A 72,089-nucleotide genomic window follows, 5' to 3' on the forward strand; every position below is an offset into this window, starting at 1 on the left:
AGTTGTTTTATAATTAGATTATTATCCAAAAAAAGGAACCAAAGAACTATAATTGCTAGAACAAATGATACAAACTTTAAAAAATGTTTTACACATGTATTCTTATTGTTTTCCAGTTTGATTTACCTGTTTAAACTTTTATGACTGAAGTATGAAGGCCCTCATTTCTTACAGCAACATACATGTCATCATTTTGAAAGTCTTTTCTAGTCTTATAGATGGAATAGCATGTATTATGTTGTCCTACGTGCTGCAAAGGGATGATTTGAATTAGATGCAGTCCCTGGACCCTAGGAGAGTTTCATTTCTTTATCACATTGATTTTGCATTTTATTTATTTTTTATTTTTTATTATGTTCAGTTAGCCACTGTATAGTACATAATTAGTCCTTGATGCAGTGTTCAGTGATTCGTTAGTTAAGTATAACACCAGTACTCATCACAGCACATGCCTTCCTCAATATCCATCAGCCTGTTACCCCCTCTCTCCACCCTCCTTCCTTCCCAGATTGTTTCTTGGGGTCCATAGTTCCTTATGGTTAAAAATAGAGCTATTCTATGACCCAGCAATTGTGCTACTGAGTTTTACCTCTAAGATACAGACATAGTGAAAAGAAGGGGCACATGCACCCTGATGTTCATAGCAGCAATGTCCACAACAGCCAAATTGTGGAAGGAATGAGATGCCCTTTAACAGATGAATGGATAAAGAAAATGTGGTTCATATATACAATGGAATATTATTCAGCCATCAGAAAGGATGAATCTCTACCATTTCATCAACATGGATGGAATTGAAGGGGGTTATGCTAAGTGAAGTAAGTCAAACAGAGAAAGACAATTATATGATTTCACTCATATGTGGAACATAAGTAATAGCATGCAGGATCATAAGGGAAGGGAGAGAAATACAAAAAGGGAGAAATCAGAGAGGGAGAGTTTCATTTAAAAAAAATAAGTAAGATGTTTTCTATATAGTTATTAACCAGCTGTGTTTTCTGTATTCTGAAATAATCACTAGCATTTTTGGTCTCTTCATGTACTGTACTCATATCATTTGAATGCTCCTATTCTAGCTTTTTATTTTTTCTACCTTGGTGTCTATATTTTACATAGTCCTGTCCTGGGCTTTGACACTACATCTGTTCTCCACAACACATGTACTCACACCATTAAGCCTCTCTGTGTCTGGAATTGTCCTTTTAGAAACCTTGCTCACTATATCAGTACCATACTGCTATATAAAAACCAGTGACAGTCTGTTGTTTTATTTATTGAATTGTGCTGACACTGTTGTTTTCTTTCTGGGACATTGTGTTTGTAGTTCATGACAAGAGAAGACATGTTTCCTTTTTTACCCTCTCATTTCAAATGTAGCCTTTTGTTATTTGAAGTGCAGAACTGTATTTACAACTTCTCTACTCAGAGGAAGGACTGATGTATAACTAACAAGAAGTTTGGCTTCTTTGATTCCTATTTTAAATATAGGTTCCCACAAACCAACGTGTATCAGAGTGACTTAATGTTTTTTTAAAAAAGAAATTTTAGGGACTGCAATGGATACAAAACTAAAAGTTGACTATTTTCCACTATAGAAGCATTTATAAAACCAAGGAAGGTTTTACAAAAAGTCTACAGATTACTACACGAGAATGCAAAGTCAGGTACATCCATAAATGCTTAAGAAAGAAAGGAAGTTAAGATTATTGAGGTCAGTTTTTCATAGAGACAGGTGTGGGCTTGAGCATGGGTTCAGATATGTAATATTTCATGTAAGTTATTTTTACACAATAATAGAAGGCAAAGCTTTGTATTCGGACTCAGGAATCTGGTTGGCTTTAGTATTAGCTCACACATTGTTTGTTCATATAGTGTCATTGTTTCCTTTTGTAAAATGGAAAATACTTGAAATGTGTAGGGTGTAATTAAATATAATACTTATTATGTGCTCACTAGGTTCTAACATGAGGCATAGACTTTCACTTAGTATAATTCATTTACAGTAACCTCATGAATTACACATATGTTTAACAGATACAGTGAATGAAGATGTAGGGGATTGAATATCAGTCTAAAAACAATGAATATGAAAAACAATGTGTCCAATTCCAAAATTATTTTTTTCTCACTGTGGTACATTTCCTAGAAAGTTAGATACTTTTCATAAATTTAGAGAATTTTGTAATAACTATTCCAAAATATTGTATTCTTGAGGGCAAGTCTGGTATAGAATAATAGACGTAATGGTGATAAGGATAATGATGATGAAGAGCTACAACATTGAATACCTTGTGTCATACATGCCTTAATATATGCTTTGTATACCTTGCCCTCATTAATTTTTAAAACAACCATATCACAATAGCATCATTATGCCCATTTTATAAGATGAAAAGTTAAGAGCTTATGTATCTTATCCAAAGTCATCCGAGCTTGTAAATATCTGAGCCAAAGTTAAGAAGTATGACTATTCACTTATGACCATTAATTAATACAATTCCACATAGTAATCTATCTTAACTATATATTACTCAAATGTACCTTGAAGACATACCACATGCCCAAAAGCATGTCGCATGTGTCACTTTCGCTAATTTCACCATATTCTTGGTGTTAATGAGTTCCTGTTAAAATAATAAACAGCTTCTTTATAACTTGGATTCCAGCCCAATCTTTTCTCAGCTCTTTCAAAGAAAGAACAGGGCTTTAGTTACAATGGCAAGTGACAATATCAATATATTCTAGTGAAGAATCCAGGAGATTAAATATTATTCTACAAACACTCACCTCCCCAAATACTGTATTCTTGTCACACTAACATTCAGCAATTTAATACTTTGTTACCTCAGTGTTTCCTCTTATTCTTTTCTTAGTTGTGTTTATCTTTTTTATTGAACTTATTGCACTAACTGCTTTCTTCTATGCATTTTTTTTTCAAAAAATTATTTTTATTACTGCTAAAATCAGGAATGGAAGCCACACCAGAATACATATGTGTCTCAGCTAGTGAACTTCAGTCTGTTGATTGACTGAGACACATTCTGGTTCTCATTAGAAACCTAGATTGCTGGAAATGTTTCACTCTTATCCACCAGAGGAAAAACAGTGGGAGTTTGGTATGCTGCAATGAATTCTAAGGCAGACTAATCAATCTAATTCCATCCAAACCTATTTACCCTGTCCAGGAGATCTGCTAATGAGGAATGCCAGTAACTCCTAGTTCTTGACACTGCTCTCCAAAAGTGAGTTAATGAACCAATTTAAAGGGACATGCTTGACATTTGCAAATTAGTTTAACTTGCTTGTTGGGGCAGCTTTGTACTGCATCGAATTGATATGGTTGTCATTAAACTATTCCTTCCTGTGAGATTTTTATACCTCAGTAAACTTCAAAAGAATCTTAATATTAAATAGATTTATGTTATCATCTAGCATTTTTTTTTAAATTTATTTATTTGTTAGAGAGAGAGAGAGCAAGCACAGGCAGACAGAGTGGTAGGCAGAGGCAGAGGGAGAAGCAGGCTCCCTGCTGAGCAAGGAGCCCGATGTGGGACTCGATCCCAGGACGCTGGGATCATGACCTGAGCCGAAGGCAGCCGCTTAACCAACTGAGCCATCCAGGCCTCCCATCATCTAGTATTTTTAAAGCTTATTGATTATTTATAGTACTGGTTTAAACTTTTTCAAATGTTATTCCTTCAATCTCCATGATAATGTGTAATTTTTTTGTGATGCCTATGCCCAATTCAAAGCACATGTTTTCCACAAAAGTGTGTTTTGTCAGTAGTTATACATAGCTCAATGTTTTCATAAGATACAGAGGGTGGATTTTATAGTTTAGCTATCTGGCTCATGGGAATAAAAAGGGAAGATACCTCTTTGTTTCTAGGCAACAATGTATAATATGTCTGTTCCTTAAAATCTGTTCCAAAAGGGGGGAAAAAAAGAAATCAACAAACACCAAATTGGTTATCTTTTCAAGTTTGTATTTAAATTCCAGTTAGCATGCAGTGTAATATTAGTTTAAGGTGTACAATATAGTAATTCAACGCTTCCATGCAACACCTGGTGCTCATCACAAGTACACTACTTTATATAAATCACCCCTAATGAACCTCCCCTTTGGGTCCTCTGTAGTTAAGAATCTGTTTCTTGGTTTTCCTCTCTCTCTCTTTATTTCCTTTTTGCTTGTTTTGTTTCTTAAATTCCACATATGAGTGACATCATGGTATTTATCTTTCTCTAATTTTGCTTAGTATAATACCCTTTACCAAATCAGATATTTTTAAAAAGTTATAATTTTCTTTAATAATTGTATATAAGTTAATTTAAAAAAATAGAGAACATCTACAAAATTTTTAATCTATTTATAAAATATATTTGTTGTGCTAACTTGACTTTAGGCTTAGAGCTAAGCATTGGGAATATAAATATGGAAGATAAAAAGATATATTTTCTCTTGGGGTTTAAATTAGGATAGAGGGGCGCCTGGGTGGCTCTGGAGCACCTGGGTGGCTTAGTGGGTTAAAGCCTCTGTCTTTGGCTCAGGTCATGATCCCAGGGTCCTGGGATTGAGCCCCGCATCAGGCTCTCTGCTCAGCAGGGAGCCTGCTTCCACCTCTCTCTCTATCTGCCCGCTTCTCTGCCTACTTGTGATCTCTGTCTGTCAAATAAATAAATAAAATCTTAAAATAAATAAATAAATAAGGATAGAGAAGGTAGACCCTGCAAAAAAGTAACTAACTTCCTTCCTTCCTTCCTTCCTTCTTTCCTTCTTTTTTTGTGTGGGTGAGTACACCAAGTGTTGGTGGTGTCTTTGGCCCTATTGATGGGGTGCACAGGTTAGGTATGCCTATGGACATCATGGACAGACTTCCTGATGGAGTTTGCCTAGTGGCTAGTAGGATTCCTTTCCCTCAGATGCCCTGTGAGAGCCCTGGCTGCCGTTCCCCCACCCCTCCCTGTTCTAGTTGTGTGGCACACCTGAATATTGTGGATGGGGCAAGAGAAAAGTGGGTCTCATAGCTGGAGAAACTATGTTCACTCTCATGCTGTCACTTTTCCCCATGATAGAGATCATGGGCCAAGAAGGTCTTTCTTGGCACTGAGGTGTGTTGTCTTGAGGGTGGGGTAATACAAATATGTATTACCTGTGTTACAGGGAAACTGTCCTTTCTTTCCTTTTTCAATGCAATAATCCCAGCATTTGTTTTTGTTTTTCATTTGTTTGAGTTTTTGTGATGTTGTTGTTTTCCTCCCAAAAGTGTGTTGCAACATTTTTGCTGGACTAGTAGACTTTCACAAAGGCACTCTTACCTGTGGTTGATTGTTAAAATTGCTGTTCTTTGGGGATAAGATGTTAGAAAACTCCTGCTCTACCGATTTGCTGATATAACTCTCATAAAGATTGAATTCAATCTCTCAGGAATATGTAAATAGAGTCATATTCAACGAATGAAATTAGATTTAATCCATACCATTGTACTACATGGTAAAGCCCCAACATCATTTTTTTTTCTAGTTTGTGACTAACATGCTAAGCAGTGCAAGTATCACACTCATAGTATTTCTATAGGAAACAAAATACTATAGTATAGAAAATTGTAGTCTTTCTTTTTTAGGTTTAACTGTTCTAAGAAGGGAAACAAGTGATTTAGTTTCAACTATGTGTATATATGTGTGTGTGTGGTTGAGGAAAAGAATGTTAAATTTTGGAATTAATTATTAGAAAATATTTAAAAAGGGTAACTGACATTCTCATCTAGAATGATTTAAGAGAAACATACCTCATGAGAATACAGGGGAGTAGACTAACTTTTCCAGGCTGCTTTAAACATATATATCATATTTGTGCATGCATGCAATACAATTCTTTCTTTGCACATATGCATCTGATCTTCAAAATAAACTTCAGCATAATAGTAATATTACTGAGATGATATAACTGATATAAATAAGTGTGTCTGCATACTAGCAATTAACTCTATGTATATTCCAAGATTTAAAGAGCATTATAATCTTTTTAAAAGACTTCCTAGTCTTGGGGCGCCTGAGTGGCTCAGTGGGCTAAAGCCTCTGCCTTCAGCTCAGGTCATGATCCCAGGGTCCTGGGATCGAGCCCCGCATCGGGCTCTCTGCTTGGCGGGGAGCCTGCTTCCCCCTCTCTCTGTCTCTGCCTGCCTCTCTGCCTGCTTGTGATCTCTCTCTCTCTCTCTGTCAAGTAAGTAGATAAAATCTCAAAAAAAAAATTAAAAAAAAAAAAAAAAAAAGACTTCCTAGTCTTTTCCAGTCTAGCACTTATTACCAGATTGATCACTTACTAGAGGCACAACAGTTTATTGAACTTATTAGAATTTGAGTTCTGTCCAAATTCTAGAGCAATTTTGTCAACAGGTGACAACATAAACCATACACACACGCACACACACACACACACACACACACAGAAGCAGGTTGTATTTGAGCAATTTTAGAGTTCTGTCTTAACAAGTTTATTTTTAATTATTTATAAGTAAAATGTTAAACATTTTTATCCTGCCCAAGTAATTATATCTGTAGTACCAGGTTTATGGCCCTAATTTTGAAATGTTTCCTTATTTACTTTGTATTCCAGTAGTCTGGTTAAGACCTTGGTTTCAGTTTCTTTTCCATAAATATTTTTAGATCATTTGTTTTCATACTAAAGATTATTAGTGAACATATATATGCACACACACATAATCTTATATATATATACACATACACACCCACACACACATATATATGTATATACACATATATATACGTGTATATACATATATATGTGTATATATGTATATATATACACATATATATACACGTATATATCTATACGTGTATATGTGTGTGTGTGTGTGTGTGTATATATACACACCCTTATATTTTATATGATGCCATAACTACTATAGGATAATTCATTAATAAGTTCTGGTTAGTTAATTATGTACCTATTTTCCACATAAGACTCAGCTGATTGAGAAAGGGGCTGCAGTGTATTAATCTTAGCATCACCAAGTTTGGTACAGTGTTATGTTCATAATATGCCCCTAATACATGGTTGTTGTCACTCTCTAAAAGGCATTATTAATGGTTCAACTTGAAAATATGTATTGCCTGTAGTTAATCCACAGTAAGGTGCAATTACTAAATAAAGTGTCACTTTTTCATAAATATATGGTAATGAACTCATTTTCAGCTATATTTTACTCCTCTTTGAACACATACTGCTGAAGAGTAGAGAGGTATATAGGTAAGCAGATAGATTTAGATATAGATATCAAAAAAGAAAGCATTACCATTTCTTAGATATTAATAAGAACGCTTCTTGTCTTGGTTTTTGGTTCATTTTTCTAGAAATCTAGCAAGTAAGATTGTTATTTCGAATACTTGCTACTTGAATCTCTTTTCATGAATCCCTATTTATTTTATAAACTTTTATAACATATAACATTTTTGCAGTTACTTTAGAAAATCTAGAAAATCATAAGTGATAAAATATAAATATGAGTGTGGAATATAAGTATAAGCTTCTTTTTGCACTTCCTTTTAGTCTTCCAGGTAGGCATATAATAAGTTCTCAAACTTGCATTGTGGAGTCAGATACACCAGATATTTTAAGTACAGTTTATTTTTTATAAATAACATAACCTTGTTCTTGCATTTCTACTCCACTAAGGGGAAAAGTTTAAGGGAATTAAAACTTGCCAATTAAGCTATTTCATTTCCTTCAGGCTTTAAAAAAATCTTTAGTTCAAAACAATGGTTATTGGGTGAATTATGATTCTTGGAGCTTTTCTTCTTCTCATCCCACTCTTCCCATCAGCCAAGAGGTTGCTGAGTGCAACAGAGTGCTTTTGGGATGCCAAGCAAAAAGAAACAGTGCATCGTATTTCCATGTGTGCCCTTGTTTTTATGTCTACCAAGTTAGGGAACCATTAATTTCAAGTGGAAAATTCACTAAAGAAAGGCCCATTTATGAGATCCAGAAGATTTAAATAAGCAGAGAGTAGAGTAGAAATGTATATTGAAAATAAAGGAAAAGAATACAAAGAGTTGAAAATGACTTTGTTTTGTACTATCATAAAGAGATAGAATTTAGGAAATAGCAGTGATTTGCTTGAATCATATACTATAGTAGGACAGAGAGTGGGGGCTTATGGTGATATAAGATACATATGAAAAGCGGAGAAAACAGGGTACTATAATCTTAATATTTTTCCATTTACCTTTAATATGATCACCACTCTTTCACATCTTCTATTTTGTAACTGTCTGAAAGGAGCAGATTTGGAAAAATCTCCTGTTGTTGTAAAATAAAGGAAGGAAATTCTTGCTCTATTTCAGTTCTGCTCTCTTAAATATGTACAGCACATGCAACTTTTTCCAAACCTGCTCTATCTGGCCCTACTACTCAAGATCTTTGTTCTTTCATTTCTAATTTACTATGCTGCATTGCTAAGGGAGTAAACCTACAGAAATAGAAATGCTGGGAGTGAAGTAAGGCCTGCTTCCGCAGTATCTGAATTTCACAATCTATAATTGTACTGTTCACCTGAAAGTTGTCTTATATTTCCAAGATATAGGAAGAGAAGTCAAGTGACATGTTTTTTAGTCTATCTCATGGTTGCTGTAAAAGACTCAACCTTTAAAATGTTATTGAAACTAATCTAGCCCTCTGGAAATACTTTACATTTAAAAGGCTATCAGTGCTTTCAGAATCTTTAAAATTTCAAGTCAATAAATAATATCAAACATAATAACAAAACAAGCCTAATATTTACAAATCTCTGCTATAAGGACCCTATATTCATTCTTGAATATGAATAAAACAATCCATAAAAATAAAAGTTATCTTACAGCATTCTTGATCCATATGTTCAAACAAATGATATGAGAAATTCCTTTAGATAAAATGTAAAAAAAATTCTTACTATCTATGGCATATGAAAAGATTTATACCAATTCTTCCAAAATAAAATGTGGTACTTCTTTTGGACTAGTTAAAAAGAAACCATATTATCAAAATTTGCAAATCTTAAAAAGCTATAAATTTTAATAATTTTCTAGACCTGTATTAAGGTTGGTTTCTGAACTCAGAATATATCAAAGACATCTCTTTAAACAAAATTTTTAAATTTTAAAGGAATTTATGTATTGTCTGGAAAGACAAGCTTTGGGAATATATGATAGCAGCCTTTAAATATTTAAAAGGCTGTCATCTGAGACAAGTAGGTGATCAGTTCTCTTTCATTGGAAACTAAAGCAGAAGCTATGTAAAAAGTATGGATATCCTAAGTAGAATACTTAGGTGACTGAACTTGTTGACATTTGTATTTTGTTCTATTTTATGTACTCAATTAAAACCACATTGAGATACCACCTTACACCAGTTAGAATGGCCAAAATTAGCAAGACAGGAAACAATGTGTGTTGGAGAGGATGTGGAGAAAGGGGAACCCTCAATTAAATATTTTTAAAGATAAAATGTTCCATTTGTATTTCTGAAAACTAAGCAGAAGATATGGAGATAGCTATGAGGTTTTTAAACAGTGTTTAGAAATTACAACAACAACAAAAAAAAGTAGGTTAACTTTATCCAGGAAAATAATGCCTTCTGTGCTAATTTGTACTTACAAGGCTGTTTCCCAATTACTCAAATGTCCTTTCCTCTCATTTTTCACAAAGACTAACATCTTATAGCTAAGTGAAGAAATTCCCATCCTTGGAGATACTGCTTATCCAAATTATATTGTTCAATTAATTTTTCCCACTACAAGGGGATTATATGTGACTATGGAAAACCAACACATTAAAATAGAACTGTGTTTATGAGTCAATGTCCAAGAATTCCTCTGAAAAATTTAAGTTTACTCTGAAAGAATGATGGTGAATAGATTATATCATTATGTGTTTCTCTGTACTTTGACAAGGTATACTCACTTCAAACTAATGAAAATAAAGCTTTACAATACATCAGAAAATCATTTTTCTTTTAACAACTATTTTAATATCACTAACTTACATCTCTGCAACAGCTAAAGGAAAATATAACATTACTATTAATTATAAATGTAAAAAAGAGAAGGGTGAGAATTGGGGAAGGGAAAGAGACAGGAAGGAGGAGAAAGAAAAAAAAGGAAGAGGAAAAAAGAAAGGGAGAAGGAAGAAGAAGAGGAAGAGGAGATGAATTGTTTTGATACTCTCTCCCATTTGATGCTCTCTACTCAGGGCCTTTATTCTCCTCTTCACTTTAGTATATTCAGTGTGTTTTGTCATCATTGTGTTGCACGTGTCTATGCTTACATGGTAAAATGAACAGGAAAAATCTGTTTCCTTCATATATTTTCTTACTGCCATCCAAGCATAAGCAAAAATGTACATAAGCGAATGAGCCGAATGATTATATGTTATTAGTGGGTGGAATATATGAAAGCAAATTGTCTGCTATATATAAGCAGTTTTGTTCTGTTTTTACAGAATTATATTATTCTTAAAATATATCTGGAGCCAACTATTTAGGACACTCAGTGAAATTTAGCCAATTACAAGTCAACTCTGATCATTTCTGCAAGAAGCTTTCTAGAATGTTCAAATGGTTTTGTGTTTTTAAAAATGATGTGATTTCATCATGATGCTAAAAGAATGTAGTAATTTGACCTCTTTTATTTTTTTAATTTTTTTAAAGATTTTATTTATTTATTTGACAGAGATCACAAGTAGGCAGAGAGGCATGCAGAGAGAGGAGGAAGCATGCCCCCTGCTGAGCAGAGAGCCAGATCGAAGGCAGAGGCTTTAACCCACTGAGCCACCTGGGCACCCCTGACCTCTTTTAAATGATAACCTTTGAATTAGGCTTTTATTACAGTATTTGATATCATTCTGAACTCTCTACGATGAGGTAATTGATCTCATTGTTTTTAGGTGCCAATTTGAAGATACATAATTTGCTTGATTGTCATTTATCACACTTCATAATCACCATAGATGATGACTACAGCTTTAATGTAGCTCTGTTTTGATTAGTGTAATGTCATTTCCAAGTTTCATTATCTACAGAGGATAGAAGAACTATGTCTCTATGCCTGTCAAGATTTATACTTTACATGAACAATAAATTCATTTCAAAGGGTCTATTAAAACAAGTTTCATAATCACCCTTGCTTAAGTAAAATGAGCTGTTATTCTGAAAAATTATGCTTACAATAATAAGAATCCTTAACTGGATTGTTTAAAGGGCTAGCAGGTCATAATTTCACTAGTTTGTGAATACAAGACCTGGAAGAACAAACTAAGTGTATATCACTTACCCTTACCTATAACCATAGAAACATCTTTACCAGTATTTGTTGTTCTGTATTTGGTTCCCAGGTCTTCATGAAAGCATCATGCAAAAGTTGAATTTGCATACTCAGATGTAGATTATATTTTTAATTCTTCCACTTCCTAACATTTTTCTTAGAAAACTTATTTTCTGATTCCCAGTTTCTTATGGATATAATGGAGATAATGACATTAAGATCTCAAAGTTACCATGAGGTGATACATGTGGAAACACTTAACACATTATCTGATCTAATAGAGATTCAATATATGTTGTCTTTTCTCTACTCTACAATTATATTAACCTATTTCTTTGGCATTATGACTGATTATTGTTTTACACCTTTATTTTCTATTGAAGCTGTTTAAATTATCACAGCATTTCTATTAATTAGGATGAACTAGCAATAGATTATGTGGTTTGGGAAGAAATAGTCTCCACCTTTCTTTTTACTCTGCTGATATGCATGGAATACATACACATGTTGCATATTGTAACATTCTCAGTTTAGTTCAGAAGGAAGATTATATTATTAGGAGATTAGTTAGTAGACAGTGCTAGTTACCTACTTAGTATCTTTTTCCTCTTACTCACTAACATTCATTCATTTGGATAAGCACCAATATCTCAACTAAAAATATTTTGTTTTCCGACTTTATTTTGAAACTTTTGAAATATTCTTGTCTCATTCTATATATTCGGTCTCCAAATTATGTCAAATTATGGCCATTCTGGTTCATTTATCTGGAAGGTTTTTTTTTTTTTTTTTTTTTTTTAAGCTTCTTGTACCTTTGTACTACCTTTCTTTGACTCACTGAAGAGACTTACTCTGTCCTTTCAATCTGCTAGAACTAACCTCATCTCTCAATTCCCAAATATTCAAAGGCATTTCTCAAAAAGTGTCAATCATTGTAACAGACCTATTTTTTTTAATTTTACATGAATGAATTGATGGAAAAGTACAGCTTCAAATAAATATGTTTTCTTGTAGTTAACTTTCACAAAACTGTGATTCATGGTTATAAATGGTATGGCTTTTTTGCTATAGTCATCTTGGCTTCTTCATGTCTGAAATTTTCTCATATGTATGAGTGCAGCTCCTTTGTGAAGTTACACTACTAAGTACTTTAAAAATATAGGTGGATTTCTAATTACTATTTTGATGATATCACTTCTTTATTTAGAATTATGTAATGGCAATCTGTTATGGGTAATAAAAATAAACCGGATAGCTTCAAATAGTCCGCACTAATTGTCTTTCATATTTAAAGCTGTTTACTGTGGACTTATTAAGTACTTGGCATCTTATTTATTTAATCCTCACAAAATTCCATAAGCAATAACTATTATAATCCTTGTTTTAAAGCCACGGATACAGAGGCTTGCACAACTTAGAAAAATATGCCTTGTAAATAGCTTATATTGAATGTAAGTGCTTATCCTTATAACTATTAACCAGGTACTCATCATTCTTCTACTTTTTCTAAAAGTTATATGCATATATATGACCAGAAATTTGAAGTCCTTGAACATGATTGGGTAAACACTAGAACTCTCCAAAACAGTTCAAAGTTCCCAGAAACATTTCATGCATAGCCTCACCAAAGAGGTCTGGAGGTAATGGAATCTTAATTAATTAATTAATTATATAATATATATATATAATATATTTATGTATTTTATATATGCATTATATAATACATATATACATATGTGTGTATATATGTGCATATATGTATATATATATATATATAATATAATGAAGTTGACATTTCTTTTTTAAATTCTGCTTTCACTACAGAAAGAGGTATTACATTATTCATATGTTGGGGCTGAAAATCAAGCAGGGAATAAATGGATTCCTTTTCTAGCTGTTGGACATCTATTTTATGTAAGAGATAATGAGACTCCATTTCCAAAAATGTCACTAAATATTTCCTTAGTCAACAGAACTAAAAGATACATTTCTAAAAATCTTTCCAGAGACTATTTCTCCTCTACGATATAGATCCTCCTTATATTTAATTCCTGTATTTAACCATGCCTTACAGTAATCACTGATGAAATGCTGGCCTGGTGGAGGTTCTCCAAATTTTGCTAATTTTACTACAGTTCATTATGCACCGAGTAACTTTGATGATTTAATATAATTTTTATGTGATGCCATTATCATAGCACAAATTTTTATTTATTTGAGAAAGAGAGAGAGAGCAAAAAAGAGATTTGGGGGGAGTAAAGGGAGAGGGAGAAGCAGGTTCCCCCCTGAGAAGGGAGCCCAAGGTGGGGCTTGACGCCAGGACCCTGAAATCATGACATGTACTTAAAGTAGACATTAATCCACCCAGATGCCCCTGTATTTGACATTCTATCTAAAATATTCTATGACATTAAGTATGTCTATCAACACATATCTACTGATTTGTATATATAGTTAAATACAGCTCTCTGTCCAGTGTGTTACTAATTCTTAACTAATGAGCATAACAAAAATAATGGGTCTGAAAATGTGTTTCTATAATTAACAAGTGGAGTGAATATATTGTAAAAGTGTGAGAAACACTTTTACTATTTTATTCTATTTTATTACTGGATAATAAAATTTCTTACTAGATGTTTTTGAGTAAAAAAATTGATAAATCCACCATATTTCAGGTTATCATTTTTTCCCTTTTATTTAATGAAGAGTTTAGAATAGAGGTTTTTAAAGGTTACTTTTTGCTTAATATTTATCAGGGATGAGCTTTTTGCAATAATGTGATTTACTCAAGCTATATTTTTAAGACATGAGAATAATGTCATCTGTAAATAAACACACTGTATTAGGCTGCCATAATATCTACTTCTCACAGTCCTGGATAGTGGGAAGTTCAAGATCAAGGTGACTGTTGATTAATTTCCTGGTAAAAGCTCTCTTCCTGGCTTACAGATAGTCACCTTCTTACTAGATTCTCACATGACCTTTCTTTGGTGTGAACATCTCTCTTTCTCTCTTTCTACTTCTCTTGTGATTCCATTGATCCCATCATGAGGGCTCTACCTCTGGACCTAATCTGTTTCTCATTAGCCTCCAAAGGTCCTATCTCATCCCTTTGGAAGTTAGATCTTCAATATAAGAATTTGGACATTCAGTCCATAATGCATACAGTTAAATAGTTAAAAAAAATTTAAAAATTGCATTTAACATGTTATATCTTATAGTAATTGAATCTATTTTAGCTGCCTTTGGCCTACTTTTTGTTATATATTAGTTAGAATTTAATTTCTTATTTTATTTTTCAAAGGTTTACTTTCTAAAAACATGAACTTTCAAACAAACATGAGAAATATAAATAACACAACTCATTAAAATAAAAGCTATTAAATTTAAAGTGTACAGTTATATAACTTAGAGCTACATATTATATAATGTATGGCTACACAGTGTATTATAAAAGAAGCTTCTCAGAAAATTGAATATCTTCTCTTTTCACTAACCCATAAGAAAAAAGAATTCAGCTGTTCTACCAGAAAGTGCCTAAAACAGAAAGGAGTTGTTTTGAATGTGATAAATGAGCAGGTGGCTAAGCAATGCATTTTGACTGAGCATAGTGGATTCACACTGAGGCTAACAACGCCTTTTATTGATAATCTTCCACCATCTGTTCTGAAGATTTATTCATACAAAGAAAAAGGCAGGTGAGAATAAAGAATGCAAATAAGTGGCAATACTTAAATTTTGAATCATGCTGTGATTTTGTAAAGTGGATCAATGCTACTCTTGCTTTTAAAACCATTACAATGTTTGAACCAGAAAAGCTGATGGTGAACTTCCATTTGTGCATTTGCTGATATGGACAGGAAGGTCCTTCCAGAAATGTCAGACTCATAAGATTAAAAATTCGGTGTGAACGATCCTATTATAACCAACTTTTATAGTCCCAATATCTAACTTTTCTATAGGCCTGACCCTTTCAGTCTGGCAAAAACAAAGGAATAATCTACATGGTCATGACTTGAACAGGCAGAGTGGTACTATAAATAGTAAAGAAAAAATATAAAAACTTAAAAGGTTAAAAACAGAATTGCCATATTAACAGGTATTTGTTGGGCAGAAAGTAGTGAAAGGTGAAGAGAAAAATGTAGTAGGTCAAGATAAGACTAAATCTGGAAGGCAAAAGAAGAGAAAGACTTCCCAGTGAAGTCAAAGAAAGAGCACCTATGTGTAAGGAATTAAAGAAAAGGACTAAAGATAGAGGTATGTGGAAATTGAGATGGTTAAAGAATTAAATTACTTATCCGGAACTAAGAGCAGAAATAACAAGGGGTTTTAAGAGTTGTCGAATAGATCTAAGTCCACAAAGGAAAAGAAAATCTATCTAAGATGATTATTACTAGGATAAGAAGTACTGACTTTATAGTGAGAGCCCAAAAGAGAGATACTGACATTGAATTCTAGAATCTTAGACTATGGGCTTCAGTGAATTTGTCATCTCAATAAAGCAGTGAAGATGGGTTGAGGAGGGTGGGGGGTGCAAATTAACCAGGTCAGAATTCTGGTAATTAGGCAAAGCTGCGAAATTAAATAAAAACCTAATCCAAGAGAAACTATGGAACTTCAGTAAGACAGCAGGGTCTGTGATGTTTTGAAATGGGACAATTCCCACCCCCATCCATCTCCAGCTCATTGGCACAGTACCCAAAGGACAGCAGCATTACAGATGAAAGAGAGGTCCAGACATGTTTACAGGTCTGTGAAAAGCCCTATCCACAAAGCACAGCCAATATTTTTTTCCAAAATAACATCTTCCTGGGAGATCTCTAGTCACAAAGAATGGTGGATATTTTATTTGATTTAGTTCAGCTGCAGTCAGAGAAGCCTACTCCAAGGGCATTACTGAAAAATAACAAGGTTCTGGCAACATCTCCAGGGTCTAAGGCTGTGACCTGGTCAAGACCCAGCTCCAACTCTGGCAAGCTTGAAGCAGCCCAGCCTACAGCCACCGGATCCCAGAAGCTTGCTTAAACCAGGAGCAATAGCCAGTGATGGTTCCTCCCCATGAACCCCCAGGGGAGCCATGGCAGTGCTCAGAGGAGCCTTTCTCACAACCCGAGAGACCCTGAAAAGTCCCCACCCCACCAAAGAGGTGGTTTTCAGGTGATAGCCAGCCACCTTGGAAGCCCTGCATGTCATTACTCTCTTGGATTGTGTCAACTATGAGGGTATCCTGGTGTTGCTCTAAATAGTGTTAAGTTTCTCAATGCTTAGTGATAACCATTGGCCAGAGGAGTGCTTTTCTTTATTGCAGGAGGAGCTACCCTTGTCATCATAGCCAATTGCACAATTCGCAGGATTAAGGTCAGCATAAGTCCTGGCCAGCAACCTGTGCACTGACCCCAGTGTATGCAACTTTGCAGTGTAGCAGGCTGCCCTTGAAAGAGTCTCTCAGTACTGCTCCTCTTCAAGGTCCTACAGCTGGACATTGCTTTCTTGTCTACCCTTCTCGTCTTCCATGCCACCTCTGTCATACCTGGATACCTGAACCCAGCTGAGAACATGTCCATGGCCGTAGCTGTCCTTCCTGAAAATCTACCACAACAGGCACAGCAGCCCACAGACATCACCTGGGCCCCAGGTAAATGCTATTCCTGGGAGCTGAGCTCAATGTGTCCTCCAAGAACTCTTTTCTGGCAAGTGGCCTCTCTGAGGCTCTGCTGTCTTCCTTTATCCTGTCTCCAGGGATTGCCCCACCCTTCATCACACCCAGCTCCTTAGCTTACTACTCCCCCCCTTACACACACACACACACACACACACACACACACCACCAGCACCACCACCACCAACAACAACTACCACCAGGGAAATAAATACGTGCTCTTGATGTCAGGGAAACATCCTTTGGTATTGTTGCTTTCCTATCAATAAAAGTCTGATATTTGGCTGGTGTTAAAAAAAAAAAAAGTGATTTCAGTTGGTGCAAATCAAAGCATGTTTAGGAGTTTAAAAGGAATCCCAGAAAAAATAAACTGCCATAGGGGTATTTGAAAAACTCTACTATTTTCCTGCCCTGGGTTTATAAAAGGTTATATGCATGCCTAAAGCTGTATGTATGCCCAAGAAATACCTAGGAAAGAAGAAGAAGACACCAGTCACTAACTTCTGGCTGACATTTGAGGTCCCGAACAAACAAGATATACAAAGACTGTCTTGTAAGCTAGTGTTCCTTTTGAAGAGTGGATGACATACACACAAGGCATTTAGGGAAATCTGACCATTCACTGAGTAACAAATTATATTGACTCAAGTATGGACTCCCTAAAGTCAGTTTTAAAAATAAAAACAAGAACTTTAAAAAAAAAAAAAAGGTAGAATAGGAGAGAATGTGATGGTTATACACTGCAGGGAACAAAACCCACAGAATTATTCCAGGAAAGTACTAAACAAATAAGCAGCACAAATAAAAACTATTCTATGACCAGAAAAACCAACCAGACAAAACCCAAACACAGCAACAAAGGTTGATACCAATGTTGTTACGATATGTCATCTAAACTGTGCAGTTTTCAATAACACAACAAAATATGAGACATTCAAAAGAAAAATAAAAGCTATCACATGCACAGGGAATAAAAGTATAGGCAATAAAAAAAAAAAAAATGAACCTGAGGAGGCACAGACTGTGGATTTTGCGAGCAAAAGACTTTAAATCAGCCTAACCCTTTACCCTTCCTGCTTGTTTCCTCCTAGCAGGCCCTCACTAAAGGGTTGTTGAATTGAACTGAATGATAAAATTTCATTTTATTTTATAGCTTTTTTGAAGTAATATATATATATATATATTATTTTTTAAGGTATATTACATTTTTAAGGTATATAATTTGATGGGTTTGGACATATGCATCTACCCATGATGCTGTAACCACAATCAAGGTAATGAACATACATATTCATGAAACCTCCAGAAGTTTTCTGAGAAACAACATTTTTAAATGAATATGCTCCATCTAAGGAAACCCAAAAAAGGTGGTGGTGGTGGTTTGAATGTAAGGAAAGTTAAAATTACATTACAAATGAATTCTTATTATATGTAGTAAAACATGTCCTTAAACAGAAAGTTTCTTTGTTGAATAAAAAGTAAGACTCAACTTTGGGAAATTCATCTTTGCACCCCTTTTGGGGGACATATTAGTGCATGAACTAAGAAACATAGATACTTCGTTTTTGATTAAAGACATTTTTTAATGTATTTATTTTAGTGAAAGAGAAACAGAAACAGCCTGAGTGGTGGGAGGGGCTGAAGCAGAGGGAGAGAGAGAAACTCCAGGAGCAGATTCCCTGATGAGTGAGGAACCTGACGCGGTCCTCAGTCCCAGGACTCTGAGATCCTGACCTGAGCCAAAACCAAGTCAGCTACTTTACCAACTGATCCACCCAGGTGCCCCTATTAAAGGCCCTTTTTATAAAGGGGGTGTGTGTGTGTGTGTGTGTGTGTGCGTGTAACAGTAGTCAGATTATTTCATAGCTCTTAAAATATAAGACACAAAATTATATAAATAACAATAGTTGTCTTTTTCTTAATTTTTAAAGTTTTATTTTTTTCGCACAACACAGAAAGCTCTATTCATCTACACCATTTCAGAGAAAAGCAGGCTCATTTTAACATGCTGTCCTCTTGGGGTTCTGCCGGCTCTCTTGGAATCCATTTCCATTCATCCAGGTTATTTTTCCCCTCAACTCTATCTCCTGCTTCTCTTCTGTCAGAGGTTTCATGAAGTTGTAGCCCGTGACTTGGTAGGCAACTCCAAGGAACATGCAGAGTAGCAGCAAGCCTGATTTGCAGAGAGACCTGCACTTGTGGCACCTTCTTGTCCATAACCTTCACCAACAATAGTCTTTTTGAATATTTATCAGTTATGGTAATTTTTGCAGTGAGAAGAAGCATTTAATTTTTGCACCCAGTATAATTTACATATTTATTTGTCAGTTCTCGATTGACCTATTACAGTCCATATGTTGTTCAATGATTATGGATGACAGCTAATTTTAAATACTAAATTTTAAAAAGTGTTAGATATATGTTTGTTAAGAGAGTCTAGTATACTCATAAATTTTATAAGCACTTAAGTCTATAAAGTGTTCTGAATAGTGTTAGAATATAAAATACTAAACTTAGAATCAAATGGATCACTGTACAAATATTAATTAGTATTACAAATTTGAAATACATTTATCTTCAAAGCAATTTAATGCAAATTAGGGCAAATGATTAAATAGCAGCATAATTATATCTACCTTGAGCCCTGACAAAGTTAGGAAATGACACATGAGATTAAAACTGGAGAAAAGAAATAGAAAATCTTGACCCAAACTACCATCTCTGTAGTTCAGTTACATGCCACTAAATGCCAAACGTATCCTTCACTTTCTTAAGCTAGAAAACTTCAGTAGTTAATTAATTAATGTACCTAATCTATGTTCAAAGTGCTTATTACTCATCAACACTAATGATTACCACTCTGTGGTTGGAGCACATCTCCTTAGTGATTGTATCAAAACTTCTATAGGTGATACTTTAAGAAAAATAGCAGGGTGACTAAATTTATAATAAGGACATCAACTCATCTCCATCTTAATGAATTCTTCTTTGAAGCTTCCACTCACTCTTTAGTAAGACTGTATTTACTAAAAGCAGTCTATTTGTGCATACCTATAAATGACTTAAAATGTCCCCTTCTCCTAAACAACCTTCATCTATTTTTGTTCCTTAGAAGTTTCTTCCAGGTTAATGCCTATATCAACACAGATAAAGTCCCCTTTCTCCAAGTCCCTTGTACTTTGGGAATCACAACATCTGAAATTACTTAAAGCTAAATCAACATTTTTATCTGGAGAAAAAGATAAAGAGAGTAAACCTGAGCCTAGAAAAATTGTGATATAAATTAAATTTGTCTTGGAAGTGCCTGAACTTCATTTACACGGGATCTCTCTTACTTTCTGTCCTTCCCCCATAATCAAATGCCTCTGTTAAGCTTTGTACATATACTGATTTCACAGAAAAGCCTACCTTGAACAGTACTATATTCCAGAGATACCTGTCATAACCTCTGAACTCTTCCATCAAAAGCCATTCTCTTAATACACTTTGTATAGGGAAAGTAATTTGCTTAATATAATTTATGTACAAATTAATTCACCTACTTCACTAGTTGAAAATACAAAGAAATTCACATTTCTTTGAATAAATAATTTAGCTCTATTTCCAAACTCTCTGCAAAAATGGTGTTCTCAATTCTACAAAGAATTTAAGAACTATTCTATGAGTAATTCATATTTTTGGGGTGCTATCACAATCCTGACTGCAGCTGACTTACAATAAAGTTTTAAACTTAGACTCAACTACCTTGGATTTGGAAAATAGCTCAATGACCATCAGACCAAAGACCATGCTTTGAAGCGGGTTTCCAGATTGTCCTTTTAACCCAGAGATTCCTTGCTGTCCATTCAGAATAGATTAACTGTTGGCCACAGTTTTGCTGTCAAAGAATCAGTAACTCCACTCCTAAAGCAAGGTCCACTTCTTATTGTTCATAGGCCTTTGCTGAGAAAACACTGAGGAATTGATTCTACCTATTGCTGTGGTCATGTCTTTCTTGGTGTGGAAAAGACTGGAGATATAATGCTTAATAGTGGTTGTTAATAGTGTATTAGCTCATGGATGGGTTAATAATATCATAGATATTATTTCACTTTTCCATGCCCATTCAATAATGCTAAAGAATAGGCACTTTAAGGAATAGTGCTGGAATTGGATTCAGTAGATGATTCCGACCATTACCATTTCAGAATGAAAGAAGGGGATGACTCAAGGGACAATCAAACTGTTTTTTGTTAAAAAAGCAAAATAAAGGCCAGAATGCTGCCTTTATCTCTCCAAATACACTATGAGATAAAAATAAATAAATGCATAAATAAATCACACAATAACATTTAAAGTGTTAGAAGAGAACAGGTAGTCTCTATTCCTCTTATGTTTTCCTAACACAGGAGACACTCAATAACATCTGTTAGAGTTTCACAAATAGCAAAAGTTGGCAGTCTGTGAAGTTTTAATTAAATGAAAGAAAAAGACTTTGAGAGTTGGTAAAATATCTGGGTTATTCATGCCTAAAATTTATGGAAATAAGGAAATATATTCTAGGTCAATTTTTCATTGATGGGATATATTAAAAATGTTCTACCTTTAGGCCTATTATATATAGTCTTTTAGATAACTGAGAAAAACATGTTCATTTCTATAAAGTAAAGTGGTGAATTTAAAATCTACAGTAATGTTAGTGGTCAGCATTGCCATTTTAGCTTTCCAAACAGGAAATAGAAAATTGTGTAGTTTGTGTTTTTTGTTTGAAAGTGTTTTATCTTGGTAGAATTCTAGAACTATGACGAAGATTTATTGAAAAACTGAGATTTTGCAGTTTCTTAAATGCTGAAATTTTATCCAAAGCTACCATGTTCTTCTAGGAAACTATGTAACCTAGGTTTATAGGGAAAGCTGTACTTTAGGTCTTTAAGATAGGCAGCATGGTATTAAGCTTTGTTATCACAGTCAACAGATTGTATTTTAGTGTTGGACAAATTATTTAAAACCAAGTTATGGCATTTGTTATTTATGGACTTTGAGGTATTTACTAATCAAATACTCAAATATGAGTATTTATTTTACTTAGGTTTGATGGGTATTCTGCATCCATACAACAAATGCATCCACACAATATAAAAACAAAGTAAATATATGAAGCATATAAATGGAAGAAAAATACTAATCTCTTATGTATGATATAAGAAAAGGAAGTAAAGGAAATATAATAATTACTATAGTGACCAATAAGTTATAGACACTCAATGAGCTATATTGTTGATGTAGTAATTAGTTAGCAATATGAAGATGTTTCCAAGTGTTTTTCTAGAATACAAGTTATTTATATGTACTTCTCTAACATATACATATAAACTAAACAAAAACCTTTAAACTAGTTTTCCATGTTAACAAAAGTTTTAATTGTGATAAAATATGTAGAATTCACCATCTTAACCAGTTTTAAGGATATCGTTCAGGGATAAGCACAGAAATCCATAAACTTTTAAAAATATAAGGGAATCACCAACTCCTGTTTCTGACTTTTTTTTTTAATATATATACATGTGTAGTATGATGGAATATTTTCATGGGTATGGCTTCAATTTCCCATTCTCCTTTGATATAACCTGCATTCAAACCTTCCCTTAACATTCAGTTAAAAGTGAAAATAAAACAACTGCACAGATTTATTTCAATTATTAATAAAGTATAAAAGTAACATTAGACTTTTTTTTTTTTTAGTTTTTTTTTTTTTTTTTTTTAATTTTTTATTTATTTTCAGCGTAACAGTATTCATTGTTTTTTCACCACACCCAGTGCTCCATGCAATCTGTGCCCTCCCTAATACCCACCACCTGGTTCCCCCACCCTCCCACCCCACCCCTTCAAAACCCTCAGGTTGTTTTTCAGAGTCCATAGTCTCTCATGGTTCACCTCCCCTTCCAATTTCCCTCAACTCCCTTCTCCTCTCCATCTACCCTTGTCCTCTATATTATTTGTCATGCTCCACCAATAAGTGAAACCATATGATACTTGACTTTCTCTGCTTGACTTATTTCACTCAACATAATCTCTTCCAGTCCTGTCCATGTTGCTACAAAAGTTGGGTATTCGTCCTTTCTGATGGAGGCATAATACTCCATAGTGTATATGGACCACATCTTCCTTATCCATTCATCCGTTGAAGGGCATCTTGGTTCTTTCCACAGTTTGGCGACCGTGGCCATTGCTGCTATAAACATTGGGGTACAGATGGCCCTTCTTTTCACTACATCTGTATCTTTGGGGTAAATACCCAGCAGTGCAATTGCAGGGTCATAGGGAAGATCTATTTTTAATTTCCTGAGGAATCTCCACACTGTTCTCCAAAGTGGCTGCACCAGTTTGCATTCCCACCAACAGTGTAAGAGGGTTCCCCTTTCTCCACATCCTCTCCAACACACGTTGTTTCCTGTCTTGCTAATTTTGGCCATTCTAACTGGTGTAAGGTGGTATCTCAATGTGGTTTTGATTTGAATCTCCCTGATGGCTAGTGATGATGAACATATTTTCATGTGTCTGGTAGCCATTTGTATGTCTTCATTGGAGAAGTGTCTGTTCATATCTTCTGCCCATTTTTTGATATGATTATCTGTTTTGTGTGTGTTGAGTTTGAGGAGTTCTTTATAGATCCTGGATATCAACCTTTTATCTGTACTGTCATTTGCAAATATCTTCTCCCATTCCGTGGGTTGCCTCTTTGTTTTGATGACTGTTTCTTTTGCTGTGCAGAAGCTTTTTATCTTGATGAAGTCCCAGAAGTTCATCTTTGCCTTTATTTCCTTCGCCTTTGGAGACATATCTTGAAAGAAGTTGCTATGGCTGATATCAAAGAGGTTACTCCCTATGTTCTCCTCGAGGATTCTGATGGATTCCTGTCTCACGTTGAGGTCTTTTATCCATTTCGAGTTTATCTTTGTGTACGGTGTAAGAGAATGGTCAAGTTTCATTCTTCTACATATAGCTGTCCAGTTTTCCCAGCACCATTTATTGAAGAGACTGTCTTTTTTCCACTGGATATTTTTTCCTGTTTTGTCAAAGATTATTTGACCATAGAGTTGAGGGTCCATATCTGGGCTCTCTACTCTGTTCCACTGGTCCATGTGTCTGTTTTTATGCCAGTACCATGCTGTCTTGGTGATCACAGCTTTGTAGTAAAGCTTGAAATCAGGTAACGTGATGCCACCAGTTTTATTTTTGTTTTTCAACATTTCCTTAGCAATTCGGGGTCTCTTCTGATTCCATACAAATTTTAGTATTATTTGCTCCAGCTCTTTGAAAAATACTGGTGGAATTTTGATTGGAATGGCATTAAAAGTATAGATTGCTCTGGGCAGTATAGACATTTTAACGATGTTTATTCTTCCCATCCAAGAGCATGGAATGGTCTTCCATCTTTTTGTGTCTTCTTCAATTTCTTTTAGGAGTGTTCTGTAGTTCCTCGAGTACAGATCTTTAACCTCTTTGGTTAGGTTTATTCCGAGGTATCTTATGGTTTTTGGTGCTATAGTAAATGGAATCGATTCTCTAATTTGCCTTTCTGTATTTTCATTGTTAGTGTATAAGAAAGCCACTGATTTCTGGACATTGACTTTGTATCCTGCTACATTACTGAATTGCTGTATGAGTTCTAGTAGTTTGGAGGTGGAGTCTTTCGGGTTTTCCATATAAAGAATCATGTCATCTGCGAAGAGAGAGAGTTTGACTTCTTCCTTGCCAATTTGGATACCTTTTATTTCTCTTTGTTGTCTGATTGCTGTTGCTAGGACTTCTAATACTATGTTGAACAAGAGTGGTGAGAGTGGGCATCCTTGTCGTGTTCCTGATCTCAATGGGAAGGCTGCAAGCTTTTTCCCATTGAGGATGATATTTGCTGTGGGTTTTTCATAGATAGATTTGATGAAGTTCAGGAATGTTCCCTCTATCCCTATACTTTGAAGCGTTTTAATCAGGAACGGATGCTGGATTTTGTCAAAAGCTTTTTCTGCATCAATGGAGAGGATCATGTGGTTCTTCTCTCTTCTCTTATTGATTTGTTCTATCACATTGATTGATTTGCGAATGTTGAACCATCCTTGTAACCCAGGGATGAATCCTACCTGGTCATGGTGGATAATCTTTTTAATGTGCTGTTGGATCCTGTTTGCTAGGATCTTGTTGAGAATCTTAGCATCCATATTCATCAGTGATATCGGTCTGAAATTCTCCTTTTTGGTAGGGTCTTTGCCTGGTTTGGGGATCAGGGTGATGCTGGCTTCATAAAAAGAGTCTGGAAGTTTTCCTTCTGCTTCAATTTTTTGAAACAGCTTCAGGAGAATAGGTATTATTTCTTCTTTGAAAGTTTGATAGAATTCCCCAGGGAATCCGTCAGGTCCTGGGCACTTGTTTTTTGGGAGGTTTTTGATCACTGCTTCAATCTCGTTACTAGATATCGGTCTATTCAGGTTGTCAATTTCTTCCTGGTTCAATTTTGGGAGTTTATAGTTTTCCAGGAATGCATCCATTTCATCTAGGTTGCTTAGCTTATTGGCATATAACTGTTGATAATAGCTTCTGATGATTGTTTCTACTTCCTTGGTGTTAGTTGTGATCTCTCCCTTTTCATTCATAATTTTATTAATTTGGGCTTTCTCTCTTTTCTTTTGGATTAGTGTGGCCAATGGTTTATCGATCTTATTGATTCTTTCAAAAAACCAGCTTCTAGTTTCGTTGATACGTTCTACTGTATCTCTGGTTTCTACCTCGTTGATCTCTGCTCTAATCTTGATTATTTCCCTTCTTACGTGTGGAGTTGGTTTGATTTGTTGTTGATTCTCCAGTTCTTTAAGGTGTAGAGACAGCTGGTGTATTCTGGATTTTTCAATTTTTTTGAGGGAGGCTTGGATGGCTATGAATTTCCCCCTTAGGACCGCCTTTGCTGTATCCCATAGGTTTTGGAGTGAAGTGTCTTCGTTCTCATTGGTTTCCATAAATTGTTTAAGTTCTTCTTTGATCTCCTGGTTGATCCAAGCATTCTTAAGCAAGGTGGTCTTTAGCTTCCAGGTATTTGAGTTCCTTCTGAACTTTTCCTTGTGATTGAGCTCCAGTTTCAAAGCATTGTGATCTGAGAATATGCAGGGAATCATCTCAGTCTTTTGGTATCGGTTGAGCCCTGATTTGTGACCCAGTATGTGGTCTATTCTGGAGAAGGTTCCATGTGCACTTGAGAAGAATGAGTATTCTGTTGTTTTAGGGTGGAATGTTCTGTATATATCTATGAGGTCCATCTGGTCCAATGTGTCATTCAATGCTCTTATTTCTTTATTGATTTTCTGCTTCGATGATCTGTCTATTTCTGAGAGAGGCGTGTTAAGATCTCCTACTATTAATGTATTCATATCAATATGACTCTTTATCTTGATTAATAGTTTTCTTATGTAATTGGCTGCTCCCATATTGGGGGCATAGATATTTACAATTGTTAGATCATCTTGGTGGATAGTCCCTTTAAGAATGATGTAGTGTCCTTCTGTATCCCTGACTACTGTCTTTAGTTTAAAATCTAATTTATCTGATATGAGAATCGCTACCCCGGCCTTCTTTTGAGGCCCATTGGCGTGAAAGATGTTTCTCCATCCCTTCACTTTCAGTCTGGGTGTATCTTTAGGTTCAAAATGGGTCTCTTGTAGACAACATATGGATGGGTCCTGTCGTTTTATCCAATCTGCAACCCTGTGTCGTTTTATGGGTGCATTTAGGCCATTCACATTGAGGGTGATTATTGAGAGATACGTTTTTATTGACATTGTGTTATCTTTGAAGTCTTTCTTTCTGTCGATTGTCTCTATATTTCTGTTCAATGCTATTCTTAGGATTTTTCCTCTTTTATAGAACCCCCCTTAATATTTCCTGCAGTGTCGGCTTGGTGGTTGCATAGTCTTTCAAGCCTTGCCGGTCTTGGAAACTCTTTATCTCTCCATCCATTTTGAATGTCAGTCTTGCTGGATAAAGTATTCTTGGCTGCATGTTCTTCTCATTTAGTGCCCTGAATATATCTTGCCAGCCCTTTCTGGCTTGCCAGGTCTCTGTGGACAGGTCTGACGTTATTCTGATGGGCTTTCCTCTGTATGTAAGGAGGTTCTTTGTCCTAGCAGCTTTCAAGAGATTGTATCTACAATTATGATTCCTCAATTTTACTATGAGGTGCCTGGATGTTTTTTTTGAATTTATAATCTTGGGGGGGGGACCTTTCTACTTCTAGTACATGAACACTTGTTCCATTCGCAAGATTGGGAAAATTTTCATGAAAAACTTGTTCCACTATATCTTCTAGACTTCTTTCTTTCTCCTCCCCTTCAGGGATTCCAATAATTCTGACGTTGGAACGTTTCATGGCATCATTTATTTCCCTGATTCTGTTTTCGTGGCTTCTAAGCTGTTTGTTCCAGGCTTCCTCCTGATCCTTTCTCTCTATTTGTTTGTCCTCCAGATCACTAATTCTATCTTCTGTCTCAGTTACCCTAGCTTTTAGAGAATTTAGATTAGATTGGAACTCATTGAGAGCGTTGTGAACCTCATCCCTGGTGGCCTTCAGCTCTGCCCTAACATTATGAACCTCCTCTCTGGTCGCTTTCAATTCTGCCCTAATCAATTCTGTTTGGTCATCCATGGCTTTCTCCAACCTAGCTATTGCCTGGATAATTGTTAGCCTGAATTCTGTTTCTGACATATTGTCTATGTTGATAGCCGTTAGCTCTGTTGCAGAAGGCCCATCCTCTGTATTTTTCTTCTGTTGGGGATTCCTCCTCCTAGTCATTTTGGTGAGAGATGACTGGACAGATGTAGCTGGATGTATTGACCGTGGTGCAGTCAAGGTGCACCCTGGAATGCTTCTGAGCACTCAGGATTCCCCACCCAAATGAGAGAAAAAAGAAAAGAAAAAGAAAAAAGAGGGAGAGAGAGAGACAGGAAAAAAAGGGAAGATAAAAGTGAAGGTTCAGCCCAAATGGGCCCCAGGGTAAGGTTTATGACGTATACAAACAAAAACAGACAAACAAAAAGACTGATAAAAGTATATGACGAGAGAAAAAAAATATATATATAAGCAAAAAAAAGGAGGAGCCTCGTCAAGAAGAACCCCAAGTATAAGATTTATATACTATCCAGACAAACATAAATACACAGAGACACTGGCAGAAGAAAAAGATGGGAGCATGGTTATAGATTCTCGGTGTGGGCGAGGAAGGTTATTTTGATTCTTCCTGGATGTATCTTGATATCTTTGTTAAAGGACTCAACTTTCCTAAGAAAAAGGGGGATTAAAAATTGGTTCACCTATAGGGGTAGCATTGCTTGGAGAAAGGGGGTTACCTTGAAGTTTAACTCTATATGAATATTAGAAAATAAAAATAAAAAAGGAATAAACTGGACTAAACTAAATTAAAAATTTTTTTAAAAATTAAGAAAATAGAAAAGCAAAAGAAAAACACATGTGTATGTATCAAAAAATTCAGGTTAGAAGTTTATCATGGAATTTGATGTACTGGACATCTCACTGTGATGGTAAATAGGTTAAAAAATTATCTATATAAAAAAAGAAAAAAAATGAACCAGAATAGTGGGAAAGAATTAAAAATAAAAGTTGTATCTATGAAGTAGTGGTGGTTGTTCTCTTGTAGTCTTTTTTTTTTTTTTTCCTGATTTGTTTTCTGGGGGAGGGGGCTGCCACGTGGGTTTTCAGTCAATGATGTTCCCTGAGTTAAGTCCTCCCGACCCCCTCAAGGGGGTGGGCTCTGAGAAAAACGTTTTTTTTCCGGTTTTTGTTCTCTGGAGGTTTTTATGTTTGTTCACTTCTTTTCTCTCGCCTTGACAGCTTTTGATGGTTTTTGGAGGTTTAGAGGAAAGAAAACTGCGCCCCAACCTCCCTCTCAGAGAGAAGCCTCAGTCTGCTCCCCTGCAGGTGCTGCAGCCGCTGGGCCGCTGGCAGAGCAGGTTCTGAGTCACGGTCCCTGGGGACGCAGGATCTCCTGCTTGTACGCAAAACCAAGGCAGCTGTGGCTGTCTGGGCAGCTCCAGACCGCCAGAGACGTTCCAAGCAGCAATCGCACACTGAGATTTTCCCGCTGGCTGGGGCTGAGAGCTCAGTGCTTGCGCGCACCTCTCCCAGGGGATGGTTTGGGGCGCGGCGCCTCCAGCTCTATCGGCTCTATCGCCGCGTGGGTCTATCACCGCGTGGGTCCCAGAACACCAGGCTGGGCGTTCGTGCACCTCTCTCAGGGGAGGTTGAGGCACGCGCGCATCTCCAGGAAGGTGCGCGTTCTGCCCTCTGGCGTGGCCCCAGCCCCTCACGGGAGCCGGACTCCACCCGTTCTCGGGCGCACTGGCGGCTCCGGGACAAAGACCAGGTTTCTCCGCCGCACTCTCCGGCTCAGCGCCAGGGGATGCTGCCCTGGGTCTGGGGACTTAAGCCCCTATCCCTATCCGCCCCGATTCCCACAATTTCCCCGCTCGAGTCTTTGCTCTTTTGAGTGCTTTCAACAAGACTCCAAGTTAATGCTGGTCCCCAGATGCCGGGCACTCTCGTATTGGGGTATTATTTTCCAGTCGGTCGCCTCTGGTGGCTCCCTCCCCCTTTTGTTTATCTTCCGATATCAGTCCGACGTTCCCACTCCACTTTACCTGCCCACTGGCGTCTTCTGGCCCCCGTAGAGATCCAGACGTGTATAATTCTGATCTCAGGCTGATTTCATGGGTGATCGGAGTTCTTTGGTAGGTAATCAGCTCACTTTAGGGTGCAGGTTGAAAAGGCGCCTCCTCCTACTTCCCCGCCATCTTGTCTCCCCCCTTTTTTTAGTTTTTAAAATAATACTTAGATGGTATCTTCCTAGTTCTTCACATAACAGAAGAGGAAATCAAGGATGACGTAAGTTTAGTGCTTGTGTAATAATATAATTAGCTAGCACTGGAATTACAGAACACTGATTTCCAGTTAAATATTCTTTCTAAAACTTTAACAAGTTTTTATTTACATAAATAAATTATTCAAAAGGAAATAATAACTTATTTTCTTCTCATGGTAATTTTTCTCTTTTACTTTTTGTTATGAGTTCCCTTCCATTCTTTGATAATAAGGTGGCGTTTTCATGTTTTTTTATTTTGTTTTGTTTATTTCTAATAAGACCAAAGTAACACTTTTCTTATTTTGTTCACTTACTGGTAAGTATACTGATAAATATCCTATATAGGATACATTTCTTTATATATAGGATATTCTATATAGGATATATGTCATGTATACACACACACACACACACATACGCACAAACACATACATATATATAAAAATATTCAGCTTTATCTAACTACAGTTCTGGGATAATTACGTTTGCATCATTAATCACAGATTCATCTGCCTATACTGAAATTAATGTAAGAGGCTTCTGTTCGTTGGATCAGAGCTCTAATATCATTATTCAATCTGTGAGCTGCTCCTCATTTGAATCAATAAAAGGCTGAGAGGTCTTGACAAGCTATATTTTTTCTAATATTGATCTTGATGACCTAGCTGGTGCCCTAGAGTCTAACCATTGATTTTAAAGGGGAGGCCTGTCAAGTTGGAGGCCAATTTTGTGCTATTAAACAGATCAGGTCTTGTAATTAAAGAAAATGTCAGGCTGTCATATTTTACAAGAGGGCCATGGGAATATTTTCACGCAGTTTTCAAGCAAATTAGAAAGTATGCAGACCTGCTGGAGCCAAACACATACACCAGACCCAGCATAAGCTTATGCAGAAACTAAATCAATGTTCAAATGGTATGTGATTCATTGGCTTTCTATTTTCCCAAGACTCAGTGATTTAAGGAATAATTTATGATGCCTGGCTTTAATACCATGCACTGCTGCATCAACTTAAAATGCATCAAACTCTTCCGAAAGAAAGTAACATCCAAATGAAAAGCTAATTTACTGTCAGGATAATGGAGAATATCCAAACTGTAGTCTGCAGCCTTGCTTCCCTTCTGTTTCCTTTTAGTGCCAACTGTAAATCATAACTTCTTACTCTATTTTTATTGTGTATTTGCCTTATTCTTCTATCCATCCAAGAAAGATTTACAGAGAACCTTCAAGTAAAGAGCTGTTGAAGAGCTCAGATTAAAGTAGAAGAAAGAAATCAATAAACAAAAAATGCATCACAGTACTTGCAATGTATGTAGAGTACATTACTTTCAAAGGAGTGTGTGAGTGGGGCACCTGGGTGGCTCAGTTGGTTAAGCGTCCAGTTCTTGGCTTTGGCTCAGGTCATGATTGCAGTGTCATGGGATTGAGCCCTGTGTCTAGCTCCATGCTCTCTCTAGAGAGAGAGATTCTCTCTCTAACTCTCTGTTCCTCCCATTCATGTTCTCTTTCTAAAATAAAATAAATATTTTTTTTTTAAGAAGAGTATGTGAGTGACTATGACTAACTTATTTAGGAATATTTAGTTTTCACAAACCATTCTGAGATGAGTTTGAGTTTATAAAAAATTGAGAGTCTTGAAAATTTTATGAAAGGACATGGTAAGTTCTTATTTACAAGTGACAATTCATTTCTGAGGCTAGGAATACTCTTATATTGATAATAAAATATAGAGTTTTTACAGATGGAAGAGGAAGTACTAAAATACTGAGAAAATGAACCAAGGATGCAAATGAACAATTGCTCAAGGAGGAAATACAAACTAATATAAACATTCAGATAAATGTCCTTCCATTATTCCTTCAAATACTGATTTTGTCCCTATGTCTCTCCTTTCCTTCTGGAACTCCTATTATACTTGTTAGGATTTTCACACATGTGTTCTCATTCTTATTATTCCTCCCAGTTTAAGTGTATTTTCTAGTGTGTTAGGTCTTCTGTTAAACCCATTCAATGTGTTACCAACTCTTTATATGTTACTGCTCTAAAATACAGATTTAATTTTTTGTATAATAATTCTTTGTTACTTTTTCTTTTCATCTATTTTCTATATTTCCCTCTTGATTTAATTTTAGCTATAGTTACTTTGAAATTACTTTCTGCTAACTCCAATATCTAGATTATTTAAGGGTATGCATCTATCAACTATTTTATCATTTGTATCAGTCACTTTTTCCAATTTCCTTAAATATCTTTTTGTTGCTGTTTTGTATGTTGAACACTGTAAGTGATGCATATTGAGATTCTGGTTACTGTATTCTTTCCCTAAAAAGTGTTTTATTTTGTTCTGGTAGGCAGTTCGCTACTGAAGAAGCCTAATTTTTGCTTTCTTAAGATGGGCCTGCATTAGGGGCACCCGGGTGGCTCAGTGGTTTAAGCCTCTGCCTTCGGCTCAGGTCATGATCTCAGGGTCCTGCGATCGAGTCCCGCATCGGGCTCTCTGCTCAGCAGAAAGCTTGCTTCCCCCTCTCTCTCTCTGCCTGCCTCTCTGCCTACTTGTGATCTCTCTCTGTCAAATAAATAAATAAAATCTTTAAAAAAAAAAAAAAGATGGGTGTGCATTAGTTTTTTCCTTAATCTTAAAGCATAGCTTTTATTCTTATATCATGTTCTTACTCCAAGTTGCATGGCTTTTGTGGGGTTCCAATGGAAAGGACAGGGTGTCCGCTATAATTTCTGCATTCTTGCTGAGCCAAAAGCTAGTATCTTCCTAAAACACTGGAAGACCACAGATGCTCCATTTGCTTTCAGCCTCCTAGCAGCTGCTGCCTCTAAGAACTTCATAGTTTTTTTCCTGTACTTTTGCAGTGCAGAAACTGGCTGGAATCCAAGAAGTATTCCCATACAAATTTCTGGGATGATCTATACCCAATTCCTCTTTGCTTCGTCAATCACAGGTCCTTCTGTAGCAGACCCAAGGCTGTAAGCTGTGCCTCTTTCACTTATCAAGACCCCTGTTCCTCATCTTGGCTCTACCTCTCTACACTAAAGCTCAGAAATTATGTCATAAAAACATAACAGCATAATTTAAAAACTCAAGAAACTTGATGCAAGATAAATGTGCAACAATCGAACACTCTTAAATAATGGCATAACCACATAAGAAATTATGGTATTAATGATTACATTAGAAAAAGTTTCATAATACATTTTACCCTTTATTGCCCTTATTTTCCCTTCTTTATTCTTTTATTTATATTAAGATATATTACAACAGTTAAATTATTTGCCATAAATGTGCATTTTAATGAATTTTAAAAATATATACCCCGGTATAAATTCAAAGTATGAAATCAAAACATCTCAAAATATGAAATATTTTCATAACCTGAAAAGTACCCTTGTGATATTGTCATTCAATTCATGCTACAAATAGGTAACCATTTCCAGGTTTATATTGCCGTATATAATCCCTGTTCTTGAAATTCATATAAATGAAATCATAAAGGATATAATTTTAGCTTGAAATTTTACTTGAAATATTGTATGAAGTTTGTTCATTCTATTGAATATATCAGAAGTCTTTATTTTTATTTGTGAAAAAAATCACAATTTGTTAATCCCCTATTATCTGAATTTGGCAAATACTTTTCTGCATTTATTAAGATGAGCATATGCATTTTCCCCTTATTTATTTATTTTTAAAGATTTTACTTATTTATTTGAGAGGGAATGTGCACCAGTGGAGGGGGGCAGTGGGTAGAGGGAGAAGCATACTCCCCACTAAGCAGGAAACCTGACAAGGAGCTCAATCCCAGGGCCCTGAGATCATGACAGCCACCCAACTGACTGAGTCACCAAGGTGCCCCTCCTTTATTTTGTTAATATAATTATTTAATTTGGTTAATTTTGAAGTAGAAAACCCATCTAACATTCTTTCCCATTGTGTCATCTTATCTATATGTATCTATATATCTATTTTTACATATTACCAGGTTTGCTTTGCTTTTTTTTTTTTTTTTTTTTTGGTTAGAGAATTTTGTGCCCGTACTTAGGAAGGCCATTAGGCCATTGTTCTATATATTTTCTTTTTATTTTATAATACCATTTAATACCATTGTCAGATTTTTGTTTCAGGGTTGTGCTGGCCTTATCAAGTGAGCTGGGAATGAAGACACATTACCTCATATTAGGGAGTCTGATCTTTTTGGCCAAATCCACAAGAATGGAGCTTTCCATTACAGTGTATGTAGAGTGGAGAATGGAACAAAGGAGGAAGTCATGGCTCAAGTAGCATAGATTTTGACACTTATACCACAGATTCAGTAGATTTTCTTGAATAAATTTTTATCAATTTGTTTTATGCTCTAAAGACAATTTTCAGAACTTAGATATTTAAAAAAAAATAAGTTTCACCAGTTATGGTTGTTTCACTAGGCTGAGGATCCAAAGAGCTCATCACGCTATCATTTTCAAATTTGCTTCTTGGGTGCTCTTTTTATTAAAGACAAAACAATTTTATTTTGATCTCTTCTAAAGATTCTAAATTGACTTAATGTTAAATTGATTTTACATTCTTGAAATATTAAACTTTTCAAAAAGTCTAATTCTTAAAACTAATAACATTATAATTTTAAGGAAATTATATTTTATTCTTCATGCTAGCTTATTGTATTAAAAATGACTATATTCTTAGTTGTGTATATAATACTCCAGTACCTATAGCTCTCCAACCATCCTCAAAACTCCAAAGAAAGATTAAGAAATACCTTTTTAGCTTCTTATCTGAAAATTATATCTTGGTCCTATTTACTATCTAGAGACATAACTTACAAAATTCTCTTTAGACTTTTAGGCCTCCAACTCATTCTTTGAGTGTGATCAGCTCTGCACCATCTGAAATGAAGTATCAGAAATGCAATAGAGAAAATTTATTCCAGTGAAATTTGAATATGTATTTCATATCAATCTAACAAAAACAAAACAAAGCAAAACAAAACAAACAAACAAACAAAAAACAAATTAAATAATGCATAACAGTGGTGTATATATTATTTGCTCCTCAAAAATTGCAATGAACTAGTAATGCTTGAGAACAAAAAAAGATATAATATTATGTGCCTCGATTAAAGACAACATATGTTGTTTTGAAAAATTATCTTGCCACAAACTTGCTTTTTGACCTGCTGGAAATTTTATAGACCTTCTGTGAGTCTTGGATTCCTTGTATGTTAAAGATTATGATGATGATATCTTTATGATATTGCTGTGAACATTAGATATAGTGTTTCACACAATCTGTAAGCTTTGGGAAATACGTTTTTTTCCTCCATATGATACCAATAGTTTCTACTATAATATCCTTCTTCCTCCTTCAGCAGAAAGTAATATATATAGCCAGAAAGTTAAGAAAATGACTCTACCCAGTTTGTTTACATTCAATTGTATGGTGTTGGCAAATATTATATAGCCTTCCTGCATAGGACTGTTATGAAACATAGTTCAAATAGTGTATATGAAATGCTAAGGATACTCTGAAGCATTTAGTAAGTATTCAACAAATATTAGCCACCATTATTGTATTCTCAAAAATCATATATGATAAATAAAAAAGTTCATTCAGAGAAATTAAGGTATTTGTTCTAAATCTTTCAACAATTAAATGAAATAATAGCAATGAAAGAAATGGAGATAAGATTGTAGGTCTTCCATTGAAAGACAAAGAGATTTCATTTTATTTTATTTTATTTATTTTTTTAATCAGCTGTGTGTTGTTTTTTTTTAAGATTTTATTTATTTATTTGACAGACAGAGATCACAAGTAGGCAAAGAGGCAGGCAAAGAGATAGAGGGGGAAGCAGGCTCCCGGCTGAGCAAAGAGCCTGATGCAGGAGGCAGAGGCTTTAACCCACTGAGCCACTCAGAATCCCCAAGAGATGAGATATTAATGAACATACTCATTGTATTCACAGTTTGGAAAAACAAGAGTGGCTTTAGTACAAAGGGAGCAGAAAGAGAAGATAAAAGAAGTGGAGCATCCAGAACTGTTTAGAATTACACTACACCTAATTTTCTTTAGACAGATTAGCTTTTTCTCAGGTATCGTCACATTATTCAAGATTTCAAGATTTTTGTAGTTGTTGTTTTTCTACGATTTTCTCTAGAATTCTAAACTCAATGGATAGAAATCAAATATAAACCAAATAAGGCTTAACAATCAACATATAGGATAACACTAGCAAAATAATATCATAAATGTAGGTCATGATTGAGGAGTAACAGCAAATTAACTTGAAATATGTAAATCATTGTGACCCACTTTTGGCTCAAATTATTTGTGGTTTGACACAGATTTTCACTTGTTTGATTATAAAAGTGGCCTTATTAATCCATTTTTTATTTGACTCTTTAATTTCTAAAATGAACATGTCCCTCCATTAATTTATTCTAGAGTCAAGCCTTCTATAGGCAGACAAAAATGTGGTAAGGTATTAAATTGAAACAGCAGAAAAAATCTCACCTATTGAATGAGAGGACAAAAAGATTTATTTAGGATTTCAGGAGGATCCTTCCTGCTTAAGTAAAATGTAATTTACCACAGAACATGGACACTGTATATGATATAAAGCATCACACTTAATCTCAAAGTGTACATTTTCAAAGAAAAATTCGTCTCTTTTACAAGACAGATTAATTCACATAAAATTAATATTCATTAATTTTGTGTTTATTGATTAAAAAGTTCCTTTGACTTGTTTTTAATAATCAAGACAACTGAAAAGCAAAGTTTTAATCTAATAATTTACATCTGGATTAGTAGATATTTTGTTTGCAAAAATATGTCATTGTTTTATATTACTTTAGCTTTAGTCATGACCCAGATATTATTGACTTAATAAGGAATTTGTCCATAAGAAGATATTGTAGAATAAACATATTCTGGGCTCAAAGTAAAGGTGAATGGTGGACTGTCTTGTTCTTAGTATCTGGGTACATAAGTCAGAATGTGAACCTACTCTAGCCCAAAAGGGGTCAGAAATAGGTAATGTGCTAAAGCCTTTTGACCATGTAAAAGAAAATTACATATCCAGGTAGTGAATAAATATTTAGTTGTTGAATAATGCCAATTTTGAAAGTATGTATAGCTTCTCAGTGACATAACATATATAAAAATTCATGTTACATAATTTTTGAACATTCATTTATTTAGTTAATGAAACTATTTATTCCTAGTCAAAATGGAGTGTGTGCACATATATTTTACAAAATATTTTAAGCAACTGAAATATTTCAATAATCTGGTTCCTCTTTTTTTTTTTAAGATTTTTAAATAATCTCTATACCCTGAGATCAAGAGTCACATGCTCTACCAACTGAGACAGGCAGGTGCCCTATCCCAGCAATCCAGTTGCTCTAAAAAGTTTGATAGCATGAGTATATCTTATTATTTTACCCACATGAAGAATTTTGAATTTTTTTTACTCCTTTCATGAATATGGATATTTCATACTAAGCATGGTGTATTATATACATATATACACATATATATGTATATATATATAATACACATATATATGTGTATATATGTATATATACACGTATATATATGTGTGTATTATATATACATATATACGTATATATACATATATGTGTGTATATACACACATATATGTATATATATATAATGCACATATATACATATGTGTATTGTATTATTGCAAATAACCATGTTCACTGGTTCAGTGGTTGATGATATTGGTGATGATTAGATTTACTTTCTTCATCAAATAAAAATAAAAAAGTATTTGATTTCTGGGCAAAAAGAGAAAACTCAGCCTTCACTGGGGCAAGTTTGGAAGGAAATTCAGGATGAAAGTAAACTGAGTCATGGATTGACACACAACTAATGGAATACCGCTGCTATTAATTAACAGCAGGAGGTAGAGGAGAGAAGGAAAGGGAGAAAAGAGGAAGGAAAATGAAAAACAAGAGAAATGAAAGGAGGATAAGAAGGGGAGAGGTGTCCAAGTTTAATTACAACTGTAATGCTTTACTATGTGCACCATAGTCAGATTGGAAAGATTAAACAAAAAAAAAAAAAGAAAAAAGAAAGAATAGCTTCATGGAAGTGATAATATTGATCATGTGTAATAAAAGGTAAGGCTTTGTAAAACTGGGAATTCTGACTCCATAGCATGGATGGGCCTGAAATTTGCATTTCCAACAGTCTTCCTGGCAATGCTGGTGTTGCTATTCTGCAGACTACACTTTGAGTCGTGAAGTAATAAAAGATGGAGACGATGTTGATGTCTTTTCCAGGCAGAGTGAATAGTACACCTTGTATCATGGAAGAATGAAAGTGTGATCAGGTGAAGTGGGGAATCCCTAAGCCCTGAGGAGTAGCTGAAAGTTCTTGATTTCGTCACAAGAAAGAATTCAAGGTCAGACATGTAGCACAGTGGACGAGTAACACAGGCAGGAAAGTTTCTTAAAGCAAAAAATACAACCTCGAGATATGAAAGCTAGAGAGAGAGAGTGCTGTGTGTCCTGGGAACTGTGTTTCTATCTTTTTATTGACAGTTGTTAACTAGGGATAGAACATTTATTACTTGGGGCTTCTTGCTTTTTCTTCCTGATTTGGTCAGGGGTTTCTTGTCATGGCATCCTCCACATGGGGCTGTCTGGCTTGGTCCATCTTCCTGTGGAGTGCTGCTAGGACAGGCTTCTGACCTTCCTGACAGCTGGCTATAACTTCCTCAATGCTGAACTTCAGGCATCCTGTTAAAACCTAACTACCTATCTACTCTAACATCCTCCGCTCAAGGACTCTGGGCCCTTAAAATCTTTTAAAGGGTAAATGGGTGGTGGCCCAACTACTTCATGCTGGTGCAGGACATTGATCCTACCTGAGGGCTCCAGAAGTCCCTGCTTTCTAGATTTTAGGAAAGCTGGATGGACAGTGGGGAGTAGAAACCAACCATGGCTTGGTCTAGTGGGTGTTGATACTCTTTTGTTTCAGAGTTGTTATGGACCACCATCTGGATATTTATCTGTCTGAAGGGAGAGGAAATTTTTTTTTTTTTTTTTTGTAACTTTAGGATATAAGATCCAGACATCAGAATAAGGAGAATGGTTATTAAGGGTCCAAAAAGAAAGGGGGAAAAAAAAAAAGATATAACTGTGACTGTGAAAGTTCTGGAAACCAGGAGAACAAGGAGTCCCACCAGGAGGAGGAGATAGGGTGGGTTTATGGGGACCTGTGGTCCAGTTGGCTATTGTTCCAATGACCTGGAAGCTTTCTTTAACCTCTCCAGATGAATTAATCCATACCTAGCTTGATGTGTTAGTCACTGTGCAGACTCCTCACCTTTTTTAAGAATGTAGTCAAGGGCCTCTTGTAGCCAAGTGGCTTGCTGTCTGATTTTATCTATATGTATTCTTACTTCCCAGGAGGATTTAAAACAGGTGTGTCAGGTGGTGTTATCTGTCATATAGACTCTGTTTTGTTTAGCAACCAATCAGGTAATTAATGAAAGGAACTTCTATGGAAACAAAAGAAAAATGTAGGTTAATAGAGCATGTTATAAACTCACTATCTGACTCCAAAGTGCTGTAGTGAAAAGATTTCTGAATGATAGGCTCAAAGTATCCTCAGATGACATGGGAGCAATCAGATGGGTTTTTCTGATTTGTAATTCAAATGTTTGGTGCTTCTTTTGAGTGACTCATAAGCAACAGACACAGAGATTGTCTGTATATGGGTTTTGTGGCAATTTCTCTTCAGTTGAGCTCAATTTGTCCAGCTTCAGAATGCAGTTCAGTTTTTAATGAGTTTAAGTCAAGAAAATGGAAGAAGATTGAATCTCTTGGTTTGGAGAGTTATAGCCAGATATTTGAGAAAACCAGAGGAATTTAGTTTCTAGTCTCATTTATAACAAATAATATTAAAATCTAATATCTATAAAGATACGTTATTAAAACATTTTCTTTCTCTGAAATCACCCTCATTCCATTAAACACAGCCAAATTAAAACTAACTTACTTGTAAAAACAGGTCCAATTTTAATAAACTCAGCCTACTTATTTTCATAAGCTCAGCAAGAATTGTGATTGGCCATATAAGTTTTTAAAAATCGCCTTTGCTGGAACTTTTCATAAGGAATCTCTAGATTGAACTTTTAATAGCTTCTTGAGGCTGGGTCCAAGTCTAATACTTTTTGTCAGACTTGCCTGTAATACCTATAGGTTTGGATGAATTCCTCATCTCAATGTTCTCAAAATATCCTAAGGTTCCTAGACCTCCCAGCAAGTGACATGTTTTACTCACCTGGTAAGGCTGCTGGGAACTCTGTAAACAAGGTATCAGGCCAACATTTCCAAGGGGCTCCATAAAGTCAACCTTATGTCCTAAATATTGCCTGGTTATATCTAAGTCTATGCATGTCTCAAAGAAGACATTCCAGTCAAAGCTTTGGTAATATAGCCAGTTTCCAACTGTGTCCTGTTACAAGAACTGATTTTCACAGAACTTATGAATAATTATATTACCATAAAAGAAAAAAAAAATCACTGAGAGCTTCTGAATTTCAGAGAGTTCAAGTCAGGAGCAAAGCTAAAAGCTTCAATTTGTACACAAAAGAATACTTTATCATATTTCTGTAAGTCATACATATCTTGAGAGAGAACTTTCTTAATTTGGAAGAACAAATATTAGTGCACCAACAATATTTCAAACCAGAGTCATAAAAAATATAATTATCTTATTCAATCCATTAATTGCATATTATTAATACCTGTTCCATGTGAATGCAGCTTTCCATTAGTTCTAGAAATTCTTACCCAGTTTAGTTATACATTCTTAGACATATCAGAAACCTGTATTTGTTAGAAAGATCTTCTCATGAATTTCCTTGAATATGAAACATACTTTGCAAAAGCATAAGGACAGTAAGTATACATAACAAAAACAAAACAAAACAAAACAAAACTCAGAGATGGGCATGGTTGAAGATCTGATGAGAATTCATTGTAATGCAATTGACAAGAAAGTGTACTTATTTTTGTGACTAAAAACATTCTGATAATTAGAATGTCTAGTGATGACTTTATATCAGAATATATTAAAACTTTAGGAATTTCATATAATTTTAGAACAGTTGTAGTATTTACCCTTACAATACAGCTTAAGAAGGTTCGCCACATTTGTTTAACAATGTTTCCCAAGTAACTTAACATACCCAGTGAAAAAACCTAATTAGTCAAAAAGTTTTGAAACACTTGCCTAAACAAGATTACAGATCATTAAAAAGTTAATATTTACATTTAACTAAGGTGACAATAAAGGATCCTACAGAAGCTTATACAGTTGTTAGCGAAACTTAGCTCCTTTAATATTGAGAAGTTTCCGTTTTCTTAAGTAATTAGACTTGATAAAGACGAAATATAGAAACTTTGGTGTTCTGGGTAGATAAAAAAGAAAAGAAAAATTAAAAAAAAATTCTTATCAAGAGAAGGTGAACAATCTAAGAAAACTTTACCTTTTTTTTTTAGGATTTTGTTTATTTCTTTGAGAGAGAGACAGAGAGATAGTGAGAAAGAGAGAGTGCACGATTCAGGAGGAGAGGGAGAAGCTGAATCCCTGCTGAACAGGGAACCCAACATGGAGCTGGATCACAGGACCCCAAGATCATGACCTGAGTCAAAGGCAGATGCTTAGCAGACTGAGCCACCGAGGCTCCCTGAAAACTTTGTCATTTTAAAACAGAGAAAGCTGAATCTCAATCTTATACCAGTGTAATTTTGAAAATCCATCCATTTCAATCTTAGTCAGTTCTGATCATACACAAAGTTATTTTCCAAAGGTTTCTCTTCACTAATCTTTTACAACTTTTGTTTTTGTTTTTTTGTTTTGTTTTTGTTTTTTTTTTTAAGATTTTGCCTGAAGCCTTTATTCTAAATAACCAGTCTCATTTTAGGGTAAAATTGTGTGTGTGTGTGTGTGTGTGTGTGTGTGTGTGTGTGTGTGTATATATATATATATAATTTTTTTTTAAATCAAAACTACATCTAGGGGCACCTGTGTGTCTCAGTCTCTTATGTGTCTGCCTTCAGCTCAGGTCATGATCCTAGAGTCCCAGGATTAGGATCCAGCCCAGCATAGGCATTGGGCTCCCTGCTCAGCAGGGAGTCTCCTTCTTCCTCTGTTCCTCACCCAGGTCATGTTCTCACTCTTTCTCTCAATAAATAAATAAAATGTTTAAAAAAATACATCTAACACTTCTTGCATATAGTGTTGCTTCAATTATTTCTATCACTCTTATTTATATTTAGCAGAATTTTAATTCTTAGTAACCTTAGTCTCCAGTGATTAGGTAGTAACCAGTTGTGTACTGTTTGTTAAACCAGAACTTTGTAGAACTAAAATTTATAAATACATTTCATAATTTTTAAAACCATGTTTTTCCATAGTGCAATCTTTAAATAAAGCTTAAAGCATGTTTATCAATAGACACAATATCCTCAGTTTCTCTGCAATAATAGGCCAAAAGCAGACAAACTTATGTGCATTCAGTAATCAATGCTTTAATATTTTATTTTATTTGGAGAAGACTTACATATCCAATGAATTCAATCTAATTTGTCATTTAACTTAGCCAAACTTTAAAGTTTCAGATTACTGAAGATTTTGAAAATTTTTAACTATTTTATTTATTGAACTTGCTTGTTCTTATCCATTACCCATGAAAATATTATGAGACAGACAAAATCAGCCCTTATTTTTTTATATTTTAAATTAAATTTAGTTGACATATAGTGTATTATTAGATTCAGAGTAGAATTTAGTGATTCATCAGTTGTATAAAACACCCAGTGCTCATCACATCAAGTGCCCTCCTTAATGTCCATCACACAATTACCCCATTCCCTCACTGACCTCCCCTTGAGTAACCCTCAGTTTTTCCCTAGAGTTAAGAGTCTCATATGGCTTGCCTCACTCTCTATTTTTATCTTATTTTAGTTTTCCTTCCCTTCTTCTATGTCCATCTGTTTTCTTTCTTTCTTTCTTTCTTTCTTTCTTTCTTTCTTTCTTTCTTTCTTTCTTTCTGATTTTATTTATTTGTTTGGCAGAGATAGAAAAAGCACAAACAGGGAAAATGAGAGAGGGAGAAGCAGGTTCCCTTCTGAGCAGGGAGCATGATGTGGGGCTCCATCCCAGGACATGGGGATTATGATCTGAGCCAAATGCAGTCACTTAACCAACTGTGCAAACCAGGTACCCCCATTTTGTTCCTTAAATCCCACATATAAGTGAAATCATATAGTATTTGTCTTTCTCTGACTGACTTATTTCACTGAGTATAATACACTCTAGTTCCATCCATGTTGTTGTTGCAAACGGAAAGAATTCATTATTTTTGATGGCTGAGTGATATTCCATTATACATATATACTACACCTTCCATATCCATTCATCCACCAATGGACATCTGAGCTCTTTCCATATTTTTGCAATTGCTGCTATGAACATTGGGGTGCATGTGCCTCTTCAAATCACTATATTTGGATCCTTTGGATAAATACCTAGTAGTGCAATTGTTGGGTCTTAGGGCAGTTCTGTTTTAACTTTTTGAGGATCCTCTATACAGTTTTCCAGAGTGGGTGCACCAGTTTGCATTCTCTCCAACAGTGTAAGAGGGTTCCCCTTTCTCTGAATCCTTGCCAACATTTGTCATTTCCTGAGTTGTTAATTTTAGCCATTCTGACAAGTGTGAGGTAGTATCTCATTGTGGTTTTGATTTGTGTTTCCCTGATGATTAGTGATGTTGAGTATTTTTTTCGTATGTCTTAGCCATTTGTAGGTCTTCTTTGGGGAAAAGTCTCTTCACATCGTCTGCCCATTTCTTGACTGGATTTTTCTTTGTTTGTTTTTTGGATATTGTTTTTGAGAAGTTCTTTGTAGATTTTTGATGTTCTTTGTAGATTTTTGATACTGGCCCTTGCTTTGATAGGTCATTAGCAAATATCTTCTCCCATTCTATAGGTTGCCTTTTAGTTTTGTTGATTGTTTCCTTTGCCATGAAAAAAACTTTTTTTTTTTTTTTTCCATTTTGATGAAGCCCCAATAGTTCATTTTTGCTTCTGTTTCCCTTGCCTCTGGAGATGTGTCTAACAAGAAATTCTTGCAATCAAGTTCAAACACTTTCTGCCTGTGTTCTCCTCTAGGATTCTTTTCTCACGTTTAGGTCTTTCATCCATTTTGAATTTATTTTTGTGTATTATGTAAGAAAGTGGTCCAGTTTCATTCTTCTACATGTTACTGCCCAGGATTCCCAGCACCATTTGTTGAGGAGACTGTGTTTTTTCCATTGGATATTTTTTCTTGCTTTGTCAAAGATTAGTTGACTATAGAGTGGAGGTTCCATTTCTGGGTTCCGTATTCTGTTCCACTGATCAGTGTGTCTGTTTTTGTCTGTTTTTGTATACTGTCTTGATGATTAGAGCTTTGTAATACAGCTTGACGTCTGGGATTGTGACACCTCCTGCTTTTCTTTTTCAAAATTGTCCTGGCAATTCAGGGTCTTTTCTGGTTCCATGCACATTTTGGAATTGCTTGTTCCAGGTCTGTGAAAAATCCTGGTGTTATTTTGATAGGGATTGCATTAAACGTGTAGATTGTTTTCAGCAGTATAGACATTTTAACAATATTTGTTCTTCCAGTCCTTGAGCATGAAATGTTTTTCCATTTCTTTGTGTCTTCCTCAATTTCTTTCATAAGTGTTCTATAGTTTTCAGAGTGCAGATCTTTTATCTCTTTGGTTAGGTTTATTTATTCCAAGGTATCTTATCATTTTTGGTGCAATTGTAAGTGGGATTGATTCCTTAATTTCTCTTGCTCCTACTTTATTGTTTGTGTATAGAAATGCAACAGACTTCTGTGCATTGATTTTATATCCTGAGACTTTGTTGAATTCCTGTATCAATTCTAGTAATTTTTTGATGGAGTCTTTCAGTTTTTCTACATAATGTGTGAAGAATGAAAGTTTGACTTCTTCTTTGCCAGTTTGGATGCTTTATTATTATTATTATTATTGCTGTTGTTGTTGTCTGATTGCTGAGGTTAGGACTTCCAGTACTATGCTGAACAACCATGAAAATTAACCATCATTTTAAGTCATGTTTTTTGTTGACAAATTGCATCAGAGGTAACATAAGCTTATTTGACCTTTAGTAAACCTTGGTAGAAGAAAGTTTTATATTTAATCCTGCTCTAAAGATAAATGCCTGTTTTAATTAAGCCAACTTAAATTAGCTTAAATATGCTGCACCTATGTTTAGTAGAAAGTAACTTAACCTCTTCCCCATTGTCAATTTTACTTGAGGCTCCTCTGGTGAAATCTGAAACAGACAGCTTAAATCCAAGGGAAAGCTTGGCCCTCTAATGGTTCACTTTGAACCTCATAACAAGGTAACCTATCAGTTTGGGATGCTTTTTGTTCCCCTCTTTGGTAGTAAGTGTAGGAGGAGCAGGAGTCAGTGATGTCAGAGACAGTGAGAATGGTGTAGGAGCTAGTTCTGCAAGTCATGTCCATGGTGGTGCCCAGATAGGAGGAGGGGGAGGTTGAGTCAGGAAGGCTGGAAGGGGATAAAAGCCCAGAGGGCAGAGAAAGAGGATCCCTGATGCTAAAACTCATCAGCTTGGACAGATGAACAGAAACACTTTTGTTGTTGTTGTTTAAGATTCTATTTATTTATTTGACAGACAGAGATCATAAATAGGCAGAAAGAGAGGGGGAACCAGGCTCCCCATTGAGCAGAGGGCCCAATGCGGAGCTCAATCCCAGGACCCTGAGATCATGACTTGAGCTGAAGGCAGAGGCTTAAACCACTGAGCCACCCAGGTGCCCCTTGTTGTTGTTTTTATTTTTTCACCAAAAAAATGGAAATAAGTAGTTTAGGTTGGACTGGAAAAAAGAGGGCACATCCCTGAAGCAAAATGAGTGTCTGCAGCTGTTTGGGAATATTCCTTAAAATTCACATCCCAAGGTAGGAGATGGCTCCAATTATCAAGCCATTAACTGGGGAAACTAATGGGGGGGGGGAAATATATATATATATATATATATATATATATATATATATATATATATATATATAAAAACAAGAGTTCGGCAACATCCATCCAGTCCTCCAAAGATATATTTCAATCTGACACACACAAAAAAGCAAACAGAGGAGTTAAGTGACTCAAGAAAAACAGAGGTATTTATGTACAAGATCTTGTCAGCAACCAGTTTACAAAAGAGACACAGGGGGACAGGCACATAGAGAACTTGACAGAACACAGGTAAGGTGGAAGTTTAACAGAATCCAAAGGGCAAGAGGCAACTGAGCCGATGGTGGATTGAGGGGCAGAAAGAGTATGGACAGATCAGGGTTTTGGTACAGGGCCATAAAGTCCTGACTATATAGAATTTTGGTCCATTTTACAAAAGAAATCAAGTTGTAATACTGTGTTATAGTTAAGACTATCATTTTTTTCAAAGTTCATTCTCTAGTTTAGTTTATATTGAGGCCAACAGTGTTACAAAAGAAATGGACTTGGGAAATAAGCATAGGAGTTGTCAGGGTCAAACTGGTTCTAATTTTTCAAGATGCATCCCAAGGGAGTGTCAGATGGGATTGAGGATTGGTTACTCATTTAAAGGAGAGATAAACAGTGACAGTCACCTAGGGGTTCCTGCTGAACCCCAAGAGCATCATCTTGGATACTCAGGGCCCCAAGGATTGTCTCCCTGAAACCATTAAAGTATTGTCCCTGGTTCAGGTGAGCGCCTGGGTCTTGCAGACATCCTCAACCTCATGCACCTCTAGAACAGGGAACACCTGCTCATTCTTCCTTTTTCAGTCAACATGAGTTTCCTCAAGAAACTTAGAAAAAGGCACTCCTGCACTGAGATTGAATTTAGTCTTACAAACCAGTGTGTTTGATGTTGTTTATTTTTTGTTTTTTTGTTTGTTTGTTTGTTTGTTTGTTTTTCTTTTTAAGGCCTTTAAATGGGAGCTGATCCTGGTGTCTCTATATACACCATAAAGGAAAATCTTTGCCTTCAGGGAAAGAGTTAACTCCTGTAAAAATGAGCAACTAAATCTGGTCTCCTATTCCAGAAAGAGGTTCTAGTCCTCTCCTGAGAACCTCAATAGAAACCCAGAGAACTATTATTCTGAGGAGAGCTGATTCTGTACTATGATATGGATAGGACCTTAATTTGAAACTCTCTCACAGAGCTCTGAGGGTGAGTGGACTATGGGCATCCCCAGTCTACTGTCCATTTGTCCCATGACAATGGCATGGATTGGCATGCCCTGTGATGACCTGGAGTGCCAGGACCTGTAACTCATCCTAGTGCCTGCAGTTGTAGGAGTGTCAGCCCTCCTGAAGACCCCATTGGGAACAATAACAATGATGTCCCATAATTAACCCTGAAATCCTAGAGTTGATTCCCCAATAAAGGCCATCATCATGACTCCAAGATCTCTGAATAGCTCCTTCCCCTCATTCTGATAGGCCTTTCAACAGTTGGTGGCAGATAATGGCCACCAGGGATGAAGGTCCCTTTGATGGTCTGTATATTTCTTGTCAAACCCATTGAAATCTTTGGATCTCTTTTTGCCACCAGTTCAGGTTAAATTAATTTCTATTTATTTTTTTTTAATTCTCTGCATCCCTGAATTGCTTTGTTTGAATATCATCAATTAAGTGATGAATAAGAAAAACCCACAGGGAAAAATCTCATTGGGCAGGGTCCCTTGCTAGGAAGTAAAATGGCATATAACAAATTCTATGGTGACCTGTATGAACACAACAATGTGAGCTACAGGATCTCTCTGATAGGTGGCAGGATATCCTACAGGTCTCTTTGCCCACCACCAGCAAAGGAGAATGTGGAAGTTGGTATGAGAGGAATCTGAGGAGGAGTGGGGGATTGGATTCATAGCACCCCATAACCCAAAAGACCTGAAATAGAACTTCTGAACAAAGCACAGCATAAGAGCAAGCCTCCACCACTCTTAGGAGCACCTTTCAAAGTGAACTCCAATGCATTTAATCTGCCCGGTGTCAGTTTAGAACTGTCTCACTTCTGGCAGTTGTTAGAGGGAGCAGACAAGAATGTGCTGAAATCATTACAAAGTCAGTCAGAAAAGATGAAAGAAATAAACATAAGACACTAACACATCAGAGAAGGACCAGAAAGATTTCTGATGAGATAGATAGCCTGGGAATATGGGACAGTCATGTAGCAGTCAATATAATGGATCTAAGTGATGACACTTGTGAGTGTCACTTCCAAGAGCAGCTGGGAAGCACTCTTTAATGTTTCTCTGATTGGAAGTTTAAGACATCTAGGAGGGCAGGAGACACTGGATAATCAATCTTTATTTGTGTATCCCCAAGGCAAGCTAGAAATTAACTACTCTGAGAGGGAGGATTACTAGCATCTTGAGGAATGACTCAGACATTTCCCTGAGGCCTTTAGTCACCTAAGAACACCTTTTGGTGGGAAGGAGAAAGTCTCCCTTTATTTTTTGGACCTGAAAATCAGTCTCTCATGAATGATACCAGACTATCCTGTTCCCGGTAGATGGGAAAGAGTGATTAGAGCAATGGAGGATAAGTGCTGACTAAGCAACTCTCCAGCACAAGGGAGGTGAGACTTGGAGACTCACAGATGATGAGGGTGGCTCAAACTGCTATTAGTTTGTGTCTCTTCCTGATCAACAGAAAAGATGTTTCCTGGTGAACTGAGGAGTCCCTGGGCCCTGGGGCCTTGACTCAGCCAGAACTTAGGGAGACACTGACATTCTTGTTCTTGTCATAAGAAGGAATTCAAGGATAGGTAGCACAGAAGTTGAGTAACAATCAGGAAAGCTTATTAAAGTACACTGGAGATGCGAAAGCAGGCAAGGGAGATTGAGAGAGAGCAAACAGCTGGTTTTCTTTTTTTGGTAGTTGCTAATTAGGGGTGGAACATTCATTACTTGGGGAGGGAAGCTGAATTTCTAACTTTTTCTTCCTGATTTGGTCAGGGGTTTCTTGTCATGGCATCTGCCATTTTGGATATGTCTGCTTTGATCCAGCTTTGTGTGGAATACTGTTAGGATAGGCTTCTGATCACTAACTGGCCATGACTTCCTTGATGCTGACCTCCAGACACCCCGTTAGAACTTAACTGATTGCCTACTCTACCAAAAACATTTGGTATGGTGTGTAGTTCATTTAATATAGACTATCAGATAATGGAATTGGAAAGAAAAGATTACAATTAGCCTCAGCCTGAGGTTTCTGAAGCTTATAAATGCCCCTATTCATAAGTGTGGTGTTGTTTGTAAGGAAATATAGTTTAAAGGATAGAACAAATTGAGGTAGAGAGAGGAAGAGAGACAGGAAAAAGTGTTCGGAGGCCACTGCTATTGGCCAGTGAGAGAAACTCCAGGCTGTACTTCAGCATTGAAGGTGAACCCAGATTTGGCATATTTTCTGAGTTATAATCATAGAATATAGTGAAATACTAGATGGAAAAGTTGAGGTAAAAATATATGTCAAAGAAAATGATATTTTATATTTTATTTTGTTTTATTTTGCTTTTCAAAGGAAATAAATGGGAGATAAACCATAGGAAAGTAGGTAATATTGAAAAAGTAAAGTTATAGGGTGGTATGAAAATAATAAGGTTGAGAATATAAGATGTCCATATGTGTATATTGATTAGACACATAGAGTTTTGGAAGATAAATCCCAGAAATGGGCTACTTATGTTGATCTTTAGACAGTGAAAGGTCCACACTGAACATTTACTGCGAGCTAGTAATTTTTTTCATAATTATTTATGAAATAATTTATTATTCTGCTATAACCTTAGCAAATCAGTTTTGATAGAATGGCATGAATGATATAGAAATAAAAGAATTCATGTATCTTGTAGAAATGTGTGGACAAAGGTATATAAATATGAAATGTGGACTTGGGAAAATAATGTCTATGATATTTGTCTTTTTAATTGTATGGTAAAGGGAGCATATGCCATTTTTTTCTAGAGGGTCCATTCCTGTTTTCTGATTATGTCTTCTGGTGACAGATGTCTCCAGAAATAGTGTCTACAAGCTTTGTTCCAAGACCAGAGGCATCCTGGAGACACTGACAAATAGGTTGGTAAATTACCATATCCAAGATTAAAGCTGATGATAACTGCAAATCATAAAGTAATTGATGATGCTATACAGTTTGTCAGTATTCAAATCCCTAGTCAACAGTATGGCTCCCTGAAGAAAGGCACCTTCCTACTACCCCTTTGCTGTTATGCATTGTACCAAAATTAAGTGATGGAGTTTGGGAAAGACATGATATAATAAAATTCTTTATACCTTTTTTGTACTAAATTATAGAATTATCTCTTAAAGTCTGAGAAATCAATTCATTGATCTGTCATTTGTACTTATATCTGGATAATTTTCTCTAATTAGAACACATATAGTTATCAAAATAGATATTTAAATGTTATACCTTTCATCTATTTGAACTTTTTAAATATATGCTTCTCCGTGGAAGACTATGGGGTGGGACTATGGAATGATTTTAATTTAAGCCCTTTCCTCCCATGACACATGTGTGAATTACAGAAAACTTAACCATGATGTTCTAAGCACCTCAGTTAGTCTTCAATTTTGAAATTACACTCTTAAACAGAGTCACAAAACACTCTTTCATTTCAATGATGTGAAGCAAATCCCTGTGCTTCAATTAAGAGAAATTGGAGGGAACAGTGATAACAGAAGTCCACCTCCAAGCAGCGTGTAACAGACGATTAAGAGCTCTGGCAGTTAGCCAGACTGCCAGGCTGTTTTTCATGGCTGTTACTTTACTGACAGTACCTTCATGACATTTGTACCTTGACACCAGGAGTGCTAACAGCTGCAGCACCAGTGGTAGAAAGGCAGGAAAGACCTTTTTCAGCTTTAGTTGCTCTCACAGATTGTCAGCACCCTAAGAGAATAAAGTCTGTGAAAACTGACTCCAGCCTGCTACATTCTTCCTGAAGATTTTTGGTGTGGTGACTGAAAAGCAATTTTGTTCCATGACATTGGACTTAGGGGAGGTAAGAGTTTTTCCAGATAGAAGATACATGTGGTAAACATGTGACAAATGGCAGTAACAAGGTTAGGCTGGGAGTTCATGGTTTTGAATGAAATATTTCAATAAAATTCTGGGCTAGGTTATTTGCTACAGACAGCCCTTTTGACCCCAAACTGAGGAAGCCAAAAAAGACTAAAGGACAAAAATTCTAGTTACCTTGAAGTTGGATGATATTCTTAACTAATAGTGACAGATGCAACACCATGACTTCTGGTGGCTGCTACTTAATATACTTAATAGTAGGGCTTTGGGCTGTCAGGAAATGAAAAAGGTCAGAAGACAAGTGCATGTATGTGAAAAAGGAGTTCAAATGATAAAAGATGAGATGTGGTCTAAGAAAAGTTTATTTTTGGAACTGTGCCAGTCCGTCTTTGTGCTTGCATTGTTATTCTTGGCACGTCAGTGTGTCACTAACATTTAGATATTCTCTTGAGAACGAAGGTCTTAAAGGCATACACTACTGTTTACTATCAGGGTACCACTAGGCATTGACAGGTCTTTTTCATAAATTAAGTTTCTTTTTTTATCATTTTAGTGTCACTACCATTTTGGTCTTAAAAATATGACTAATTATTTAGCTAAACATAATTAACTTTCCATAATTAAAAGAGCATTTAAGAGACATTATACAACAATTAACTTACTATAAAAAATGTCCTATAAATGTACTGATATTAATAACATATGGGAAGTGTATGTGGATATAGCATATGAGAAACTTTTGCTAAACATCTGTATTTTTAATTTCATGATAACAGAGCTGTCTCCATACTTTCCTGAAAACACCATATTTGAAAAGCTGAGTATAGAACTTTGTCTTATTTGTATTTCAAATAGTCCTCATACCCAATGAAATAATCTTTAAACAGTATGAAAATCCACAAATATGAGAGGTATACAAGGAAAATAAGTAATCTATTAATAACTTTAAGTGCCTTTAAATAAATAAATCTAAAGGAAACAGGAAAGGGAGAGAAAAATTTATAATCAAGCATAATCTAATCACGGTGTCTACTAAATTCTGTTTCCTTCCTGTACATTTTGATGTCTACAGGAGTTAAGAGAACTATGTGATTTTGTATAGCTGATGAGTGACTAGAATTCAGTATGCCCCTGTGAATTCCAGGGTTCTTTCTAATGTAATATTCCTGAACATGCTCAAAAAACTAAAATATTAGAGTGTTTTTCTTTGGGCACTTTTCTTTGGGCACTGATTCATGTCAAAATGGAAACTTCAACTTGTGTTGAGAGAATATAAATACATTGATTAGATATGATAGCATTGCATCAGAGTAATTTTAAAAATGTTTGAGAATTAAATACATTCTTTTTTGTTTTATTTTGCATGTAATTCTCAATTGAGCAATCAGAGTGAGAGAGGCCTTGAAAAAAAAAAAAAAAAGAGCTATGACTCATCCAGAATGTCCACAGGGAAGTCTGCACAATTTTTCCATTTCATTGCTAATGAGTCATTTTCACCTGACTCCTGCTCCCACCACTTCCCACCCTGAAGAGCCAGCTGTCATTTTCCACAGCTGAATAGGTTTGCTACCAGACAGGTGGCAGCAGGGTGGGGAAGAAATTGTGTCAGTGGGATGTAGTTAATCTGGAATTAGGATGATCCACCTGGTATCATTAAAAAGTGTTTCGTAAATGGTTCACTACAATATAAACAACTCTTAAAAATTAAGGTTTTCAATATTCTTGGAAAGACAGGAATATTTACCATTAATTGAATATTTGAGCTGTCTTCTACACAGTGCTAGACTAATGAAGTTCATTTAGAAATGACAGAATTTTGTATCCTATTTATAGGAAAAGTGGCTTGGACTGTGCTATTCCGGAACCTCCTGTGTGCTGTAGTCTCTCTGCAAAAAAAAAAGAAAATGTGTCTTCACATCAGTAAAGCCAGGTTGAAGCTTCAGTGGTTTAATATACTTGGAAATAAGACAAAAGTTAAAGGAGGATGTGAGGTTAAGAAAATGTGATACTTAGTTTTACGTGTCATCTTAACTGGCTGCAGGGTGTCCAGACATTTGGTCCTTCTGGATGTGTCTGTGAGTGTGTTTCTGGATGCAATTAACATTTGAATCCATAGGCTGAGTGAAGTGGAGTGCCCTCCCTAATGTGAGTGGACCCTATCCAATCAACTGAACCTCTGAATAGAACAGGAAAGCTAACTTTCTAGTGAGTAAGAGGGGATTCCTCTTACCTTCATGTTCAAACATCAATTTTCCCCTGCCTTCTGACTTGAACTGAAACATGAGCTTTTCTTGGGTTTGAGACCAAGACCCGCCAACTTTTAAACTGTATCTGTAACTGTTGGTTCTCCTGGTTCTCTGGCCTTCAGAATTAGACTGGAACTATACTACACAGCTCTCCTGCATATCTATGTTGCTGATGTATCAGTCTCCATATTTACATTTTCCATTAGCCCAATTTCTGGTAGTATAATTATAAACATATAAATATATCCTTATTAGTTCTGATTCTCTGGAGAACGCTAATACAGAGAAGGGGTATATATATATATATATATATATATATATATATACATACACACACACATATATATATGTGTGTGTATATATATATATATATTTTTTTTTAAGATGGAGGAGACATGTATTTAAATAGTGTTAAGAATAATTCTATCGAGTCTCTGAGTAGTAAGTTATGTGATCAAACTCGGGAATTCCATGGCCACTCGTCCACTGATGTACCTCTTTGTTGTTAAGTGTAGCCATTGGTCCTATGCAATGTTAACGTCTTTGTCATGGTTTGAAGATTTGGTAACTTCTTTGAGAGTGGTGGAGGCTGCAGACCTTAGGACAAGAAAAAGAAACACATACCTAAAATATATGTAGATTCTAGTGAAGGAGAATTCCTTCCCTTCCAGGTTGCAAAGATACCAACATAACATGGTAACTTGTTACCATGCAGCTGATTTAAGTCCTCATGGAGTAGGGCCAAATTGATGGCAGTGGGAGGTCTTAACATAGTTAGGACATTCTACAGTGGTAGTAGTTGGATTTATTGAATGAGGGCTCATATTGTTGGACCTACACCTAACCTCTGTCTTTGACAAGGTTTCCACTCAGTTCATGAGTCCGCATGCTGATACTAGACTGGCTGATAATAGGGACTGGCTTTAGTTAGTTGGCCAAGACATTCTGTGTATTTGTTTGTGTGCTTGTTTATAATGTTTGTATTTGTTTTATAATGTCTTTTCACCCCATGTATGGTAAACATACCTTAATATAATACCACAGACTGGGTGTGGCTTAAACAATAGAGGTATATTTTCTCACAGTTGTGGAGGCTAAAAGGTCAACATCAAAGTATTTCTAGGTTTGATTTCTCTTAATGCTCTCTTCTTGGCTTGCAGATGATCACCTACTCTCTGTGTCTTCACAAGGTTATCACTCTATGAATGTTTCTAGTTTAAATTTCCTCTTTTTTAAAAGATTTTATTTATTTATCTGACAAACAGAGACACAAGCAGGCAGAGAGAGAGGGGGAAGCAAGCTCCCCAATAAGCAGAGAGCCCAATGCAGGGCTTGATCCCAGGACCCTGGGATCATGACCCGAGCCGAAGGCAGAGGCTTTAATCCACTGAACCATCCAGGCACCGCTCCTCTTCTTTTTTAAAATATTTATTTATTTATTTATTTATTTATTTATTTATTTATTTATTTAAGAGAGAAAGAGAGAGAGTATGTGAGCAGGGGGACAGGCAGAGGGAGAGAGAGAGAAAATCTCAAACAGACTCCTTGCTGAGCATGGAGCACCGATATGGGGCTCAATCTGAAGTCCTTGAGATCATGACCTGAGCTGTAACCAGTCATATGCTCAACTGACTGAGCCACCCAGGTGCCCCATCAAATTCTTATAAGGACACCATTCATATTGGATTAGGGCCTACCTAAAGACCTCATTTTAATTAATTATCTCTTTAAGACCTTATCTCCAAATATAGTTACATTTTGAGGTACTGGGGATTAGGACTTCAATGTGAGTTTTGGAGGGGCACAATTCAGCCCATAACACCAATCTAATCTTATGCCTTCCAGTCCCTGAACAATGAATCAAGCCATTTGCCACTGTCCACTGCCATTTTATGTGATCTTATCCTAGGCTATTTCTCTTTCAATAGGCGGGTTATAAGGACTTTTATTTTCCCTTTGGCAAGCCCAAAATACATGTTAAAATGACAAAAAATCAGCAGACTCATGTAAGATAAATTCATGGTGACCAAAGGTGAGTGAAGCAGAATTATGAATAATGAGACAACTCACCTCCTTTTGGGTTAAATCACTTAGGATTTCTTGGCAAGTTTTGATCTACTTTAAAAGAAATGGAGAAAAAAGATAGGTTGGCAAAGGCCATAACCTTTTACAAGATAGAACTTGAGATATAGCAACTAACATATGTAAAACTGAGTTTAGAAAGAACTTTCTCATCTATTATTTCTTGAAAATTTTATTATAAGCATTTGAGTAGACAGAGAATCTGACATCATTATTTCCATTCTAAGGCATTAGCTCAGAAATGTTAAATTACTTTCTCAAAATCTAAGAGTGGCAGAAGCTTGAGGAAATCTGACTGATTCCAGATGTAGCAGTCTCTTCACTACAACACACTGTCTTAAAAGACAGGTATGAGCTTGCTGAGAAGACAAGAGTGAAAAATGAGAAGCAAACTGGAGGAGGGAATTAAAAAAAAATAAGAACCATAACACTGCCATTCATTATAATTTCTTATTTTGCTACATCAATTCATAATTAAAGGGGGAAGTAATAATTAGTGATATTTATTAAATGTTTATTATATGGCATGCACATTGGTAAGCTTATGTGAATTATTTCATTTAACTTTCTCATTAATTTCATGAAATAGGAAACAAAAATGATGCACCACGTCTTCACTAAGAAGTAATAACAATAATGGGACACAGAATTCTGACTCCCAAGTAATTCTTCCTAATGAAAGCCCAAACTGAAAGAAACATAATGGTTTACATTCTTAAGCAAGTTTTTGTTGTTTACTCTTACAAACTTCAAGGAAAAAAAAAAATCAGTTTTCTTTTTTTTTTAATTCTGTGCTCTAAGGGATAGAGTAGAAATGTATAATTGTCACATGTTAAGAAAAGACGGAAGGGAAAACAAAGGAAGGGGAAAAAAAAGGAAAGCAATTAAGAGGGAAGGCAGGCAGGAGAAAAGTAGAGATAAAAGAAGTTAAAAGGAACAAATGTGCAATCCCTCTGTTCATAATTCCTCACAAAAATAGACATTTTTACTTGTTAAAAACACAATGATTGGATTTTTTGTTTTGTTTTAAGCCTTCTTTCTGGTTACACAGTTCAACCTTGGCTTCTTTTTTTTTTTTTTTTTTTTTTAAGATTTTATTTATTTATTTGACAGACAGAGATCACAAGTAGGCAGAAAGGCAGGGAGAGAGAGAGAGAGGAGGAAGCAGGCTCCCTGCTGAGCGGAGAGCCCAATGCGGGGCTCGATCCCAGGACCCTGGAATCATGACCCGAGCCAAAGGCAGAGGCTTTAACCCACTGAGCCACCCAGGTGCCCCAATGATTGGGTTTTGAAGTGAACTTAGAATATATTATGTTTCTTCACATAGTATTTGTTGTACATGTAGTGTGAAATTGAAAAAAAAAATAATTTACTGTGACTAAAAAAAAGTGATTTGTGTACTACAGGGATATGTAGAATTTGGACTTAATGTCAGAAGTGCAAGGCAGGATTAAAGAAAATCACTGGTTAACTGATACGAAATTACTGATACTCCACCATGACAATTTTAATGTCAATCTCTTGTGGTTCCAACTAATATATAAAAGAACCATAAAGATAAATAATTTTTGGTCATGAAGACCACAAGCAACTGAAATACTTTTTCTCGATCCAATCATGAACTATGCAAGATAGGTTTCGTTTAACTTTTGGTAGAATCTTAACATGGAATCTCAGTTAATGGCTTTCAGTTACTTTGAAATCAGCAAACTAATATTCCAAAACTTATATTCCATGTAGTTATTTGAAATAAAGTATATTATATATATGGGTAGCTTTGCTCTGGTTTTGATGTGGGCACATTCATAAATCCAGCAAAGAGTAAATTTAGGAAAATACAACTTTCACTGAGTAGAAAATTTCATTGGAACAGTGAACTTCATTAGAAATAAGAAGACCGTGGATGACCTCATACATGTAAATTCCTTCCAGGTAACCAAACAAGGTGTAATTATATAATTTTCAAATATGTTTAAAATGTAAGTCACTTTTAAGATTTAAATAACCAATACATATTGCAAATTTCTTAAATCAAGGGAATAATAAAGATAATTTAACATTGTAAATGTTAGGTATGGTGTATAATTATTATAAAAAACTTCTAAAAAACCTGAAATATAGGTATAAGTTAATGTGTTGGCTGTTTTTCCTTTTATGTCAGCCTTTTTAAAGTTTTTTATTTAAATTTCATCTGGTCAACACACAGTGAAATATTAGTTTCAGGGATAAAATTTAGTGATTCAACACTTATATACAGCACCCAGTGTTTGTCAATATGAGTGCCCTCCTTAACCCATAATCCATTTAATCCATTCCCCACCCACAACCCTCCCACTGACCTTCAATCTGTTCTCTAGAGTTAAGAGTCTGTTTCCTGGCTTGACTCTCTCTTCCTTTTTAAAGATTTTATTTATTTATTTATTTGTCAGAGAGAGAGAGAGAGCACAAGCAGGTGGAGCAGCAGGCAGAGGCAGAAGCAGGCTTCCCACTGAGCAAGGAGCCCAATGTGGGGCTCTATCCCAGAACTCTGGACCTGAGTCAAAGGCAAACACTTAACCCACTGAGCCACTCAGGCATCCCTGTTTTTTATTCTTAAAAAAAAAAAAATCTTGAATTCCACATATGAGTGAAATAATACAGTATTTGTCTTTCTCTGATTGACTTATTTTGCTTAGCATACTTCTCCCTAGTTCCATCCATGTCATTGCAAATGGCAAGATTTCATTCTTCTGTTATGGCTGAGTAATATTCTATTGTATATATAAACCACATCTTCTTTATCTATTCATCAGTCCATGTATATTTTATAATGGATATTATATAATGGATATTTTATAATGCTGCTATAAACATCAGGGTATATGTATCCCTTAGAAAAGCACTATTTTTGTATTATTTGAGTAAATACTTAGTAGTGCAATTGCCAGATCATAGAGTAGTGCTTTTGACTTTTTAAGGAAACTTCACGCTGTTTCTCAGAGTGGCTGCACCAGTCTGCATTCCCACCAACAGTGCATGAGGGTTCCCTCTTCATTACATTCTTGCCAACACATACTTTTTCTTGTGTTTTTTATTTTATCCATTCTGATAGGTATGAGATGCTATCTCATTGTGGTTTTGATTTGTATTTCCCTAATGTTGAGTGATGTCGAGCATCTTTTTATGTGTCTATATGTCCTATTTGTAGAAATAATCTGTTCATATTTTCTATCCACTTTTTAACTGGATTATTTTTTTTTAGGTGTTGAGTTTTATAAGTTCTTAAATATTTTGGATACAAACCTTTTATTAGATCTGTCATTTACAAATATCTTCTTCATTGGGTAGCTTTTTAGTTTTGATGATTGTTTCCTTCACTCTGCAGAAGTTTTTTATTTTGAGGAAGTCCTAATGGTTTGCTTTTGCTTTTGTTTCCCCTGCCTCAGGGGCGTATCTAGTAAGAAGTTCCTATGGCTGATGTCCAAGAGGTTACTACTTGTGTTATTTTTTAAGATTTTTAAGGTTTCCTATCTCACACTTATGTCTTTCATTCATTTTGAATTTATTTTGTGTACGGTGCTAGAAAGTGGTCCAGTTTCATTCTTTTGCATATTGCTGTCCAGTTTTCCCAGCACCATTTGTTGAAGAGACTGTCATTTTTCCATTAGATATTATTTTCTGCTTTGTCAAAGATTAATTGACTATATAGTTATGGGTTTATTTCTGGGCTTTCTATTTTCTATTTTGTTCTATTGATCTATGTCTGTGTTTGTGCAGTACCATACTGTCTTGATCACTACAGGTTTGTAATATACCTTGAAGTCCAGAATTGTGATGCTTCCAGCTTTGCTTTTCTTTTTCAAGGCATCTTTGGGTATTCAGGGTCTTTTGTGTTTCTAAACAAATTGTAAGGTTGTTTACCCCAAATCTGTGAAAAATGCTAGTGATATTTTGACAGGGATTGCATTAAATATGTAGATTGCAGAGCGCCTGGGTGGCTCAGATGGTTAAGCCTCTGCTTTCGGCTCAGGTCATGATCCCAGGGTCCTGGGATCGAGTCCTGTATCAAGCTCCTTGCTCATCAGGGAGCCTGCTTCTCCCTCTCCCTCTGCTGCTCCCCCTGCTGTGTGTTCTCTCTTTCTCTCTCTGTCAAATAAATAAATAAAATCTTTAAAAAATAAATAAATATGTAGATAGCTTTGGGTAGTATATACATTTTAACAATATTTATTCTTCCAATCCATGAGCATGTAATGTCTTTCCATTTCTTTCTCTTATCTTTAATTTCTTTCATCAGTGTTTTGTAGTTTTCAGAGTACAGATCTTTTACCTCTTTGGTTAGGTTTATTCCCAGGTGTCTTATGGTTTTTGGTGTAATCATAGATGGGGAAGATTCTTTGATTTCTCTTTGCGCTGCTTCATTATTGGTGCATGGCAAAGTCACAGATTTCTGTACACTGATTTATATCTTGCAACTTTACTGGACTCATTTTGAGGTCTAGCAATTCTTTGGTGGAAACTTCGGGTTTTCTATATGGGGCATAATGTCATCTGCAAATAGTGAATGTTTGACTTCTTTGCTGATTTGGAAGGCTTCTATTTCTTTTTGTTGTCTGATTGATGAGGCTGAGTACTATGTTAAATAACAGTGGTTAGAATGTACACCCCCTCATTCTTCCTGACTAGAGAGGAAGGTTTGTTTGTTTGTTTGTTTGTTTTTTCCCATTAAGAATGATATTAGTTGTGGGTTTTTATATATGACCTTTATGATATTGAGGGATGTTCTCTCTACCCTTGCTTTGTTGAGGTCTTTTTTCGTGAAGTGCTTTTTCTTCATCTCTTGAGAGGATCATATGGTTCTTATCCTATTTTTATTAATATGGTGTATCATGTTGATTTATTTGCAAATATGGAACTACCTTTTAGCCCAGGAATAAATCCCACTTGATTGTGGTGAATGATTCTTTTAATGTACTTTTGGATTTGATTTACTAGTATTTTGTTGAAAATTTTTGCATACGTGTTCATTAGAGATATTGGCCTGTAGTTCTCATTTTTAGTGGAGTCTTTGGTTTTGGAATCATGGTAATGCTGACCTCAAAGGGTGAGCTTGGAAATATTCCTTCCATTTCTAATTTTTGGAATAGTTTGAGAAAAATATGTATTAACTCTTCTTTAAAATTTTGGTAGAATTCACCTGGGAAGCAGTTTGGCCCTGGACTTTTGTTTGTTGGGATATTTTTTTTTAAGATTTTATTTATTTATTTGACAGACAGAGATCACAAGTAGGCAGAGAGGCAGACAGAGAGAGAGAGGGGGGAGCAGGCTCCCTGCTGAGCAGACAGCCTGATGCGGGGCTCGATCCCAAGACCCTGGGACCATGACCTGAGCTGAAGGCAGAGGCTTTAAACCCACTGAGCCACCCAGGTGCCCCTGTTGGGATATTTTTTATTACTGATTCAATTTCTTTGCTGGTTATCAGTTTGTTCAAGTTACCTATATCTTCCAGTTTCAATTTTAGTAGATTATATGTCTAGGAATTTATTCATTTCTTCCAGGTTGTCCAACTTGTTGGCATATAGTTTTCATAATACACTCTTATATTCCTTTGTATTTCTGTATTGTTATTTCTCCTCTCTCATTTGTGATTTTATTTATTTAGGTACTTACTCTTCTCTTTTTAATAAGCCTGTGTAGGGGTTTATCAGTTAATTTTTTTCAAAAAACTAGCTCCTGATTTCATTGATAAGTTCTACTGTTTGCAAACTACTTTAGTTTTTGTTCTTGGGGACTCTTTATTTCTCTTTCTATTCTGAATGATGGCCTTGCTGGATAGAGTATTCTTGTCTAAAGATTTTCCCCATTCCCTTGCTGGATAGAGTATTCTTGTCTATATATTTTCCCCATTCAGCATGTTAAATATATCATTCTGCTGTCTTTTAGCTTGCCAAGTTTTCTGTGGAGACATCTACTGCTAACCTTGTGGGTATTCCTTTGTAAGTAAGGGATTTCCTTTGTAATGCTCCTTTTATTTTTTTTTCTTTATTACTATATTTTGCAAATTTAACTATAATATGTCTTGGGGTTAACCTGCTTTTGTTCATTTTGATGAGAGTTCTTTGTGTTTTCTGGATCTGGATGTTTGTTTCCTTCCCCAGATTAGGCAGTTTTTAGTGATTCTTTCCTCAAATAAACCTTCTCTCTTTTTCTTGCTTCATCTTCTGGGAGTCTTATGATACAAATTTTACTACATTTTCTGGAGTCACTGAGTTCCCTAAGTCTATGCTCGTAAGTATCATTCTTTCTCTCTTTTGTTCAGCTTCATTATTTTTCATAAGTCTATCTTCTATATCACTTATTCATTCTTCTGCTTCTTCCACCCTTGTGGTTATAACATCCTATCAGTTTGGAATCTCATATATTGCATTTTTCATTTCAGCCTTATTGGGTTTTTTTAGCTCTTTTCTCTCTGTGGTAAGCGTGTCTTGATGTCTTCCATGCTCTTCTCAAGCCCAGTGTGTATCCTTATGATGTTGCTTTAAATTCTGCATCAGGCATATTGTTTTTATCTGTTTCAATTAGATCTCTGGCCATGACATTTGCTTATTTTTCTTTTGAGATGAATTACTCCATCTTGGTATTTTGTCTAGTTCTCTGTCTTCTTCTCTATGTTAGAAAATCCTGTTATATTTCCTACTCCTCTGAGCAATGTCTTTATGAAGAAGAGGCCATATTCTGTTCAGGGTCTGGCGCACCAGGAAGGGTCTCTGGTGTGCGCTGTATGCACTTGGCCGCTGTGTTTTAACTGTTTATCCCTCAAGTTAGTCATCTGTAGCAATTGGACAATGTTTAGAACTTGATCAGAGTGTGGTGAGTTTTCACTGTCTATGCTCTGGTCTGCTTGTTAAATGAGACCTGATGCTATTTCCATTAGAACTGAAGCTTTGCAGAACTATATGATCAGTAGATGTGATACATGTGGGGGTTCATGCTGGTCTTCTGTGGAAGGAGCCTGTTGCACTGGTCCTTAGGCACAACTGCCTGAGATAAGCAGTACCAGAGGAACACAAGGTAATAGAACTTAGTGTAAGCTGGATGGGCAGCCAGTGTTGGCACTATGCTGTTTACTGACATTGGTTTATGCTGAGGGGTGAGAGAGGAGTATGTCCCTATTCAGTTCATTTGTTTCCGGAGAGTGGAGTTCACTCTTTCTGCTCTCAGGGAAGTCTCCCAGAGTGAATAATTGCCTTTCATGTGTCCTAGGCATTTTTCAGATTGCTCTTTTTTTTTTTTTTTTTTTTTTCAGATTGCTCTTTTTACACAGTCTGTCTCCAGGTTGCTTACCTTCCTGGAGCAGCACAGTACACTTTGGGTTGTATCCCAGCCAAGACTGCTGACTTTTAAAACTATAAACCTTAAGGACCCAGTGTGGCAAGGACCTGCACTTGTTCTGGAGGAGAGTCTTGCCTCACTGGGACTTATGAAGTTTGACCCAGTAAGGTGGTTACACCAGAGTGCAGGGGAATGGGATTTGGAATAAAGCAGGTTAAATAGCCAGTGTCCAAGTTAGCCACCCCTAGCAGGTATATCTGCATCTGTGCTAAGAGGGAAGGGGGAGTGAAATGGTGCTCACCAGCTACTTTGTTCCAAGAAAGTCAATTCCACCTCTCACAGACGTACTCCAAGAAGCAGGAACAATAACCCCTGAGCCCATCTCCATCGCCACCCTCTGCCATGTGCTCTAGGCAATCCTCAGACTGCATCATCTGTCCCAGGATTACTTGTCTGCTTTCTGTTCAGGAGTAGGGCAGCCCCCTAAGGGTTCTATTCCAGCAAAGCCCATTGACCTCTAAAACTCCAGTCTTGTGGTGTCTGGGTGGCTCAGTCAGTTAAACATCTGCCTTCAGCTCAGGTTGTGATCCCAACCTGTGATTCTGGGATTGAGCCCCATGTCTAGCTCCCTGGTCAGCAGGGAGCCTGCCTGCCACTCCCCCTGCCTGTGCTTAATCACTCTCTCCCTCTCTCTGTCAAATAAATAAATACAATCTTAGACAAACAAACAAACAAAACAAAACAAAGAAAGAAGAAACTCCAGTCTTTGAGACCCACTGATTCCAAAAACTCACAAAAATCATTCCCTCACATTTTCCCGGTCAATGGCTTTGTTGAAGTGTATCCCTTGTGCATATCCCTGTGCACTCCTTTCTCTCTCTTCCCTCTCTCTGTGACCAGGGCTCTCTCACTTCCACAATACCTATGAACCATTTCTCCCCCAATCCACATCTCTCTACTTCCTTCCTTCTTGATGTGGCTTTTTTCTCCCTCTAGTTGTGCAGGTTGTTCTGTCAGTCCTCAGGTCAATTTCATAGATATTCAGAATGATTTGATAGTTATCTATCTCTGTTTGAGGGTTGAGGCAAGCCTAGGGTCCTCCTGCTATGCCACTAGTTTAGCTCTACCAACCTATTTCAGCTTTCTTGAATTACAATTGACATAAAAATTGTAAGATATTAAATGCACTGTGACTATTTGATGTACAGATATATCGTGAAAGAGTTCCCCCATCTAGTTAACATCTATTTATTTATTTATTTATTGTGAGAATATTTGAACTTTACTGTCTCAGAAATTTCAATTATACAATAGTGTTATCAACAGTAGTAACTGTGTTTTACTTTAGATCCTCAGTTTTTTTTTTTTATCTTACAGTTATAAGTGTATACTTTTTGACAAATGTCTCCTTATAGCTCCCATCCTCTAGCCCCTGACAACCACTTTTTGACTCTGTTTCTCTTTAATTAACTGAAGAGTTGCTCTTCAATTAACTTTGGATTTAGTTTGTTCCTTTTCTAGTTTCTTGAAGGTAAAGTTAGATTGGTTATTTAAAACCTTCCTTTTTCCTTAATGCAGATTTTTCTTTTCTTTTCTTTTCTTTTCTTCTTCTTTCTTTTTTATCTTTTTTTTTTTTTTGCTATGCACTTCCCTCTTAGAATTGCTTTTATTGCATCCCATAAATTTTAATATGTTGCATTTCCATTTTTATTTATTTTAAGAATTTTTTTTTAATTTCTCATTTGATTTCTTCTTTGACCTATTTGCTGTCCAGGAGCATGTTGCTTAATTTCCTTGTATTCAAGAATTTTCCAGTTTTCATCTTGCATTTGATTTTCATTTTCATACCACCGTGGTCAGAAAAGTTACTTGGTATGATTCTAATACTCTTAAAGTTATTGTCTAATGTTGTCTAATCTATTTCTATTCTTTTTATTTTTTAAGATTTTATTTATTTATTTGACAGAGAGAGAGAGAGAGTGCACAAGTCAGCAGAGAGGCAGATAGAGGGAGAAGGAGAAGCAGGCTCTCTGCCGAGCAGGGAGCCTGATGTGGGGCTTGATCCCAGAATCCTGGGATCATGACCTGAGCTGAAGGCAGGCATTTAACCTATTGAGCCACCCAGGTGCCCGCCTATTTCTATTCTTAAAAAAAGTTCCAGGAATCCATAAGAAGAATGTGTATTCCTCTGTTGTTGGAGGAAATGTTCTATAAATATGTTAAGACTGTCTGCTCTGATGTGTAGTTTAACTTCATTGCTTGCTTATTGGTGTCCTGTGTGTATTATGTGTTGAATGTTTTAACCTATTGAAACCCATGAAAATTGGATTAGAGTGATGTTCATCTCTGTTTATTATAAAATGTAAATTATGGAGGAAAATTAAGTCTGGAAAGCAATGACTAAATAGATATCTAGTGCTTAAAGTGTTATATCTATGTGTTGATATGGTTAACCAGTATAACAGTATATAGTCATTTCCTATATAACTAAATAGAGCCTGTTTCTTAACAGGTGACCTTCAAGGATTGCTATTTAGCGCCACTCAAGATCTACTAGCATCATTTTTGCACGACTACTGCAAAAGGATATCTTTACAGAAATCAGTTCTTTTTTGAAGTTTATAACTTGGACCCTGTTTTCAGAAAGCAGGTACAGTTCATTTTTTTATTAATCTGTCTTTACAGTTGAAAAGAAAGTTGAAGGGGAAAAAATACATAAAACCTGTGTGTATCATTCATGAAACTCCTTAGCAGCTCAATATATTAAAGTCAATATTTTATATACTGAAAAGAAGAAAGTGTTTTATCTTTAAATTGAAAAAAAAAACTTGATTGTATCATTTAAACACACTCTACAAATATTCTGGAGATAATATTAATGAAAAGTAGTAAAATATTTTGTCTTTATTAAATTTATAGTTTTATATGAGCATGGCAAGAACATGCAGATTGTGTTAAATTGTTTGAAACAAAAAGACAAACAGTCCTCTGATGTACCCTTCTCTATTTCTTTCTCAACAAATATATACTATGCTAATGGATAGATTTTGTTTGTTTTGATGACTTGAGTTTGAAGACAGTGCTTAACCTGTATAAATAGGAAGTCATGGGCAGAATGAGTTTCAGTCATCCTCACCTTCTTAGGGCATCTTTTGAATGAAAGTGATTACTACAGTGTTTTCTCAGCAGCTCCACATTCTTATATACTTATTCAGCAACCCAAATCATTAAATAATAAATGCATCTTTCTGCATCTAAGAGTCCTTTAAAATTAATACATTAAAATATTTTAGAATACATAATTAGATCCATGTTTAATATTTATGAGTAAGTGGACATCAATAGATCATCTCAAATTAAATCCAACATGTACTGCTTAACTATAATATTTGTGATGTATCTTTAGATAATCAACCAAATAATCAATTCATTTTACATAGAATTATTTACCTCTGTTTTCTAATTATTTATAAAATATTGACAATATCATAACTAATTTCAAGGCTTCCATATATCTCTCCTCTAATTTGTTTAGTTTAAATTAATTGATTCAAAATATTTGAATGTATTTTACTCAGTCTATTTTATGTTTTCAGTATCTTCAGTCTTAAAAATTGGCGTTAAAGAAAGAAAGGGACCAAATCTGAATTTGGAGATAGTTCTGAAGGAGAAAGTAAGGGTCAGCAGTTTGGCCAGGACTTTCTACAAGTCAGGCCCAAATTCTGGAAAGTAACTGCAGAAAATTTTACATATAAAACGCCTTTCTTTCATTCTATTAAATCATATCAGCTTTTCATTTTTATTGAAGGCCCATACAATATGAAGTGTCCTTAGATTAATTTTGTGGAGTAAAGCAACCATGAATTTGACATTTTCCCAAAGACTAGGAAACAAGAGGAGAAAAAAGATAAAGAAGTGGGTAGAAAGTCTCTGATAGTGAAACTCCAAACCATGGGAAAAGAATAGTTTGCCATAAATTAGTGCATTCATTGCTACATTCCAATATTAGACAGATTTTTCAGCCAAATTTTGCCATCATAGTTCTATTTGTAACTATAAAAAAGATCTCAGAATAGGTTGCATATACAAAATAAAATTAAAATAATCATCTTTTTTTCTATTTACAAATTACAGAGACACATCTTAGAAGGTATATAAAGCATCTTGTCCTTAACTCTTAATCCCAAGAACGTCTTAACAAATCAAAGTCTATATTAACTTCTTACTTGGGTGATAACTGTGAATACCAGAGATAAATTATATGTAGACACTTTAATTAGATTTTGTAATGTTGGAAACCATTTATTTGTGGTGCTTGTAACATTTTCAAAGAAAGACAACTGAACACAGCATAGCAGCTGTAGGTAAGAGTATTTTGGGTCTAATTCTCACTTCCAGATGGATGATTGATATGCAATTTAGATTTATAGTAGACATATCAGCAGATGGAAATAGAATGGAGTAAATGTATTTCCCACCTGTGAACTGGTGCGCTCTATCAATTACCAGCTGAATTGTATTAAATTCAAGTAATTGAACAGAACTCTAATTAATTTTTGAGAGGAGAGTTTTTGTCAAGCTATTAATAAATCCAGGTTTCAAGTTGATAATATAGAGCTTATTTAACTGTACAGGGAACCTATGGTTGCAGGTTTGGCATAGCACATTCCACTCTTGTTAAGTCACTTTTGTTATTACTCTGCCCAACTAATTGAAAAGCACAGTGGTAAAATAGGAAGCAATTGAAACAAATGAGACAGACTGAGCACTCCAAAAAGACATAAGTGAATTAGAATTGATGAATCTGATGAGAGTGGATTCATGGTGTCACTTTAAATAAAGCCCCATTTTATTCATGTAGTTGCACCTCATCTGTCACTACAACTACTAAAAACATCCAGGGGAGACACTGACAGTTTTATCTTGACATAATCAACTAAATTCCTGCCATAATAAGAGGCAACATATATTAAAAGCGGTCCTGAGTTTATCCTCTGAGAATGAGATATTTCACTCAATAACTTACATAACTTTTATTGACGAGTCATTGGCTCAGCTCCAAAAGAGCTTCATTCCATTAAAGAAGAGTCTGAGTGGCTCTAAGTTTATAGATTTTCAGAATTGGCAGAATTCTGATCATCTATTAAAAAAAAATTCTCTATTCCTTATTCTCAATGTATGCAATCATAGAGTACTACAGCTAATAAAAATAGTGGGAAGTTCTTTCACTTTCAAAAATGGGAATTTAATTTTTATTGTAATGGTCTTGACAATTACAGCACGATTTGAAAGGGGAAAAAAGAACCTTTTCACATATATTAGTTGCTACATGTGTATTGTGTATATTAACAGCACTGCTACTTGTTATGCATCCAGAACTGACAATTGAAAATAACGGGGAAAGTCCATGGAGATTATTTTTGGTGAATATTTGAAATTTTTAAACAACTGGATAGTTTTTCAGGGTTAGTGTGTCAAAGTCAATGGGAATGTAGAATTTTTAACAGCAAGTAAGGAAGATGGAACAGTTCCTTCCAAAATTGTTATTCAATAATAAAATCTTTATTTTGAAGTGTTTGTTATAAACATCTATATCTTGCCATTTATAAATAATAGTATTTTATATACTATTTTATTTTGTAAACTATTAAATACTATATTTGTAGTTTTTTTGTCTTTCAGAAGATACTATTTTGAAATATTTTATAGGAACATTTGTTATATAAAGTATACAAAAATATTTTAATATGTGAACTGAAAAAGAATGACTTAAGTAATTTCTCACTTGGCATGAAATATTATATAATATGAAGTTGTATGAATGTCTTAGATAGCATTTATCTCTCTCTATCTGCTAGTGGTAGAGGTGGGTGGGGGTGATTTGAGTTGACTACCAAGGGCTTATATTTAATATCAGTATATTCATAGAATACACAATGAATTAATATTTTTCAAGTTGGAATTCCTAAAAATATGAAAGAAAACTGGGTTTGCCCAAAGCAAGAAGAAAGAAAAAAAGAGTAATAAATTTTGATGTGAAAATATGCCAGACTGCCTGTTTTATAGTGCATAAACCTTTGCAACCATGATACAAGGCATTCATAAACTCTAAACATTCAAACACTTTGAGTAGTGTGAATATATGCAAAATACCTCATACGTGATACTTGTCCAGTGAACAATAACTTTTATTGAATATTTCTGTAGTGGAGAGAATTAACAGAAACAGAGAAAATGCTGACATTTAGGCTATGTCATACTTTCCCATACTTTTAAATTTCAAGGAAGACTGAGTGTGGAAAACAAAACAAAAAAAAAAAAAAAAAGATTTTTCTGGAGAGTTTTCAAATATAAGAAAGTTTCTGTCTAATCTTGCTTACATACCAGCAATTGAAACCCTTAGCCTGAGTGCTCAGGCACCTGAACACTTCAAATCTATCCTACAAAATATGAGAAGCTCTTTCTCTACCAGTAAATGTCTGAAATTCTGAAACTCGGTTGGTCTCTCTGTACAAAGCCTAGTATACAGGGTGAATCCCAGACAGACATTGATTAATGAGATACAGACTTTCCCTAAAATTGTCACATTTGCTGAATATGTTGAAGTGATTTTGACAAATGGAAAGATTACAGGCTCTGGAATAAGGCTGACCCAGGATTGAATCTCTGCGGTAAATTTGCTAGCTGTAGGAATTTGACTTAATAGCTATGGACCTCAGATTGCCTTAAGCTTTAAAAAGTGGATGATGTCTCGTTTTGTAAGAGTGCAAGTGGTTGAAATTAAGCAGGTCTATCATCTATCATCTATATATCTATCGTCTATCTATCATCTATCTTTCCACATTCTTCACTCTTTTCTTTTGTTTATTTTTCTTTCTCTTTCTTTCTTTCTTTCTTACACATTTTTTGGAGTTTGGTTTTTGAAAGGTGTTTAAAATGATCACTATTGTGATAGAATGAGTACTATACTATTTTACCACAGAGTGGAACAAAACTTCACAGGGTCTTATAAGTTGAATGAAGAAACAAAGAGAGAAAGAAAGAGGAAGAAAAAAGGTCAGGGAGTAAGGGAAAGAGGAAGGAAAGAAAGGGAGGAAAAGGAAAGTAAAGAAAGAGAGATGAAGGGAGTGAAGAAGACCGTGGGGGCAAGAAGAAAAAAAAATAATAGACACTGCTCCTTTTTATCCAATAATAACATTTGCACCCTGGGGCTACCGTGCTATAAGGTTAACAGAGAAAAGTGATAATCTCTCACAAATATTAGAAATGGAATATAAAAGAATCTTCCATTTATAATTGAAACAATGACTATAAAATTCTCTGCTGGATTTTGTGTTGGCACATAATACTATTTCCCCATTTTTGTCCTCTCCAATACATTAGGGAGCCTGGGGGCCTAAGAACTGCCTTTCTCAGAAGACTTGCTACTAAAGTTCAAGATTAAGTGCCGTTTAACTGGAAACATGTGATATCAAAGGTGTAAGAGAATCAGAAGTCCTATCATTGTCCTTCCAGCTACAGTGGCACCAGATCCTTTTTTTAGTATCCTGTGTTTCAGTGCTAAAATCTATGATCATTGCTGGCAGTTATCTACAGTTTCTAACTGTTTGAAAGCTCACAGTTAATTGAAGACTTAGCAGTAGTCTTTCCTGACATTCGTTCCCTCAGATCTTCTAACAGTTTATAAACACCTAATATCTACATTCCTTTCTGCTTAAAATATCATGAGTTTTATTTTTTTTTACCTAATCTAGACAGATAAAGAGAATGCCTAAATATAAACAAAATACACACACACACACACACACACACACCCCTAAAGAAATGTATAAATCAGAGATATATCATGTTTATAGATGGGAAGACTAATTTCAGAAAATGTTTTAATCCATCCTCAACTAGTTTTATTTTGGTCTAGTTTTACAAATAATTAAGATAGCGTGTTAATGGTATAGCATGGACTCCTGAGGTAGACCTCTGAAATGAAATAACACAGATAATGTTCTATGTCTTCATAAAAATTTGGTATAAAGTTTGGTATACAAGTGATGTGATATACCCATAAGAAAAAATAAAATCAGGTCTCTCAGCATGCCATGAAAAATAAATAAACAAACAAAAAAAACCTCATTAGATTTCAAAGTTAAATTTACAAAGCAGAATTTTGAACATTAGGAAGAAATATTGGTACTAATTTCATTACTTTAACATAAATAAATATATTTTTAAACAAGAAAAACAGTCTGTGAATGAACAAAAGGACAGGTGTGGCTAGAATTTAAATAAAAGAAAGAAAAAATAAGGTTATATTAAAGATCTTGGTATCCAAACTTTCAATAGCTCTGTTTTGTTTGTAAAGTAAAAACAGATTTTAACATTGGCAAATAATAATTTTTACAGATGTACTGTAGAATAATTTTGCAAGTTTACAACATGGTAGATTGCTATTTTGTCTTTAGCTCTCTCCATATCTGTATTATTTGACTTTTAACTTTCCACTCTTAATAAAGGAATAAAGTGTATTTACCTTCTCTTTGACTTTGGGCTTAGCCATGTGACTTGCTTTGGTCAATAGAATGAAGCAAAATTCATAGTACATTAGCCCTAGGACTTAAGATGCATTGCATATTTCCGCTAACTCTGTTGCTCTTTCCCATCACCATGAAAAAAGGAGAAAAAGAGATATATAGAGTACAGCCACCCCAGGTGAATCATCCCAGCTAAGCCTAACCTTAATTAATTAAACCCCCAGCTATCTAACATTAAATTTGTGATAATAAATATCATTGTTTTAAAACATTGAATTAGGAAATGGTTTGTTTTGCAGCAATGATCTACTGATTCAACTATTATTCACAAGCAAATTTATGTTTCTCTCATTCTTGCTACTCATTATCTAGAAATATGCTTTCACTGTCCTTCCCTAATTTCACTGTTCTTATTATTAGTCCTATCTCACACGCCCATTACACCCAGTTTCCCTTCTTTCCATGTTTGAGATCAAGGTCAAATTAAGTCATTTATATGATATGTGTCAGTATCTTTTTTGATAAAATGAAAGACACATGACACATACTGAATGATATCCACATTTGTTCATCTGCTTTTATTTCCCATACAGTAGTTTTTAAAGCTAGGTACTTCAATTTTATACTAATCTGAACCTTCCATATAGTTTTATACAAAATATATGTTTAATATTTGAATAAAAAAACATAAGAAATGATGAATATAATCTATATCCATATACGGATATATGGATATCTTTATCTATATCCATAGATATCATCTATATCCATCATTACAAAGACATATTTTTTATATTGCACAGAGGAATTAATTTCATTTACAAATTATTCCTCCAGATTTAAGTTTTGTTCTTACTTTTCTATGGAGACTATGATTCAAGGA

This window comes from Martes martes (genome assembly GCF_963455335.1).
Source record: "Martes martes genome assembly, chromosome: 10".
NCBI lineage: Eukaryota > Metazoa > Chordata > Mammalia > Carnivora > Mustelidae > Martes > Martes martes.